At 47.9% G+C, this 72,089-nt stretch overlaps 2 protein-coding genes across 2 annotated transcripts; one reads left to right on the top strand and one right to left on the bottom strand.

Moving 5' to 3' along the window:
- Positions 1-34,608: 34,608 nt before the first annotated feature.
- Positions 34,609-37,637, bottom strand: SNRPG (small nuclear ribonucleoprotein polypeptide G). Its single transcript, XM_063932085.1, has 4 exons — positions 37,516-37,637; positions 36,162-36,184; positions 35,375-35,499; positions 34,609-34,802 (listed from the first exon to the last, which is right to left on the bottom strand). Exons 1-4 carry the CDS (start codon positions 37,545-37,547, stop codon positions 34,752-34,754), a joined length of 231 nt encoding a protein of 76 aa, XP_063788155.1. The 5' UTR covers positions 37,548-37,637; the 3' UTR covers positions 34,609-34,751.
- A 39-nt stretch (positions 37,638-37,676) lies between these two features.
- On the top strand, positions 37,677-47,978 carry FAM136A (family with sequence similarity 136 member A). The gene is made up of 3 exons (XM_063932084.1): positions 37,677-38,045; positions 42,295-42,435; positions 46,859-47,978. The coding sequence occupies exons 1-3, from the start codon at positions 37,959-37,961 to the stop codon at positions 47,054-47,056; spliced, it is 426 nt and encodes a 141-aa protein (XP_063788154.1). The 5' UTR covers positions 37,677-37,958; the 3' UTR covers positions 47,057-47,978.
- Positions 47,979-72,089: the final 24,111 nt, after the last annotated feature.

Below are 72,089 nucleotides of genomic sequence, written 5' to 3'. Positions count from 1 at the left end.
TCCTCAGCCAGGGTATCAAACTTGTAGAACTTTGCAAAGGTGTTTGACCCCGACCAAGTAGCAGCTCGACACAGCTGTAGTGCCGAGACCCCTCGGGCAGCCGCCCAAGAAGAGCCCACTTTCCTCGTGGAATGGGCCTTGACCGATTTCGGTAACGGCAATCCAGTCGTAGAATGCGCTTGCTGAATCGTGTTACAAATCCAGCGAGCAATAGTCTGCTTTGAAGCAGGGGCACCAATCTTGTTGGTTGCATACAGGACAAACAGCGCTTCAGTTTTCCTGACTCTAGCCGTCCTGGCCACGTAAATTTTCAAAGCCCTGACCACATCAAGTAACTCGGAATCCTCCAAGTCACGCGTAGCCACATGCACCACAATAGGTTGGTTCATATGAAAGGATGAGACCACCTTAGGTAGGAATTGAGGACGGGTCCGCAACTCCGCTCTATCCATATGGAAAACCAGATATGGGCTTTTATGTGATAAAGCCGCCAATTCCGAAACTCGCCCAGCCGAAGCCAAGGCTAACAACATGACCACCTTCCACGTGAGATATTTCAACTCCACCGTTTTAAGTGGTTCAAACCAGTGTGATTTTAGAAAACTTAACACCACGTTAAGGTCCCAAGGTGCCACCGGAGGCACAAAAGGAGGCTGAATATGCAGCACTCCTTTTACAAAAGTCTGAACTTCTGGAAGAGAAGCCAATTCTTTTTAAAAGAAAATGGATAAGGCCGAAATCTGGACCTTAATAGAGCCTAAGTTTAAGCCCAAATTCACTCCAGTTTATAGTAAGTGAAGGAAACGGCCCAGATGGAATTCTTCCGTAGGAGCATTCCTGGCCTCACACCAAGAAACATATTTTTCGCCATATACGGTGATAATGTTTTGACGTTACATCCTTCCTAGCCTTTATCAGCGTAGGGATGACCTCAACCGGAATGCCTTTCTCTGCTAGGATCCGGCGTTCAACCGCCATGCCGTCAAACGCAGCTGCGGTAAGTCTTGGAACAGACAGGGCCCCTGCTGCAACAGGTCCTGTCTTAGAGGAAGAGGCCACGGATCTTCTGTGAGCATTTCCTGCAGATCCGGATACCAGGTCCTCCGTGGCCAATCTGGAACAATGAGGATTGTTCTCACTCCTCTTTGTCTTATTATCCTCAACACCTTGGGTATGAGAGGAAGAGGAGGAAATACATAAACCGACCGGAACACCCACGGTGTCACTAGGGCGTCTACAGCTACTGCCTGAGGGTCTCTTGACCTTGCGCAATACCTCTGTAGCTTTTTGTTGAGGCGGGACGCCATCATGTCTATCTGTGGCAGTTCCCACCGACTTGTAATCTGTGCAAAGACTTCCTGATGAAGTCCCCACTCTCCCTGATGTAGGTCGTGTCTGCTGAGGAAGTCTGCTTCCCAGTTGTCCACTCCCTGAATGAACACTGCTGACAGTGCGCTTACGTGATTCTCCGCCCAGTGAAGAATTCTGGTGGCTTCTGCCATCGCCACTCTGCTCCTTGTACCGCCTTGGCAGGTTTACATGAGCCACTGCGGTGACATTGTCTGACTGGATCAGAACCGGTTGGTCGCGAAGTAAGGTCTCTGCTTGACGTAGGGCGTTGTATATGGCCCTTAGTTCCAGGATGTTGATGTGAAGACAAGTCTCTTGACTTGACCAAAGACCTTGGAAATTTCTTCCCTGTGTGACTGCTCCCCAACCTCGGAGGCTTGCGTCTGTGGTCACCAGGATCCAGCCCTGAATGCCGAATATGCGGCCCTCTAGAAGGTGAGCACTCTGCAGCCACCACAGGAGTGATACCCTGGCCCTGGGGGACAGGGTGATCAATCGATGCATCTGTAAATGTGACCCGGACCACTTGTCCAGTAGGTCCCATTGGAAAGTCCTCGCATGGAACCTGACGAAGGGAATGGTCTCGTATGATGCCACCATCTTTCCCAGGACTCGAGTGCAGTGATGCACTGACACCTGTTTTGGTTTCAATAGGTTCCTGACAAGAGTCATGAGTTCCTGGGCCTTTTCTATCGGGAGATAAACCCTCTTCTGGTCCGTGTCCAGAATCATGCCCAAGAAAGACAGATGAGTCGTAGGAACCAACTGCGACTTCGGGATATTGAGAATCCAGCCGTGTTGCTGTAACACTTTCAGTGAAAGTGATACGCTGTTCAGCAACTGCTCTCTTGATCTAGCTTTTATGAGGAGATCGTCCAAGTACGGGATAATTGTGACACCTTGCTTGCGCAGGAGCACTATCATTTCCGCCATTACCTTGGTGAAAATTCTCGGGGCCGTGGAGAGACCAAACGGCAATGTCTGAAATTGGTAATGACAGTCCTGTACCGCAAATCTGAGGTACGCCTGAGGTGGATAAATGGGGATATGAAGGTATGCATCCTTTATGTCCAGGGACACCATAAAATCCCCCCCTTCCAGGCTTGCGATGACCGCTCTTAGCGATTCCATCTTGAACTTGAACCTTTTCAAGTATAGGTTCAGGGATTTCAAATTTAATATGGGTCTGACCGAACCGTCCGGTTTCGGGACTACAAACATGGTCGAGTAATATCCCTTTCCTTGTTGGAGGAGGGGAACCTCGACCACCACCTGTTGAAGATACAATTTTTGTATTGCATATAACACGATCTCCCTTTCCTGGGGAGAAGTTGGTAGGGCCGATTTGAAAAATCGACGAGGAGGCACTTCTTCGAATTCCAGCTTGTAACCCTGAGAAACAATTTCTATTGCCCAGGGATCCACCTGGGAGTGAACCCAGATGTGGCTGAAACTCCGAAGACGTGCCCCCACTGGGCCAGACTCCGCCAGTGGAGCCCCAGCGTCATGCGGTAGATTTTGTAGAGGCCGGGGAGGACTTCTGTTCCTGGGAACTAGCTGTGTTGTGCAGTTTTTTTCCTCTGCCCCTACCTCTGGCAAGAAAGGACGCACCTCGCACTTTTTTGTTTCTTTGTGACCGAAAGGACTGCATTTGATAATGCGGAGCTTTCTTATGCTGCGAGGGAACATAAGGTAAAAAAAAATATTTTCCAGCTGTAGCTGTGGAGACTAGGTCCGAGAGACCTTCCCCAAACAATTCCTCACCCCTGTAAGGTAAAACCTCCATATGCCTTTTTGAGTCGGCATCACCTGTCCATTGCCGTGTCCAAAGGACTCTTCTGGCAGAAATCGACATAGCGTTTATTCTAGAACCCAGTAGACTAATGTCTCTTTGAGCATTTCTCATATATAGGACAGCATCTCTTATATGCCCCAGGGTCAATAAAATAGTATCCTTATCTAGGGTATCCATCCCCTCAGATAAGGTATCCGTCCATGCCGCTACAGCACTACACACCCAGGCCGACGCAATTGCCGGTCTGAGTAAGGTACCTGAATGTGTAAGAAACATAGAAACATAGAATTTGTCGGCAGATAAGAACCACTTGGCCCATCTAGTCTGCCCCCTTTTTTTTTTTATATTATTTTTTATCACTAACCTTATTTGATCCTTATTTCTTTGTAAGGATATCCTTATGTCTATCCCATGCATGTTTAAATTGCTCTACTGTCTTAGCCTCTACCACCTCTGATGGGAGGCTATTCCACTTGTCCACTACCCTTTCTGTGAAATAATTTTTCCGCAAATTTCCCCTGAACCTCCCCCCCTCCAGTCTCAGTGCATGTCCTCGTGTCCTATTGCTTCTCTTCATTTGGAGAATGTTTCCCTCCTGGACTTTGTTAAAACCCTTCATATATTTGAAAGTTTCTATCATGTCCCCCCTTTCCCTTCTCTGCTCCAAACTATACATATTGAGATTTCTTAGTCTTTCTGGGTATGTTTTGTGATGTAGGCCATGCACCATTTTAGTTGCCCTCCTTTGTACAGTTTCTAATGTATTAATATCCTTTTGAAGATATGGCCTCCAGAACTGAATACAGTATTCTAGATGAGGCCGTACCAATGACCTATACAGTGACATTATTACTTCTTTCTTTCTGCTGCTGATTAATCTCCCAATGCAGCCAAGCATCTGACTAGCCTTCCTCATTGCCTTGTTACATTGCTTACCTGCTTTTAAGGCATCTGAAATAGTGACTCCTAGATCCCTTTCCTCCTCAGTAGTTTCCAGTATAGTGCCATTAATACTGTATTTAGCTTTAGGATTTTTGAGACCCAAGTGCATGATTTTGCATTTTTTGGCATTAAACTGTAATTGCCAGACTCTTGACCATTCCTCTAGTCTACCTAGATCCTCAATCATTTGTTTTACCCCACCTGGTGTGTCTACCCTGTTGCATACCTTTGTGTCATCTGCAAAAAGGCATACTTTCCCTTTAATGCCATTTGCAATGTCACCAATAAAGATATTAAAAAGCACTGGTCCAAGTACAGATCCCTGGGGTACTCCACTGGTAACATTTCCCTCCTGTGAATGCACTCCATTTACCACAACTCTCTGTTTTCTATCCTTCAACCAAGATCTTATCCATTCAATAATCCTAATATCCAATCCCAAACTTTCAAGTTTATTTAGCAGTCTGCGATGTGGAACTGTGTCAAAAGTCTTACTAAAGTCTAGATAAGCTATATCCATGGCTCCACCTTTATCCATCACTTTAGTCACACAATCAAAAAAGTCAATAAGATTTGTTTGACATGATCTCCCCCCAGTGAATCCATGCTGTTTGGGATCCAGTAAATTGCCGGATTTGAGTCCATTATAAATGGACTTCAGGGTAATCTCCTGTTTGCGGTCAGCAGAATCTTTGAGGGTAGCCGTATCCTGGGACGGGAGGGCTACCTTCTTGGATAAGCGTGTTAATGCTTTGTCCACCCTAGGGGAGGATTCCCATCGTAACCTATCCGTTGACGGGAAAGGATACCCAATAAGAATCCTTTTGGAAATCTGCAGTCTTTTATCTGGAGATTCCCAAGCTTTTTCACATAACTCGTTCAGCTCGTGTGAGGGGGGAAAGGTTACCTCAGGCTTCTTTCCCTTGTACATATGTACCCTCTTGTCAGGGACAGGGGGTTCCTCTGTGATGTGCAAAACATCTTTTATTGCCATAATCATATATCGAATGGATTTTGCCAATTTTGGCTGTAACTTTGCATCATCGTAATCGACACTGGAGTCAGAATCCGTGTCGGTATCTCTGTCAACAATCTGGGATAGTGGGCGCTTATGAGACCCTGACTGTGTCCCTGCGACATAGGATCAGGCATGGGTTGAGACCCTGACTGTCCCAAAGCTTCAGCCTTGTCTAATCTTTTGTGCAATGAGTTTACACTAGCATTTAAAACATTCCACATATCCATCCAGTCAGGTGTCGGCGGAGACACCACATTCATTTGCTCCCGCTCCTCTCTAACAAAGCCTTCTTCCTCAGACATGTCGACACACGCGTACCGACACCACGCACACAGGGAATGCTCTTTCTGAAGACAGTTCCCACACAAGGCCCTTTGGAGAGACAGAGAGAGAGTATGCCAGCACACACCCCAGCGCTATATAACCCAGGAATAATAAGATTTAACTCACCGGTAAATCTATTTCTCGTAGTCCGTAGTGGATGCTGGGAACTCCGTAAGGACCATGGGGAATAGACGGGCTCCGCAGGAGACTGGGCACTCTAAAAGAAAGATTAGGTACTATCTGGTGTGCACTGGCTCCTCCCACTATGACCCTTCTCCAGACCTCAGTTAGGATACTGTGCCCGGAAGAGCTGACACAATAAGGAAGGATTTTGAATCCCGGGTAAGACTCATACCAGCCACACCAATCACACCGTATAACTCGTGATAGAGATGAGCGCCTGAAATTTTTCGGGTTTTGTGTTTTGGTTTTGGGTTCGGTTCCGCGGCCGTGTTTTGGGTTCGAACGCGTTTTGGCAAAACCTCACCGAATTTTTTTTGTCGGATTCGGGTGCGTTTTGGATTCGGGTGTTTTTTTTCCAAAAACACTAAAAAACAGCTTAAATCATAGAATTTGGGGGTCATTTTGATCCCAAAGTATTATTAACCTCAAAAACCATAATTTACACTCATTTTCAGTCTATTCTGAATACCTCACAATATTATTTTTAGTCCTAAAATTTGCACCGAGGTCGCTGTGTGAGTAAGATAAGCGACCCTAGTGGCCGACACAAACACCGGGCCCATCTAGGAGTGGCACTGCAGTGTCACGCAGGATGTCCCTTCCAAAAAACCCTCCCCAAACAGCACATGACGCAAAGAAAAAAAGAGGCGCAATGAGGTAGCTGTGTGAGTAAGATTAGCGACCCTAGTGGCCGACACAAACACCGGGCCCATCTAGGAGTGGCACTGCAGTGTCACGCAGGATGGCCCTTCCAAAAAACCCTCCCCAAACAGCACATGACGCAAAGAAAAAAAGAGGCGCAATGAGGTAGCTGTGTGAGTAAGATTAGCGACCCTAGTGGCCGACACAAACACCGGGCCCATCTAGGAGTGGCACTGCAGTGTCACGCAGGATGGCCCTTCCAAAAAACCCTCCCCAAACAGCACATGACGCAAAGAAAAAAAGAGGCGCAATGAGGTAGCTGACTGTGTGAGTAAGATTAGCGACCCTAGTGGCCGACACAAACACCGGGCCCATCTAGGAGTGGCACTGCAGTGTCACGCAGGATGTCCCTTCCAAAAAACCCTCCCCAAACAGCACATGACGCAAAGAAAAAAAGAGGCGCAATGAGGTAGCTGTGTGAGTAAGATTAGCGACCCTAGTGGCCGACACAAACACCGGGCCCATCTAGGAGTGGCACTGCAGTGTCACGCAGGATGTCCCTTCCAAAAAACCCTCCCCAAACAGCACATGACGCAAAGAAAAAAAGAGGCGCAATGAGGTAGCTGACTGTGTGAGTAAGATTAGCGACCCTAGTGGCCGACACAAACACCGGGCCCATCTAGGAGTGGCACTGCAGTGTCACGCAGGATGTCCCTTCCAAAAAACCCTCCCCAAACAGCACATGACGCAAAGAAAAAAAGAGGCGCAATGAGGTAGCTGACTGTGTGAGTAAGATTAGCGACCCTAGTGGCCGACACAAACACCGGGCCCATCTAGGAGTGGCACTGCAGTGTCACGCAGGATGTCCCTTCCAAAAAACCCTCCCCAATCAGCACATGATGCAAAGAAAAAGAAAAGAAAAAAGAGGTGCAAGATGGAATTGTCCTTGGGCCCTCCCACCCACCCTTATGTTGTATAAACAAAACAGGACATGCACACTTTAACCAACCCATCATTTCAGTGACAGGGTCTGCCACACGACTGTGACTGATATGACGGGTTGGTTTGGACCCCCCCCAAAAAAGAAGCAATTAATCTCTCCTTGCACAAACTGGCTCTACAGAGGCAAGATGTCCACCTCATCTTCACCCTCCGATATATCACCGTGTACATCCCCCTCCTCACAGATTATCAATTCGTCCCCACTGGAATCCACCATCTCAGCTCCCTGTGTACTTTGTGGAGGCAATTGCTGCTGGTCAATGTCTCCGCGGAGGAATTGATTATAATTCATTTTAATGAACATCATCTTCTCCACATTTTCTGGATGTAACCTCGTACGCCGATTGCTGACAAGGTGAGCGGCGGCACTAAACACTCTTTCGGAGTACACACTTGTGGGAGGGCAACTTAGGTAGAATAAAGCCAGTTTGTGCAAGGGCCTCCAAATTGCCTCTTTTTCCTGCCAGTATAAGTACGGACTGTGTGACGTGCCTACTTGGATGCGGTCACTCATATAATCCTCCACCATTCTATCAATGTTGAGAGAATCATATGCAGTGACAGTAGACGACATGTCCGTAATCGTTGTCAGGTCCTTCAGTCCGGACCAGATGTCAGCATCAGCAGTCGCTCCAGACTGCCCTGCATCACCGCCAGCGGGTGGGCTCGGAATTCTGAGCCTTTTCCTCGCACCCCCAGTTGCGGGAGAATGTGAAGGAGGAGATGTTGACAGGTCGCGTTCCGCTTGACTTGACAATTTTGTCACCAGCAGGTCTTTCAACCCCAGCAGACCTGTGTCTGCCGGAAAGAGAGATCCAAGGTAGGCTTTAAATCTAGGATCGAGCACGGTGGCCAAAATGTAGTGCTCTGATTTCAACAGATTGACCACCCGTGAATCCTTGTTAAGCGAATTAAGGGCTGCATCCACAAGTCCCACATGCCTAGCGGAATCGCTCCCTTTTAGCTCCTTCTTCAATGCCTCCAGCTTCTTCTGCAAAAGCCTGATGAGGGGAATGACCTGACTCAGGCTGGCAGTGTCTGAACTGACTTCACGTGTGGCAAGTTCAAAGGGCATCAGAACCTTGCACAACGTTGAAATCATTCTCCACTGCACTTGAGACAGGTGCATTCCATCTCCTATATCGTGCTCAATTGTATAGGCTTGAATGGCCTTTTGCTGCTCCTCCAACCTCTGAAGCATATAGAGGGTTGAATTCCACCTCGTTACCACTTCTTGCTTCAGATGATGGCAGGGCAGGTTCAGTAGTTTTTGGTGGTGCTCCAGTCTTCTGTACGTGGTGCCTGTACGCCGAAAGTGTCCCGCAATTTTTCTGGCCACCGACAGCATCTCTTGCACGCCCCTGTCGTTTTTTAAAAAATTCTGCACCACCAAATTCAAGGTATGTGCAAAACATGGGACGTGCTGGAATTTGCCCATATTTAATGCACACACAATATTGCTGGCGTTGTCCGATGCCACAAATCCACAGGAGAGTCCAATTGGGGTAAGCCATTCCGCGATGATCTTCCTCAGTTGCCGTAAGAGGTTTTCAGCTGTGTGCGTATTCTGGAAAGCGGTGATACAAAGCGTAGCCTGCCTAGGAAAGAGTTGGCGTTTGCGAGATGCTGCTACTGGTGCCGCCGCTGCTGTTCTTGCGGCGGGAGTCCATACATCTACCCAGTGGGCTGTCACAGTCATATAGTCCTGACCCTGCCCTGCTCCACTTGTCCACATGTCCGTGGTTAAGTGGACATTGGGTACAACTGCATTTTTTAGGACACTGGTGAGTCTTTTTCTGACGTCCGTGTACATTCTCGGTATCGCCTGCCTAGAGAAGTGGAACCTAGATGGTATTTGGTAACGGGGGCACACTGCCTCAATAAATTGTCTAGTTCCCTGTGAACTAACGGCGGATACCGGACGCACGTCTAACACCAACATAGTTGTCAAGGACTCAGTTATCTGCTTTGCAGTAGGATGACTGCTGTGATATTTCATCTTCCTCGCAAAGGACTGTTGAACAGTCAATTGCTTACTGGAAGTAGTACAAGTGGGCTTACGACTTCCCCTCTGGGATGACCATCGACTCCCAGCGGCAACAACAGCAGCGCCAGCAGCAGTAGGCGTTACACGCAAGGATGCATCGGAGGAATCCCAGGCAGGAGAGGACTCGTCAGAATTGCCAGTGACATGGCCTGCAGGACTATTGGCATTCCTGGGGAAGGAGGAAATTGACACTGAGGGAGTTGGTGGGGTGGTTTGCGTGAGCTTGGTTACAAGAGGAAGGGATTTACTGGTCAGTGGACTGCTTCCGCTGTCACCCAAAGTTTTTGAACTTGTCACTGACTTATTATGAATGCGCTGCAGGTGACGTATAAGGGAGGATGTTCCGAGGTGGTTAACGTCCTTACCCCTACTTATTACAGCTTGACAAAGGGAACACACGGCTTGACACCTGTTGTCCGCATTTCTGGTGAAATACCTCCACACCGAAGAGCTTATTTTTTTGGTATTTTCACCTGGCATGTCAACGGCCATATTCCTCCCACGGACAACAGGTGTCTCCCCGGGTGCCTGACTTAAACAAACCACCTCACCATCAGAATCCTCCTGGTCAATTTCCTCCCCAGCGCCAGCAACACCCATATCCTCCTCATCCTGGTGTACTTCAACACTGACATCTTCAATCTGACTATCAGGAACTGGACTGCGGGTGCTCCTTCCAGCACTTGCAGGGGGCGTGCAAATGGTGGAAGGCGCATGCTCTTCACGTCCAGTGTTGGGAAGGTCAGGCATCGCAACCGACACAATTGGACTCTCCTTGTGGATTTGGGATTTCAAAGAACGCACAGTTCTTTGCGGTGCTTTTGCCAGCTTGAGTCTTTTCAGTTTTCTAGCGAGAGGCTGAGTGCTTCCATCCTCATGTGAAGCTGAACCACTAGCCATGAACATAGGCCAGGGCCTCAGCCGTTCCTTGCCACTCCGTGTGGTAAATGGCATATTGGCAAGTTTACGCTTCTCCTCCGACAATTTTATTTTAGGTTTTGGAGTCCTTTTTTTACTGATATTTGGTGTTTTGGTTTTGACATGCTCTGTACTATGCCATTGGGCATCGGCCTTGGCAGACGACGTTGCTGGCATTTCATCGTCTCGGCCATGACTAGTGGCAGCAGCTTCAGCACGAGGTGGAAGTGGATCTTGATCTTTCCCTAATTTTGGAACCTCAACATTTTTGTTCTCCATATTTTAATAGGCACAACTAAAAGGCACCTCAGGTAAACAATGGAGATGGATGGATTGGATACTAGTATACAATTATGGACGGGCTGCCGAGTGCCGACACAGAGGTAGCCACAGCCGTGAACTACCGCACTGTACTGTGTCTGCTGCTAATATATAGACTGGTTGATAAAGAGATAGTATACTCGTAACTAGTATGTATGTATAAAGAAAGAAAAAAAAACCACGGTTAGGTGGTATATACAATTATGGACGGGCTGCCGAGTGCCGACACAGAGGTAGCCACAGCCGTGAACTACCGCACTGTACTGTGTCTGCTGCTAATATATAGACTGGTTGATAAAGAGATAGTATACTCGTAACTAGTATGTATGTATAAAGAAAGAAAAAAAAACCACGGTTAGGTGGTATATACAATTATGGACGGGCTGCCGAGTGCCGACACAGAGGTAGCCACAGCCGTGAACTACCGCACTGTACTGTGTCTGCTGCTAATATATAGACTGGTTGATAAAGAGATAGTATACTCGTAACTAGTATGTATGTATAAAGAAAGAAAAAAAAACCACGGTTAGGTGGTATATACAATTATGGACGGGCTGCCGAGTGCCGACACAGAGGTAGCCACAGCCGTGAACTACCGCACTGTACTGTGTCTGCTGCTAATATATAGACTGGTTGATAAAGAGATAGTATACTCGTAACTAGTATGTATGTATAAAGAAAGAAAAAAAAACCACGGTTAGGTGGTATATACAATTATGGACGGGCTGCCGAGTGCCGACACAGAGGTAGCCACAGCCGTGAACTACCGCACTGTACTGTGTCTGCTGCTAATATATAGACTGGTTGATAAAGAGATAGTATACTCGTAACTAGTATGTATGTATAAAGAAAGAAAAAAAAACCACGGTTAGGTGGTATATACAATTATGGACGGGCTGCCGAGTGCCGACACAGAGGTAGCCACAGCCGTGAACTACCGCACTGTACTGTGTCTGCTGCTAATATATAGACTGGTTGATAAAGAGATAGTATACTCGTAACTAGTATGTATGTATAAAGAAAGAAAAAAAAACCACGGTTAGGTGGTATATACAATTATGGACGGGCTGCCGAGTGCCGACACAGAGGTAGCCACAGCCGTGAACTACCGCACTGTACTGTGTCTGCTGCTAATATAGACTGGTTGATAAAGAGATAGTATACTCGTAACTAGTATGTATGTATAAAGAATGAAAAAAAAACCACGGTTAGGTGGTATATACAATTATGGACGGGCTGCCGAGTGCCGACACAGAGGTAGCCACAGCCGTGAACTACCGCACTGTACTGTGTCTGCTGCTAATATATAGACTGGTTGATAAAGAGATAGTATACTCGTAACTAGTATGTATGTATAAAGAAAGAAAAAAAAACCACGGTTAGGTGGTATATACAATTATGGACGGGCCGCCGAGTGCCGACACAGAGGTAGCCACAGCCGTGAACTACCGCACTGTACTGTGTCTGCTGCTAATATATATACTGGTTGATAAAGAGATAGTATACTCGTAACTAGTATGTATGTATAAAGAAAGAAAAAAAAACCACGGTTAGGTGGTATATACAATTATGGACGGGCTGCCGAGTGCCGACACAGAGGTAGCCACAGCCGTGAACTACCGCACTGTACTGTGTCTGCTGCTAATATAGACTGGTTGATAAAGAGATAGTATACTATACTACTAATATTATATACTGGTGGTCAGGTCACTGGTCACTAGTCACACTGGCAGTGGCACTCCTGCAGCAAAAGTGTGCACTGTTTAATTTTAATATAATATTATGTACTCCTGGCTCCTGCTATAACCTATAACTGGCACTGCAGTAGTGCTCCCCAGTCTCCCCCACAATTATAAGCTGTGTGAGCTGAGCAGTCAGACAGATATATAATATATATAGATGATGCAGCACACTGGCCTGAGCAGTGCACACAGATATGGTATGTGACTGACTGAGTCACTGTGTGTATCGCTTTTTTCAGGCAGAGAACGGATATATTAAATAAACTGCACTGTGTGTCTGGTGGTCACTCACTATATAATATATTATGTACTCCTGGCTCCTGCTATAACCTATAACTGGCACTGCAGTAGTGCTCCCCAGTCTCCCCCACAATTATAAGCTGTGTGAGCTGAGCAGTCAGACAGATATATATAATATTATATATAGATAATAGATGATGCAGCACACTGGCCTGAGCCTGAGCAGTGCACACAGATATGGTATGTGACTGAGTCACTGTGTGCTGTGTATCGCTTTTTTCAGGCAGAGAACGGATTATATTATGTACTCCTGGCTCCTGCTATAACCTATAACTGGCACTGCAGTAGTGCTCCCCAGTCTCCCCCACAATTATAAGCTGTGTGAGCTGAGCAGTCAGACAGATATATATAATATTATATATAGATAATAGATGATGCAGCACACTGGCCTGAGCCTGAGCAGTGCACACAGATATGGTATGTGACTGAGTCACTGTGTGCTGTGTATCGCTTTTTTTCAGGCAGAGAACGGATTATAAATAAAAGTGGTGGTCACTGGTCACTATCAGCAAAACTCTGCACTGTACACTACTGAGTACTCCTAATGCTCCCCAAAATTAGTAAATCAAGTGTCTCTCTAATCTATTCTAATTCTAAACGGAGAGGACGCCAGCCACGTCCTCTCCCTATCAATCTCAATGCACGTGTGAAAATGGCGGCGACGCGCGGCTCCTTATATAGAATCCGAGTCTCGCGATAGAATCCGAGCCTCGCGAGAATCCGACAGCGTCATGATGACGTTCGGGCGCGCTCGGGTTAACCGAGCAAGGCGGGAAGATCCGAGTCGCTCGGACCCGTGAAAAAAAACATGAAGTTCTGGCGGGTTCGGATTCAGAGAAACCGAACCCGCTCATCTCTAGATACTACACCCAGTTAACAGTATGAAATATAACTGAGCCTCTCAACAGATGGCTCAACAATAACCCTTAGTTAGGCAATAACTACATACAAGTATTGCAGACAATCCGCACTTGGGATGGGCGCCCAGCATCCACTACGGACTACGAGAAATAGATTTACCGGTGAGTTAAATCTTATTTCTCTGACGTCCTAGTGGATGCTGGGACTCCGTAAGGACCATGGGGAATAGCGGCTCCGCAGGAGACAGGGCACAAAATAAAAGCTTAAGGATCAGGTGGTGTGCACTGGCTCCTCCCCCTATGACCCTCCTCCAAGCCTCAGTTAGATTTTTGTGCCCGGCCGAGAAGGGTGCAATCTAGGTGGCTCTCCTGAGCTGCTTAGAATAAAAGTTTAGTTTAGGTTTTTTTTTTTTTTTTTCAGTGAGTCCTGCTGGCAACAGGCTCACTGCATCGTGGGACTAAGGGGAGAAGAAACGGACTCACCTGAGTGCAGAGTGGATCGGGTTTCTTAGGCTACTGGACATTAGCTCCAGAGGGACGATCACAGGTTCAGCCTGGATGGGTCACCGGAGCCGCGCCGCCGTCCCCCTTACAGAGCCAGAAGAGACGAAGAGGTCCGGTGAAATCGGCGGCAGAAGACATCCTGTCTTCAGACTAAGGTAGCGCACAGCACTGCAGCTGTGCGCCATTGCTCTCAGCACACTTCACACTCCGGTCACTGAGGGTGCAGGGCGCTGGGGGGGAGCGCCCTGAGACGCAATATAACAGTATATACCTTAGGTGGCAAAAAGAATACATCACATATAGCTCCTGGGCTATATGGATGTATTTTAACCCCTGCCATTTTTACACAAAAAAAGCGGGAGATAAGGACGTCGTGAAGGGGCGGAGCCTATCTCCTCAGCACACAAGCGCCATTTTCCCTCACAGCTCCGCTGGAAGGACGGCTCCCCGACTCTCCCCTGCAGTCCTGCTTCAGAATCAGGGTAAAAAAGAGAAGGGGGGGCATTTTTGGCAGCAAATAACGATAATAACAGCAGCTATAAGGGAATAACACTTATATAAGGTTATCCCTGTATATATATATATATATATAGCGCTGGGTGTGTGCTGGCAGACTCTCCCTCTGTCTCTCCAAAGGGCTAAGTGGGGTCCTGTCCTCTATCAGAGCATTCCCGGTGTGTGTGCTGTGTGTCGGTACGCGTGTGTCGACATGTATGAGGAGGAAAATGATGTGGAGGCGGAGCAGTTGCCTGTATTGGTGATGTCACCCCCTAGGGAGTCGACACCTGACTGGATGATTGTATTTAAACAATTAAGTGATAATGTCAGCAATTTGCAAAAAACTGTTGACGACATGAGACAGCCGGCAAATCAATTAGTGCCTGTCCAGGCGTCTCAGACACCGTCAGGGGCGCTAAAACGCCCGTTACCTCAGTGGGTCGACACAGACCCTGACACAGATACTGAGTCTAGTGTCGACGGTGACGAGACAAACGTAATGTCCAGTAGGGCCACACGTTACATGATCACGGCAATGAAAGAGGCATTGAACCTTTCTGACACTACAAGTACCACAAAGAAGGGTATTATGTGGGGTGTGAAAAAACTACCAATAGTTTTTCCTGAGTCAGAGGAAATAAATGAGGTGTGTGATAAAGCGTGGGTTTCCCCCGATAAAAAACAGCTAATTTCTAAAAAATTATTAGCATTATATCCCTTCCCGCCAGAGGTTAGGGCGCGTTGGGAAACACCCCCTAGGGTAGATAAGGCGCTCACACGTTTATCTAAACAAGTAGCGTTACCGTCTCCTGATACGGCCACCCTCAAAGAACCAGCTGATAGAAGGCTGGAAAATATCCTAAAAAGTATATACACACATACTGGTGTTATACTGCGACCAGCAATCGCCTCAGCCTGGATGTGCAGTGCTGGAGTCGCATGGTCGGATTCCCTGACTGAGAATATTGATACCCTGGATAGGGACAATATTTTGTTAACTATAGAACATTTAAAGGATGCATTACTATATATGCGTGATGCACAGAGGGATATTTGCACCCTGGCATCAAGAGTAAGTGCTATGTCCATCTCTGCCAGAAGAGCGTTATGGACGCGACAGTGGTCAGGGGATGCGGATTCCAAACGGCACATGGAAGTATTGCCGTATAAAGGGGAGGAGTTATTTGGGGCTGGTCTATCGGACCTGGTGGCCACGGCAACGGCTGGAAAATCCACCTTTTTACCCCAGGTCACTTCACATCAGCAGAAAAAGACACCGTCTTTTCAAACTCAGTCCTTTCGTTCCCATAAGTACAAGCGAGCAAAAGGCCACTCCTTTCTGCCCCGGGGCAGAGGAAGAGGAAAAAGACTGCACCATGCAGCCGCTTCCCAGGAGCAGAAGCCCTCCCCTGCTTCTGCCAAGTCTTCAGCATGACGCTGGGGCTTTACAAGCAGACTCAGATATGGTGGGGGCCCGTCTCAAGAATTTCAACGCGCAGTGGGCTCACTCGCAAGTGGATCCCTGGATTCTACAGGTAGTATCGCAGGGGTACAAACTGGAATTCGAGGCGTTTCCCCCTCGTCGGTTCCTGAAGTCTGCTTTACAAAAGTCTCCCTCCGACAGGGAGGCAGTTTTGGAAGCCATTCACAAGCTGTATTCCCAGCAGGTGATAATCAAGGTACCCCTCCTGCAACAAGGAAAGGGGTATTATTCCACGCTGTTTGTGGTACCGAAGCCGGACGGCTCGGTGAGACCAATTTTAAATCTGAAATCCTTGAACACTTACATAAAAAGGTTCAAATTCAAGATGGAGTCACTCAGAGCAGTGATAGCGAACCTGGAAGAAGGGGGACTATATGGTGTCTCTGGACATCAAAGATGCTTATCTCCACGTCCCAATATACCCTTCTCACCAAGGGTACCTCAGGTTTGTAGTACAAAACTGTCATTATCAGTTTCAGACGCTGCCGTTTGGATTGTCCACGGCACCTCGGGTCTTTACCAAGGTAATGGCCGAAATGATGATTCTTCTACGAAGAAAAGGCATTTTCATTATCCCTTACTTGGACGATCTCCTGATAAGGGCAAGATCCAGGGAACAGTTAGAAGTCGGAGTAGCACTATCTCAGGTAGTGTTACGTCAGCACGGGTGGATTCTAAATATTCCAAAATCGCAGCTGGTTCCAACGACGCGTCTACTGTTCCTAGGAATGATTCTGGACACAGTCCAGAAGAAGGTGTTTCTCCCGGAGGAGAAGGCCAGGGAGTTATCCGAGCTAGTCAGGAACCTCCTAAAACCAGGCCAGGTCTCAGTGCATCAGTGCACGAGGGTCCTGGGAAAAATGGTGGCTTCTTACGAAGCGATTCCATTCGGAAGATTCCATGCAAGAACGTTTCAGTGGGATCTACTGGACAAATGGTCCGGATCGCATCTGCAGATGCATCAGCGGATAACCCTGTCGCCAAGGACAAGGGTGTCTCTCCTGTGGTGGCTGCAGAGTGCTCATCTACTAGAGGGCCGCAGATTTGGCATTCAGGATTGGATCCTGGTAACCACGGATGCCAGCCTGAGAGGCTGGGGAGCAGTCACACAGGGAAGGAATTTCCAGGGCTTGTGGTCAAGCATGGAAACATCTCTTCATATAAACATTCTGGAACTAAGGGCCATTTACAATGCCCTAAGTCAAGCAAAACCTCTGCTTCAGGGTCAGGCGGTGTTGATCCAATCTGACAACATCACGTCAGTCGCCCAGGTAAACAGACAGGGCGGCACGAGAAGCAGGAGGGCAATGGCAGAAGCTGCAAGGATTCTTCGCTGGGCGGAAAATCATGTGATAGCACTGTCAGCAGTGTTCATTCCGGGAGTGGACAACTGGGAAGCAGACTTCCTCAGCAGACACGACCTTCACCCGGGAGAGTGGGGACTTCACCCAGAAGTCTTCCACCTGATTGTAAACCGTTGGGAAAAACCAAAGGTGGACATGATGGCGTCACGTCTAAACAAAAAACTGGACAGATATTGCGCCAGGTCAAGGGACCCTCAGGCAATAGCAGTGGACGCTCTGGTAACGCCGTGGGTGTACCAGTCAGTGTATGTGTTCCCTCCTCTGCCTCTCATACCAAAAGTACTGAGAATCATAAGAAGGAGAGGAGTAAGAACTATACTCGTGGTTCCGGATTGGCCAAGAAGGACTTGGTACCCGGAACTTCAAGAGATGCTCACGGACGAACCGTGGCCTCTACCTCTAAGAAAGGACCTGCTACTGCAGGGGCCTTGTCTGTTCCAAGACTTACCGCGGCTGCGTTTGACGGCATGGCGGTTGAACGCCGGATCCTGAGGGAAAAAGGCATTCCAGAAGAAGTCATTCCTACTCTGGTCAAAGCCAGGAAGGACGTAACCGCAAAACATTATCACCGCATTTGGCGTAAATATGTTGCGTGGTGTGAGGCCAAGAAGGCCCCTACAGAGGAATTTCAACTGGGTCGTTTCCTTCATTTCCTGCAAACAGGACTGTCTATGGGCCTAAAATTAGGGTCCATTAAGGTTCAAATTTCGGCCCTGTCGATTTTCTTCCAGAAAGAACTGGCTTCAGTACCTGAAGTTCAGACATTTGTAAAAGGGGTGCTGCACATACAGCCTCCTTTTGTGCCTCCAGTGGCACCTTGGGATCTCAATGTGGTGTTGAGTTTTCTAAAGTCACATTGGTTTGAACCACTTTCCACTGTGGACTTAAAATATCTCACATGGAAGGTGTCGATGCTGTTAGCCTTGGCTTCAGCCAGGCGTGTGTCAGAATTGGCGGCTTTATCATATAAAAGCCCTTACTTAATTTTTCATTCTGACAGGGCGGAATTGAGGACTCGTCCTCAATTTCTACCTAAGGTGGTTTCTGCATTTCACATGAACCAACCTATTGTGGTACCTGCGGCTACCAGGGACTTAGAGGACTCTAAGTTGCTTGACGTTGTCAGGGCCTTGAAAATATATGTTTCCAGGACGGCTGGAGTCAGAAAATCTGACTCGCTGTTTATCCTGTATGCACCCAACAAGCTGGGTGCTCCTGCTTCTAAGCAGACGATTGCTCGTTGGATTTGTAGTACAATTCAGCTTGCACATTCTGTGGCAGGATTGCCACAGCCAAAATCAGTAAAAGCCCATTCCACAAGGAAAGTGGGCTCATCTTGGGCGGCTGCCCGAGGGGTCTCGGCTTTACAACTTTGCCGAGCAGCTACTTGGTCAGGGGCAAACACGTTTGCTAAATTCTACAAATTTGATACCCTGGCTGAGGAGGACCTGGAGTTCTCTCATTCGGTGCTGCAGAGTCATCCGCACTCTCCCGCCCGTTTGGGAGCTTTGGTATAATCCCCATGGTCCTTACGGAGTCCCAGCATCCACTAGGACGTCAGAGAAAATAAGATTTTACTTACCGATAAATCTATTTCTCGTAGTCCGTAGTGGATGCTGGGCGCCCATCCCTAGTGCGGATTGTCTGCAATACTTGTATATAGTTATTGTTACAAAAATTCGGGTTATTATTGTTGTGAGCCATCTTTTCAGAGGCTCCTTTGCGTTTATCATACTGTTAACTGGGTTCAGATCACAAGTTGTACGGTGTGATTGGTGTGGCTGGTATGAGTCTTACCCGGGATTCAATATCCTTCCTTATTATGTACGCTCGTCCGGGCACAGTATCCTAACTGAGGCTTGGAGGAGGGTCATAGGGGGAGGAGCCAGTGCACACCACCTGATCCTTAAGCTTTTATTTTGTGCCCTGTCTCCTGCGGAGCCGCTATTCCCCATGGTCCTTACGGAGTCCCAGCATCCACTACGGACTACGAGGAATAGATTTATCGGTAAGTAAAATCTTATTTTTCTCTGACGTCCTAGTGGATGCTGGGAACTCCGTAAGGACCATGGGGATTATACCAAAGCTCCCAAACGGGCGGGAGAGTGCGGATGACTCTGCAGCACCGAATGAGAGAACTCAAGGTCCTCCTCAGCCAGGGTATCAATTTTGTAGAATTTAGCAAACGTGTTTGCCCCTGACCAAGTTGCAGCTCGGCAAAATTGTAAAGCCGAGACCCCTCGGGCAGCCGCCCAAGATGAGCCCACTTTCCTCGTGGAATGGGCTTTTACTGATTTAGGATGCGGCAATCCAGCCGCAGAATGCTCCAGCTGAATTGTGCTACAAATTCAGCGAGCAATAGTCTGCTTAGAAGCAGGAGCACCTATTTTGTTGGGTGCCTACAGGATAAAAAGCGAGTCAGTTTTCCTGACTCCAGCCGTCCTGGAAATATAAATTTTTAAGGCCCTGACTACGTCCAGTAACTTGGAGTCCTCCAAGTCCCTAGTAGCCGCAGGCACTACAATAGGTTGGTTCAAGTGAAAAGCTGATACCACCTTAGGGAGAAACTGGGGAAGAGTCCTCAATTCTGCCCTATCCATATGGAAAATCAGATAAGGGCTTTTACATGACAAAGCCGCCAATTCTGACACACGCCTGGCCGAAGTCAAGGCCAATAACATGACCACTTTCCACGTGAGATATTTCAAATCCACAATTTTAAGTGGCTCAAACCAATGTGATTTTAAGAAACTCAACACCACGTTGAGATCTCAAGGTGCCACAGTAGGCACAAAAGGGGGCTGAATATGTAGCACTCCCTTTACAAATGTCTGAACTCCAGGCAGTGAAGCCAGTTCTTTCTGGAAGAAAATCGACAGCGCCGAAATCTGGACCTTAATGGAACCCAATTTTAGGCCCATAGTCACCCCTGACTGTAGGAAGTGCAGAAAACGACCCAGCTGAAAATCCTCTGTCTTCCTGGCTTCACACCACGCAACATATTTTCGCCAAATACGGTGATAATGGTTTGCGGTTACTTCTTTCCTGGCTTTTATCAGCGTAGGAATGACTTCTTCCGGAATGCACTTTTCCTTTAGGATCCGGAATTCAACCGCCATGCCGTCAAACGCAGCCACGGTAAGTCTTGGAACAGACAGGGCCCCTGCTGTAGCAGATCCTGTCTGAGCGGTAGAGGCCATGGGTCCTCTGATATCATTTCTTGAAGTTCTGGGTACCAAGCTCTTCTTGGCCCATCCGGAACCACGAGTATCGTTCTTACTCCTCGTTTTCTTATTATTCTCAGTACCTTTGGTATGAGAGGCAGAGGAGGGAATACATAAACCGACTGGTACACCCACGGTGTCACTAGAGCGTCCACAGTTATTGCCTGAGGGTCCCTTGACCTGGCGCAATATCTAGTTTTTTGTTTAGGTGGGACGCCATCATGTCCACCTGTGGCCTTTCCCAACGGTTTACCAACAGTTGGAAGACTTCTGGATGAAGTCCCCACTCTCCCGGGTGTAGGTCGTGTCTGCTGAGGAAGTCTGCTTCCCAGTTGTCCACTCCCGGAATGAACACTGCTGACAGTGCTAAGACGTGATTTTCCGCCCATCGGAGAATCCTTGTGGCTTTTGCCATCGCCATCCTGCTTCTTGTGCCGCCCTGTCTGTTTACATGGGCGACTGCCGTGATGTTGTCTGATTGGATCAGTACCGGCTGGTTTTGAAGCAGAGGCCTTGCCAGACTTAGGGCATTGTAAATGGCCCTCAGTTCCAGAATATTTATGTGTAGGGACGACTCCTGACTTAACCTTGGAAATTTCTTCCCTGTGTGACTGCCCCCCAGCCTCGAAGGCTGGCATCCATGGTTACCAGGACCCAGTCCTGTATGCCGAATCTGCGGCCCTCTTGAAGATGAGCACTCTGCAGCCACCACAGTAGAGGTACCCTGGTCCTTGGAGACAGGGTTATCAGCCGATGCATCTGAAGATGCGATCCCGACCACTTGTCCAAGAGGTCCCACTGAAAGGTTCTTGCATGGAACCTGCCGAATGGAATTTTGCTTCGTAAGAAGCTACCATTTTTCCCAGGACTCGTGTGCAGTGATGCACCGATACCTGTTTTGGTTTCAGGAGGTCTCTGACTAGAGATGACAGCTCCTTGGCTTTCTCCTGCGGGAGAAACACTTTTTTCTGTTCTGTGTCCAGAACCATCCCCAGGAACAGTAGGCGTGTGGTAGGAACCAGCTGTGACTTTGGAATGTATAGAATCCAGCCGTGCTGTTGTAGCACTTCCCGAGATAGTGCTACTCCGACCAACAACTGCTCCTTGGACCTCGCCTTTATAAGGAGATCGTCCAAGTACGGGATAATTAAAACTCCCTTTTTTCGAAGGAGTATCATCATTTCTGCCATTACCTTGGTAAAGACCCTCGGTGCCGTGGACAGTCCAAACGGCAGTGTTTGGAATTGGTAATGGCAATCCTGTACCACAAATCTGAGGTACTCCTGGTGAGGATGGTAAATGGGGACATGTAGGTAAGCATCCTTGAAGTCCAGGGATACCATGTAATCCCCCTCCTCCAAGCTTGCAATAACCGCCCTGAGCGATTCCATCTTGAACTTGAATTTTTTTATGTATGTGTTCAAGGATTTCAAATTTAAAATGGGTCTCACCGAACCGTCCGGTTTCGGTACCACAAACAGTGTGGAATAGTAACCCCGTCCTTGTTGAAGTAGGGGCACCTTGACTATCACCTACTGGGAATACAGCTTGTGAATTGCCTCTAGCACAGCCTCCCTGCCTGAGGGAGTTGTCGGCAAGGCAGATTTGAGGAAACGGCGGGGGGGGGGAGACGCCTCAAATTCCAGCTTGTACCCCTGAGATACTACTTGAAGGATCCAGGGATCCACCTGTGAGCGAGCCCACTGATCGCTGACATTTTTGAGGCGGCCCCCCACCGTACCTGGCTACGCCTGTGGAGCCCCCGCGTCATGCGGTGGACTCAGAGGAAGCGGGGGAAGAATTTTGATTCTGGGAACTGGCTGACTGGTGCAGCTTTTTCCCTCTTCCCTCGTCTCTGTGCAGAAAGGAAGCGCCTTTTACCCGCTTGCTTTTCTGAAGCCGAAAGGACTGTACCTGATAATACAGTGCTTTCTTAGGCTGTGAGGAAACCTGAGGTAAAAATTTTTCTTCCCAGCTGTTGCTGTGGATACGAGGTCCCAGAGACCATTCCCAAACAATTCCTCACCCTTATAAGGCTCTATGTGCCTTTTAAAGTCAACATCACCTGTCCAGTGTCGGGTCTCTAATACCCTCCTGACAGAATGGACATTGCATTAATTCTGGATGCCAGCCGGCAAAATATCCCTCTGTGCATCCCTCATATATAAGACGACGTCTTATGTTCGCAAAATAGTATCCCTGTTTGGCAGGGTTACAGACCACGCTGCAGCAGCACTATCTGCAGGTCTCAGTCTAGTACGTGAGTGTGTAAATACAGACTTCAGGATAGCCTCCTGCTTTTTATCAGCAGGTACCTTCAAAGTGGCCGTATCCTAAGACGGCAGTGCCACCTTTTTTGACAAACGTGTGAGCGCTTTATCCACCCTAGGGGATATCTCCCAGCGTAACTTATCCTCTGGCGGGAAAGGGTACGCCATCAGTAACTTTTTAGAAATTACCAGTTTATCGGGGGAACCCACGCTTTTTCACACTTCATTCACTCATTTGATGGGGGAACAAAACACTGCCTGCTTTTTCTCCCCAAACATAAAACCCTTTTTTAGTGGTACTTGGGTTAATGTCAGAAATGTGTAACACATTTTTTATTGCCGGGATCATGTAACGGATGTTCCTAGTGGATTGTGTATATGTCTCAACCTCGTCGACACTGGAGTCAGACTCCGTGTCGACATCTGTGTCTGCCATCTGAGGGAGCGGGCGTTTTTGAGCCCCTGATGGCCTTTGAGACGCCTGGGCAGGCGCGGGCTGAGAAGCCGGCTGTCCCATAGCTGTTACATCATCCAGCCTTTTATGTAAGGAGTTGACACTGTCGGTTTATACACAGGGGGCGACATCACATTTATCGGCATCTGCTCTGCCATCACATAAGCCTCCTCATCAAACGTGTCGACACAGCCGTACCGACACACCGCACACACACAGGGAATGCTCTGACTGAGGACAGGACCCCACACAGCCCTTTGGGGAGACAGAGAGAGAGTATGCCAGCACACACCAGAGCGCTATATAATTTTGGGATTAACACTATATTGAGTGAATTTTCCCCAATAGCTGCTTGTATATACAATATTGCGCCTAAATTTTGTGCCCCCCCCCCTCTCTTTTTAACCCTTTAAGCCTGAAAACTACAGGGGAGAGCCTGGGGAGCTGTCTTCCAGCTGCACTGTGAAGAGAAAATGGCGCCAGTGTGCTGAGGGAGAAGCCCCGCCCCTTTTTCAACTGACTTTCTCCCGCTTTTTCTGGAATACTGGCAGGGGTAATTTTACATCTATATAGCCTCTAGGACTATATATGATGTAGATTTGCCAGCCAAGGTGTCATATATTGCCCTCAGGGCGCCCCCCCCAGCGCCCTGCACCCTCAGTGACCGGAGTGTGAAGTGTGCATGAGGAGCAATGGCGCACAGCTGCAGTGCTGTGCGCTACCTTGGTGAAGACCGAAGTCTTCTGCCGCCGATTTTCCGGACCTCTTCTTGCTTCTGGCTCTGTAAGGGGGACGGCGGCGCGGCTCCGGGAACGAACACCAAGGCCAGTTCCATGCGGTCGATCCCTCTGGAGCTAATGGTGTCCAGTAGCCTAAGAAGCCCAAGCTAGCTGCAAGCAGGTAGGTTCGCTTCTTCTCCCCTTAGTCCCTCGATGCAGTAAGCCTGTTGCCAGCAGGTCTCACTGTAAAATAAAAACCCTAAAATAAACTTTCTTTCTAGGAGCTCAGGAGAGCCCCTAGTGTGCATCCAGCTCGGCCGGGCACAGAAATCTAACTGAGGTCTGGAGGAGGGTCATAGTGGGAGGAGCCAGTGCACATCAGATAGTACCTAATCTTTCTTTTAGAGTGCCCAGTCTCCTGCGGAGCCCGTCTATTCCCCATGGTCCGTACGGAGTTCCCAGCATCCACTAGGACGTCAGAGAAAACACAGTAACTTAATGTTTACCCAGTAGCGCTTCTGTGTGTAATTTGCGCTGCATTATGTGCCCCCCCCCCTCTCTTTTCAACCCTCTTGTCTACCGTGGTATAAGCAGGGGAGAGTCCAGGGAGCTTCCTCCCAGCGGTGGTGTGGAGAAAAAATGGCGCTGGCGAGTGCTGAGGTCGAAGCCCCGCCCCCTCGGCGGCGGGCTTCTGTCCCGCTTAAACTGTAAAATTGGCGGGGGCTCATACATATATACAGTGCCCAGCTGTATATATGTTATATTTTTGCCAAAAAGAGGTTTATATTGCTGCCCAGGGCGCCCCCCCCTGCGCCCTGCACCCTTACAGTGACCGGAGTATGTGAGGTCTATGGGAGCAATGGCGCACAGCTGCAGTGCTGTGCGTTACCTCAGTGAAGATCATGAAGTCTTCTGCCGCCTCTGAAGTCTTCTTTTCTTCTCATATTCACCCGGCTTCTATCTTCCGGCTCTGCGAGGGAGACGGCGGCGCGGCTCTGGGACGGACGGCGAGGGTGATATCCTGCGTACCAATCCCTCTGGAGCTAATGGTGTCCAGTAGCCTAAGAAGCAGGACCTTGCAACTCAGAGAGTAGGGCTGCTTCTCTCCCCCCAGTCCCTCGATGCAGGGAGTCTGTTGCCAGCAGTGCTCCCTGAAAATAAAAAACCTAACAAAATATTTTCTGTCAGAAAGCTCAGGAGAGCTCCTGAAAAGCACCCAGTCTCCACTGGGCACAGTATTAAACTGAGGTCTGGAGGAGGGGCATAGAGGGAGGAGCCAGTGCACACCCAGAACTAAAGTCTTTCTTAAAGTGTCCATGTCTCCTGCGGAGCCCGTCTATACCCATGGTCCTTACGGAGTCCCCAGCATCCTCTAGGACGTTAGAGAAAATTATTTTTACTATCAGTGTTCTTAGTGCTAAGAGTGTGCATCTGCATCTATCTTCCTCCAGCATAGTATTAGAAACCTCAGCATGATAGCACCTCTTGATATCTTTAGTAATAGGATGTGATATCCAGGTTCCCTTTTATGACAAAATGAGTAATCATTGCAGTGATGAGTTCATTATTCAGATTTATTCCCCAAAGTGTAGAATATCATATTCTTGTTTTATTTTACATTTTTAAATATATTTTAAGTGTGTTGAACAGTAAAGAAACTATTAAATGTAATTCAAGATAATATGATTGCCAGTGCTTAACATAATGTTTTTTTCGGTCAAAGTATATACAGTATGACTAGCTGTTCTACCTGTTCTTCGCACGGGAATTTCTGACTTTTCACGATTGTAAATATAAATGAGTGTTAAAAATTTGGTAAACCTATAGAGCTGTAAATTTGAGATTTCTTAATGTAAATAAATATTAATCCATGGTTCTTGGTGTTACAGTACCCAACCAGTAGCAGATACGGTAAAAAGTAACAGGACCATTTTTGTGGTTTATTAAATTCTACAGACTGGAGGTGTAATCCAAATTTTGATCCGATTGTCTGGGCATTATCGTTCACACAACGCAAGCCACACATCGGTAATTATGTCATTACGTCAACCCCCTTTTCATTCACTATGGGAGGTTTATTAAAATTCTAATTACATAGTTTTCCTATTTCCCACCTGAAGAAGTTGGGAGTGGATTGGCTAGTACTTTAGCTCCATCCAAGGATTAGTAAATAGACTCCTTAGTGTTCATAATGCTTGATCCTTCTATAGATAACATTCAAAGCTTTCAAACGGGTTGGGCTTCGGTGACCAGATTTGGATCCCGTTGGTCACCATACAGATGCCAGGCTCCCAAGCTTTGGAATGCCGGCGAGGGGCGTCAGCGGAACAAAGCCCCTTGGGGACTTGCCACACAGTGGGCTGAGTGGCTCACCACAAGTTCTAGTACCACTCTAAGGGTGTAGTGGACACCCACGTTAGTCAGCATGTCTGGCTGCCAGGCTTTCAATCGCTTAGGATCCCAGAGTCAGTATAGGGACCGGCGGAATTACATCCTCTTTTAAACAGTCATGTATTCAGCAAACTGTTTTGTTTTTAGCAGTAATTCAAATACATCAGCAGTTACTCAGAGGTCTTTGTATGAAAAGCCACACTAGTGTAAGTTATAGGGGTTACAGTGATTAGACCCTTATACTGGCTATTCTGTCATTATCAATGCACTGCTGCACTGGACTTACTACTAGACTGGACGATAACTTTTTTGCTTGTACCACAATAATGATAATACTAATACAACAGTATATTTTTAGAACGCCTTTGAGAGTTTGCAGTTTTTGTTAGAGGTCGTTATAAATATCGAATCATACTATGGCCCAAATGTAACACACTGCAAGTTGATCCCAGTGATTTAAAGTGCTAATAATTCAGCAAGCAAATCAGGTCGGAGCAGGCTTTTGGGCCTATATTCCTTTAACCCCACTGCAGGCGACTTTGGGCTAGTTACATTACATTAGTAACTATTTGTGCACCCACACAAATTACCTCTGAATTTCCAGTTAATAGTATGCTTTTGCTTCTTTCACCACACAAAGCACAGGCAATCTACCCCTTAAATTTATTAAAATTGCGAGAAAGTGAACTGAACAAATTTTTTGGCTTTCTAACCACTGCCAAGAAATACATAATGGTTCCTGCATCAGACTGATCCACCTTTCAAAACAGAGAAGTCCAATTCTACACACTGGTTTTTATTATAAAATCTACACTTTAAAATAATGCATTCTCTCGTTTATGGGTAATGTGCTTGTATAAAATGTGTAGGAATGATACTGCATCCCAGTAAGGAATCCCAGTTTGCAAAAAAAACAACCCCCCCAAACTACTTGTGTGAACTAAAATGTATGGTTTCCTCATTTTATGTACGATGAGCAATTTGTTATTCCATCATGGATGTACGATGCTCGTTTCTGTTCATTGATATGTTCTATGGAAGCTTTAGCCGACTTTTACGTACAATTATTCAGGTTGGTACTGGCAGTAGTTTGCTTTTTGTATGCAGAAAAATCAGATAAAAAAAAAAAAGTAATAAATAGCCTATGGGGGTTTACACACTAGGGAGATGTGTGCTGAGCGATCTATCACAGACCGCTCAGCACACATCACCCCCCCCCCACGCCCCGGAACAGCACTCAGCGCGATGTGTGCTGAGCGAGGGGGGCGCTTACTTTACACAGCACTGATGTGATCTAGCACCGGTGATAGCAATGCACGTGGCATGCACACGAGAGATCCCTGCTTAAAGTCTAAGCAATCCAGTCAGATTTCTTACATTTTAAGCAGGGATCTCTCAGTGTGTGTACCCCCCCCTTTAGTCATTAACGGAGATGCCCCCTGTTGTGGATACCAAAATGAAAGATCTGGGCATTAGAATCCCCTATCTCCAGACTTTTTAATGCTTCCTGTAGCATAGGTAGTAGTCTAGTGATCCCCAGACAGTAACTCCTAAGGGGACACATTGTTTTAAGGGTGGATTACCCACTTTTAAATCAAGGGTGTCCCCAAGCTTGTAGCTGCCATGATGTGGGAGATTATGTATGTTAGGTACCCTTCCCTATCCATGACTCTACTAGTGTTGCTGCAATGCAGGTTGCTAATGTCTGGTGTCCACAAAACAATAACCAGTGAGTCACATTGTTTTAAAGAGGGGCACTTCACTCTTTCACACAAGGGTACCCCCCTTGCAAGGATGGAAAAGACTGAGCACTCACCCTACTTCCTGGTTTGAAGGGAGAAAAAAAAAAACCAAAAAAAAAAAAAAACAAACAAACTGTCTGCAGTGTTAACTTAGGCAGGGTGGGGCTTAATAGCATTGATGGTCCAACACAATTAAATCAGTCCATACACCATCCAAGGCCCAAGTGACAGAATGGGGAGACCTTTAGGATTGTTTCCTGAGAAATAACGAGTTTTATGGTAAGAACTTACCTTTGTTAAAACTCTTTCTGCGAGGTACACTGGGCTCCACAAGTCTGGACAATGGGGTGTAGAGTAGGATCTTGATCCGAGGCACCAACAGACTCAAAGCTTTGACTGTTCCCAGAATACACAGCGCCGCCTCCTATATCACCGCGCCTCCCAGCACAGGAGCTCAGATTTAGTTAACCAGCCCAATGCAGTAGCAGGAAGAGAGACGACAACGGTTAGTTGCAACATACACCACACTCTCACGACAAGAGAAGTGTCAGTGGCTAATACCATATCAACCCAAAAAAGCTAAGTGCGTCAGGGTGGGCGCCTTGTGGAGCCCAGTGTACCTCGCAGAAAGGTAAGTTCTTACCATAAAACTCGTTTTCTGCTGCGGGGTACACTGGGCTCCACAAGTCTGGACAATGGGGATGTCCTAAAGCAGTTCCTTATGGGAGGGGATGCACTGTAGCAGGCACACGAACCCGGCATCCAAAGGAAGCATCCTGGGAAGCGGCAGTATCGAAGGCATAGAACCTTATGAACGTGTTCCCGGAGGACCACGTAGCCACCTTGCACAATTGATCAAGGGTCGCACCACGGTGGGCCGCCCAAGAAGGTCCAACCGACCGAGTAGAATGGGCCGTAATGTGAGCAGGAGCGGACATACCAGCCTTCACATAAGCATGTGCAATCACCATTCTAATCCATCTGGCCAGGGTCTGCTTGTGAGCAGGCCAGCCACATTTGTGAAATTTAAAACAAAAAGAGAATGAGGTTTTCGAATAGAAGCAGTTCTCTTCACATAGATACGGAGAGCCCGTACCACATCCAAAGACCGCCGGAGACAAATCAGGAGAGACAAAGGCTGGAACCACAATCTCCTGATTAAGGTGGAACGAAGAAACCACCTTAGGTAAATATCCGGGACTAGTCCTAAGAACCGCCCGGTCACGGTGAAAAATCAGATATGGGGAACTACAAGACAAGGCAACCAGATCAGACACCCTTCTAGCAGAGGTAATAGCCAGCAAACACACCACCTTAAGGGAAAGCCACTTAAGGTCAGCTGAACCAAGAGGTGCAACTGGAGGCTCCTGCAACGCCTCCAAAACCACCAAGTCCCAAGGAGCCACAGGCGGGACATAGGGAGTTTGGATACGCAACACACCCTGAGTGAAAGTATGAACATCAGGTAAAGTCGCAATTTTTCTCGGAAACCACACCGACAAGGCAGAAATATGAACCTTGAGGGAGGCCAGACGCAGGCCTAAATCTAGGCCCTGCTGCAGAAAAGCCAAAAGTTTGGCTGTACTAAACTTGGAAGCATCATAATTGTTAGATGCGCACCAAACAAAGTATGAATGCCAGACCCTATGGTAAAATCCGAGCAGAAGCCGGTTTCCGGGCCCGCAACATAGTTTTAATGACCTCTTCAGAAAAACCCTTAGCCCTCAAGACGGAAGCTTCAAGAGCCACGCCGTCAAAGATAGCCGGCTTAGGTCCTGGTAGACACAAGGGCCCTGAACAAGGAGGTCTGGGTGTTGTGGAAGTAGAAGTGGACGCTCTGACGATAGGCCTTGCAGGTCTGAGAACCAGTGCCGTCTGGACCACGCCGGAGCTATGAGAGGCAGATTTTCTGTTTTCTTGCTTGAACTTACGAATTACCCTGGGCAGGAGTGACACCGGAGGGACCACGTACGGCAGCCGAAACCTCCACGGCACCGCCAGCGCATCCATGAATGCCGCTTGAGGATCCCTTGTCTTTGCTCCGAAGACCGGAACTGTGTGTTTGTGTCGAGACGCCATCAGATCCACATCTGGAAGACCCCACCTTTCCACGAGGAGTTGAAACACTTCTGGATGGAGGCCCCACTCGCCGGCATGCACGTCCCGACGACTGAGAAAGTCCGCTTCCCAATTCAGGACTCCCGGAATGAATATTGCCGGTAGATGGCGTTCTGCCCACTGTAGAATCCGTGAGGCTTCCTTCAATGCCAAACGGCTTCGAGTGCCGCCTTGATGATTAATGTAAGCCACTGTGGTGGCGTTGTCTGACTGTACTTGAACAGGACGGTTCTGAATTAAATGCTGGGCCAGGTTCAACGCATGGAAGACCGCCCGCAACTCCAGAATGTTGATCGAGAGGAGAGATTCCTCCTTGGTCCACCGACCCTGTAAGGAGTGCTGCTCCAGCACCGCGCCCCAACCTCTTAGACTGGCATCTGTCGTCAACAGGACCCAGTTGGATATCCAGAAGGGACGGCCCATGCACAATTGTTGGTCCTGGAGCCACCAGAGCAGCGACAGACGGACCTCCGGAGTCAATTAGATCATTTGAGACCTGATCCGGTGAGGCAGGCCGTCCCACATGGCTAGAATCAGCTTCTGGAGGGGGTGAGAATGGAATTGAGCATACTCCACCATGTTGAATGCTGACACCATGAGGCCAAGCACCTGCATCGCCGAATGTATCGACACTTGCGGACGAGAAAGGAAGCAACGAATCCTGTCCTGAAGCTTCAGGACTTTCTCCTGAGACAAGAACAACCTCTGGTTGTGAGTGTCCAACAGCGCTCCCAGGTGCACCATGCTCTGAGCAGGGATCAGGGAGGATTTCGTCCAGTTGATGAGCCACCCGTGGGCTTGTAGAAACCGGACCGTCATATCCAGACGCAGGAGAAGATCTGGGGAATTTGCCAGGATTAGCAAGTCGTCCAGATACGGCAGTATCCTGACCCCTTGACGGCGGAGTACCACCGTCATAACTTTGGTGAAGACTCGCGGAGCCGTTGTTAAACCAAAAGGTAACGCCCGAAACTGGTAATGGATGTTGCCAATAGCAAACCTCAGGTATTGTTGATGTGACACTGCTATAGGAATATGCAGGTAAGCATCCTGTATGTCCAAGGAGACCATGTAGTCCCCAAGTTCCAAGGCCAGAACTATAGAGCGAAGAGTTTCCATACTGAACTTGGAAATCTTCACAAACCTGTTCAATGCCTTGAGGTTGAGAATGGGCCGGGAGGACCCATTCGGTTTCGGGACTAGAAACAGCGGAGAATAGTACCCCCGGCCCCTCTGAGCAAGAGGCACATGTACTACGACTCCTGTATCCAGGAGGGTCTGTACCACCGAGTGTAGAGTTTTTGCCTTTGTCCGGTTCAAAGGGAGTCTGTCTGGCAAAATCGATGAGGGGGGTCGGTTTTTGAAGGCAATGGCGTAACCTCGAGTGACGACTTCCTGTACCCAGGCATCTGAAGTGGTCTTCAACCATTCCTGGGTATACCCTAGAAGCCGGCCACCCAAGGGGGAGGCCCGCCCTGTCATGCGGCAGGCTTAATCGGTCTTGGCAGCTGGCTGACGGGCCGCCCAGGCTCTTTTGAGCTTCGGCTTACCAGGTTTGGAAGTGCGAGCCTGCTTATGGTACGCCTGACCTTTTGCTTTACCTGAAGGACGAAAGGACGTACCTTTAGCCTTCGACACAGAAGGAGCGGTATTAGGTACACAGGCAGTTTTGGCAGTAGCCAAGTCAGCCACTATCTTATTTAAGTCCTCCCCAAACAGAATATTTCCCTTGAAAGGGAGTACCTCCAGGGTTTTTCTAGAGTCCAGATCCACAGACCAGGATCTCAGCCACAATATCCGGCGAGCCAGGACTGACGTAGTAGAGGCCTTGGCTGCCAGGATACCGGCATCAGAAGCCGCCTCTTTAATATATCGAGAAGCTGTGACAATATATGACAAGCATTGTCTAGCATGGTCAGAGGAGATTTCAGCTTCTAACTCCAAGGCCCATGCTTCAATAGCCTCAGCAGCCCATGAAGCTGCAATAGTAGGCCTTTGTGCAGCACCCGTAAGGGTGTAAATCGCTTTTAGACAACCCTCCACACGTTTATCCGTAGGCTCTTTCAGAGACGTGACGGTAGTGACCGGTAGAGCTGAGGAAACCACCATCCTAGCCACAAATGAATCCACTGGAGGAGGTGTTTGCCAATTCTTAGACAGCTCCGGCGCGAGGGGATAGCGAGCCAGCATCTTCTTTTGAGGCACAAACTTCGTACCCGGGTTTTCCCAGGGTTCCTGACGTCTATCCACTAGGTGATCAGAGTGAGGTAAAACCTGTTTAACCACCTTCTGACGCTTGAACCTATCTGGTTTCGTAGGAGGCACGGATGGCTCGGGATCATCCGTAATCTGCAGAATTAACTTAATAGCCTCCAAAAGGTCAGGAACATCCACATGTGAACTACCCTCCCCATCAGCCGTATCCGAGTCAGAACTTGTGGGTCACTAAGTGCCGTCCTCATCAGACGAGGTGTCAGTGACAGCAGTGGATTGTGAGGAGACGAGCGCTCGCTTAGAGGACCTCTTGAACTTAGGTGAGCGTTGGTCAGACTTTTTAGTAGTCAAGGACTGGTTCAACTTCTTTAATTGAGCAGATAAATCGTCCGCCCACGGCAGGTTAGCTGCAGGGCCCACATACTGTTGTACCGGCATTGGGGGTCCCATAGGGGGTGTTAGTTTATGAACTAGCGTATGCAGAAGCGTGGAAAAAGCGGCCCACGGTGGGTCAGTATGTGCCTCCGTTGCCACAGTCCCACTGGGGGGCAAGGAGCCCCCAGAACCAGAGCCCACAGCTGCTATAGTCTCCTCATATGTGCCTGTGGCTTCAGAAACACCAGCAGTGTGTTCCGCCCCAGAACCGTTACCCTCAGAAGCAGACATGATATAACTTGCAGTATGAGGCAACACAGTACAATTATCAACAGCACAATATCCCAAACCCAAGTGCAGCGTAGTCAGCACTAGCAGAGATAAAGGAGAGATATGGTGACCAAATCACAGAGAAAAATACGTAATTCAGTATATCTTTGTGAAAATCCTATATTAGATAACACCTGACGCACCAAGCCCCCTCAGGTTATAGAATATAGGGATAGCAAGTTGAGTGAAAGACACGAGATGGACACCACTCAGCTATCAAATGCACACACAGAAGGTCAGTTTGTACAATGCAGAGGTTATTACAGACAATAATACTGCACTGGACTAGCTTACACAGCTATATAACAATAGATAGAACAGTACACAGTAAGAACTGGATGTATATCACAGGGTAATTGTACTAGGAAACCCTGACTAAGTGCACTCATTCTTAACTATCACTGTCTAAAAAGGCAGGTAGAATACTTAAGTGTCATGTAAAGGCACAGCGCTGACAACCAGGCGGCTTTACATAGGAGGATTTTCCCAAGCAGTCCCAGGAACAGTGAGCTGAGGGATAATGGTGCCGCAGACACTGACTGGGAGTGAGGAAAAGACAGATATGCAGCTCCAGGGCGGGAACATTTGCGGGAGATGGCGGGCTGAGGGAGGGGCTTCAGGTCTAAGCCTTATCCCCCTTGCTGGCAAAACCACCAGGTACTGTGGGCGATATAAGAAGTGGTTTAGAGAGAGAAAACCCGACCTGCGCCCATGCCCTGGTGATCTAGTGGGATTGCCTGTACTGCCACAGTGTCCACCGCCAGCGCGCGCGGCCCGCCTCCCACTGACCGCGCCGCATCGCGATAAAGACCGGGTCCCGCAAGCGGGACCCACTTACCTCCGCCCGAAGTGCGGCCACGCGATCCTGGAGAGCCCCAGCCGTGTGTGTCTAACATGAAGAAACCCGGAGCCTCAGCTGTAGGTACCCGGCAACCAGGGCTAGGGAGTGTACAGCGCCACTGGGGAGAGCTGGAGCTGCAGCAGTGAATGTCTCCCGACATTTACCACCGCTGCTGCCCTTGAAGTCTTCACTTTTTACCTCATAAAAAGCTTTTCTCAGTGCTGCTTGGAGCAGGCCCCTGTTATGTGCCTGCTTACTGCAGCACCAACTTACAAACTGAGCTCCTGTGCTGGGAGGCGGGGTGATATAGGATGCGGCGCTGTGCATTCTGGGAACAGTCAAAGCTTTGAGTCTGTTGGTGCCTCGGATCAAGATCCTACTCTACACCCCATTGTCCAGACTTGTGGAGCCCAGTGTATCCCGCAGCAGAAAGAACAAATACAAGGCAAGCATCTTCTATATATTATTGCTTAAATGTTAAACTTTACTATAGTTCTCAGCAGGTTCTATTAAAAATACTGCCACACCATAGCACGTTCGTTTTTTTGTGATTAAATAAATGCAGCGCGTCAGCGAGATTTCAGAAGTTCTATTTTAGTATTTGTCAAATGTAACTATAAAAAGCAACATACATCCATTTAACTGAAAACTTTTAATACAAAAGAGAAAAGACAGTACACAACACAAGTAAGAAGCAGGTCACACATCTAGGTGCTAGTCTTCTACAGAATCACTGAGGGTTGGGACCTAGTAAAGGGTTTGGTCAGTCCATCTTGACTATTATACTCTTTCCAATGCTTCCAACATTATAATGCTGTTTCCTCGTATAACCTGGAGATAGAGAATGGAATACAGTGATCAGGACTAAATTTCCAAACTGCTCATAACAGAGGATTTTCACTTAAACAGATTGTCCAGTTCTCATATATAGGCTTACCGTACTGTACCTTTAAACTGGGACACTCATGAATTACACAGGTTCTGTGGCTGGCTGACTTCAAGCTGCATTTCACCTGGTTTTAATCAGCCACAGAACCTGCGTAATTTATGACTGTTCTGGATAGTATTGCAAGCCTACTCCTCTATATCAGGCCTGGCCAACCTGTGGCTCTCCAGCTGTTGTGAAACTACATATCCCAGCATGCCCTGCCACAATTTTAGCATTCTCTAATAGCAAAACTGTGGCAGAGCATGCTGGGGCTTGCAGTTTTACAGCAGCTGAAGAGCCACAGGCTGGCCAGGCCTGCTCTATATGGAAAGGGTTGCAGTCCTGGAAGATTACAGTGTACTTAGTTTAGGGTTTCAAGTAATGGTCACTTTATACAACAGAGACCAACACATAAAACTCTGCTGATCATTTCTCCAACAGCAAGATCATATTTCTTATGACTTATCGTACTTACTACCATGCCAATTGTGTTTTGGTGCCCGCTTCCCGACACCTCTGTGGACTCATCTATCACCAGGTTCATAAATGGGTCAAATCCTCGTAGAATTCCTTGGACATGTCTACCACCATTTAATTTTACTGCAAAAAGAAAAAGGCTTACACAACTTGCATAGAGCTGTAACGTACGATGTATTATGAACACATTACACAAAACGTCTTATCTATTGCAATCTGGCCCCCTTGTGCATATCGTCAGGAATCCGTGTACACTAGGCATGTCCAAACTGCGGCCCTCCAGCTGTTGAGAAACTACACATCCCAGCATGCCCTGACACAGCTTTAGCATTCTCTGACAGCAAAACTGTGTCAGGGCATGCTGGGATGTGTAGTTTCTCAACAGCTGGAGGGCTGCAGTTTGGACATGCCTGGTGTACACGGACTGTATACTATTCTACAGGGATCACACGCTTCTCCGGTTTACAGTTCGTTTTGTTAGGAAAGCATTCAACCAGCATTATGCTGCAGTCTACTTGAATCAGGGTTTAAGACTACATTACCAAGAGAACAATGCAAATATAAATTAGAGTGTAAACTAGCTTAAGTCGGCTCACAAAAACTAGAAGAGCAACATGGTGTAGAGTGGTGAGCAATGTGTTACAATATTACTGCCACCATTACCTTGATTCATGTGATTGTATATTATTTATGTATATCATGATCTCCTCAATGTACAGTGCAATATAATAGTTGGAACTTTATAACCAAGGAGAATACTGTTACACACAACAAACCGTACTCACATGATAGCTTCTTGTCCATGAACCTAAAAAACATTAAATCTGCAATTAGTTAGGAGGAAACGTCATAAAAGTACAGTATAATCAAATATTCAGCAGATCAAATTCTACAAAGATCACTTGCAAACTTAAAAACCTAGATACCTATAAGGTTTCTCTCTACTTCTCTGCTCAATAAATCTGAAGATGCGCATTCATTGTACAGCCATTGGAGACAATGCAGTAGTCGTGTTCCACAGGCTGCCAGATAACCCTATACGGCTACAGGAAATCCGGTCGGGATCCCGGCTGTTTGAATACCGACACTACTCTGAAGGCTGGCATCCTAAATCGGGTCACCAGCCTGGAGCCATGCATCCTACTCACCTCCAGAGAGGTACGCTGCGGGGGGAGGGGGGAGAGATCCAGGGAAGGGGGTTGGGGGGGACCGCTGGGGGTTAGGGGGGGGGGGGGGGAGAGACTGCTGGGGAAGGCAAGTATACTTAACTTCCCCTGTAGGGATTCTGATCATCGGGATGCCATGGTCAGCATTCTGACCACCAGCATTTCAATCCCAACAACAGGATTATAATGAAACACATTATCATCACCCAGCCATTCATTTAAGCATACAATCTTTTCCCCTAACATACTGCTCAGCTAAGCCATATTTATACCTTTAATTACACAGGCGCAACATGTGGCCCATTACACTACTGTATACAGGGGCTAGACATGACCTCAGATGCTGGAGAATGAAAGACCTCAGCAGAGCAGGAGGCACATCTGTATACGCATCATGCATCCTAAGCAATCCCATCCTGCAAAACAGACTCTTGGTTTGTACATAATGTACCCTGATCAGCACAACTATTCCCACCACAGTGCCCTGTACATGGCAGTGCGGTGACCCCCGGGGTTGCCAGGAACAGGAGACTCGCTTGTGCAAAAGCCGTAGCATTGCGTCACAGTACCCGTGTGCTGCTTACTAGTTCACACATGACCTCATACTGCAATATGCACAGTAGGCGCCATCTGACCGAGCACAGCATAAGCCGGGAGGGGCCCTGGCTGCGGGCACCACTGCTGGTACGAAGGCTGGGCGGGTGAGTGTACCCACATGGGAACCAGTTATGTAACAGAGTCGGTGCTCTGGCAATAGAGAGGTCACTGGAAGTCCTGCAAGCTATGCTGAGACTTGTGGTACATAAGAGAACAGGACCCCGCTGTGAGAAGTAACAATGAGGGCAACGGGTTGTGCCCTGGGTCTGGACAGGGTGGGGGACAGTCCGGCTTTCCTAAAGGGCCGCACTTAGCGCTTTGTACCCGGGACCAGCCACCCAAGCCCATCCCCAAATGACACATCCAGGGATCTCACTTCTTAAGCTCGGGCGGGTGCGCTTTGCTCATCTTCACTCCTCGTGCAGAGACACCGACTTCGACCACACAACGCTCGCGGCTACCGCCTGTAGGAAGTCGCACGGCAGTGACGCGGCACAAAGCGGAAAGGGCGGGGACTACTGGGCAACCGCAGCCATGTTTGTATTGGGCAATACCAACCCACACTAATAAATGAGAACGTGTTCACAGAAAAGTGTATACACTATATATAGAAAGATCGACAAGCTCACCGTACAGTTATTGTAACGCTGTTACAGTTTTGTCGGTGATAGTCCCCATAGGGAACTGCTGCCGTCTTGCCAGGAACAATGATGGCAGCCGTACGCACAGTGCTGACATTAGTGTCCGGACGTGACGCAGAGTGAGGGCGGAAGTGTGGTTTCATGCCCTTGGAGCGCATGCTGTTGCTAGTGGTGAGACATGGCCGAGGAGTACCAGAGCCGCCTGCAGAATGCAGTGGATTCCATGGTGAAAAACCTGGAGAGAGAGAACATAAGGAAAATGCAGGTGAGAGTCTGATTATTAGCATTATATATACACTGGCCCAGATTTATCAAGCCTTGGAGAGTGATAAATTGCACGGTGATAAAGTACCAACCAATCAGCTCCTAGCTGTCATGTTGCAAACACAGCCTGTGACATGGCAGTTAGGAGTTGATTGGCTGGTACTTTATTACCGTGCTATTTATCACTCTCATTTCCTCAGGATAAACTGTTCTCTCTATTGTAGAAATCATATATAGTGTAATCGTTATTTGTTATAATTTAAAACATTTAAGTAGAGATTTATCAAATCTTCTAAAGAGGTCAAGTGGTGCTATTGCCCATTGCAACCAGATACATGTTAGGTAGAATATGGTTGCTATGGGCAACACCTCCACTTGTCCTCTTTATGATTGATACATCTTCCCCACTGTGACTTTCTTTTAGTGTCCCTCAAAATCAATGATTTAATGGTAATTTACTGACAAGAGTAAGGAAGTAGGTGACACGTGTAACTTACTGCATAGGATGATTCTGCGTGGTGCACGGTACAGCTACACACATTCAAACAACGTACTTTTGGGTCTTAAGTTATAGGGTAAGGCATTACTACTAAGCAATTAAGTTTTCATATAACAACAATTTCTTAACAGACCAGTTTAAAAGGAAAGAAATGTTAAAAGCGTGTGATGCATGGGACTTTATGTTCACTTACTGGAGACTCACCCCATATGTGACTATTACACCAACACACGTGTGATATGTTACTTGCTGCTTGCTTTTGCAAGTACACCCACTAAGGCACCGCGTGACCACCAGCAATATTAAGTGCTCCATCTGCTGTCTACGTTTGTCCAAAGCCTTTGCGGCTATTTTATTAAGCCTGGTGAAGTGATAAAACACCAGCCAATCATCTCCTAACTGTCAAGTTCCAGGCTGAGTTTGAAAAATGACAGTTAGGAGCTGGTGTGTTATCACCTTCCACGTTATCACTCCTCCAGGCTTAATAAATCTGCCCCTTTGTTAGTTACAATTTCTCTTTTTCTAGACTTTCTGAATTGGGGATCAGGGCTGTGTTTATTTCAGAAAGTTAATGCTCTTATTATGTTCTACTAATCTTCTCATTAATCACCAGTGGAGTTATGTGGGCTATTGAGGTTTCTGGATAATCTTTACAGGTTCCTCAGTAAGGCTGTTTTCGCTCTCGGTACTAAATAATCATTTAGAGATTGAATATCCTATAACTATGAGCAATTTGTAAGCAAAAGCCAATGCCAATAAAATGATAATAAACTCAGAACAAAATACATCCATAAAAATATTTCTTCCAGTTAAGGAAAACTGAAGCGTTGATTTGTTAGAAAAGTGGACAGTGTAATAAAACGCTCAATGGATTCACATCAGTGTCATGCAGAGGCGTTCAGTATAATAGATGCGATTATGAATATTCACTTTGAACATAGGTGGAACAAGTTTCTGTGGCTATATAGCCACTGGATATTTAGTGGAATTACGGGTCCCTCCCCTACCACCCCAAAATCAAGAAATATAGTCCAAAAATATTTTTTTTGCACTATGGCCACAAGGTGGCAGCACCTTGCCATTAAATAATATGTAGGGAAATTGGAGGACACTACCCTTTGGTGTAGTGTTAAAAAAACAAATTGGCAATAGAGCATTATCAGTAATGTGGACTCAGATCAGAGAATCAAATAGCGGAATCTTATCTGTAAGGCTTTAAATGTTCCCGATCAGTGTGGACATCTCAGCCAGTCCATAACCATGAAATGAGAGCTTGGTCACAGATAGTGTAATAAGTAATGAAAATTTTATCTCAGCCAAAATGGGTACATTAAAAAGAAAGTAACGTTTATTATGTGTGATATGGTATTTAATGAAAGTGAGTGAAGAAATCCAGTTGCCCTACTATTAGTAGCCATTCTGTCCCCCTTCTCCCCCCCTCCCCCGTACCACCTCCCTGACAGCCTAAACTTTATTCAGTAGCTGGGATATTAGCAAATTTCATTGTAAACATTTGGCGTCAGACAGTGACACTAGTGAACTCTGATCAGTCTGCTTGTCAAACAGTGAACGTTGCCTTGTGTTTTATTATTAAATCTGTCGGTAACCTTTGAAAAGATGAGTTGTGTATTCACAAATTATAGCAGGTGGATGCAGGTCATATAGGTTTCTGTTAGTGCTGTAATCTTGTTTATTCTTCCTCATCTCACTGTTCAAGGTCCCTCATCACCCTCCTGCACCCTCCCATTATTGTTACTAAAGTAAAGGTAAGGCTGATGAAGAGCAAGTTGGAAATCAGAATGGAAAGTGCCATCCACATAGTTAGACAACCATTGCTTTTTAAACCCCTTGCCCCATCTACATTGGGATTCCCCCCACGATCCCAATTTTTACTTGAATGCAGCCACATGTTTGGAAGCCCTGACAGCAGGGAGAAGATGATGGTGTCCGGACTGGTGAACTTAACTTGTCCATGCTATTGAAATATCGATGATGAGAATTGGATTGGCGCTCTCCTTCTTTGGGAAAAAAAAGTTGTCTAGCCTTGGGCTTTAACGCCCAGGGCTATTCAATTACAGACATTTTTCATGCCAGATACATTACCCCGCTAATGTGTGTTATCCCATAGAATCCAGGATAATTTTCTGGATCTATGGGTTAACACGTTTGCGACACCTGCGATCAGACCATTCAATGCGGATTTCTTTTCGAGCCCGCTGAGGCTCGAAAATAAATCCTTGTTAACTGCAGCCTGTGGGCTGGCGTGCTCTAATTGAATAACCCTGAAAGTTCAATTAGCCAGTGGTAAATTACTGCATCTAATTGAATTTCCATCATACACAGTTGTTGTTTTTTTTTGTCAGTAGCCAATTAACCTGCCAGTTTGTTTCTTGGAGTGTTGGAGGAAACCCATGTAAACACAGGGAGAAGATACAAACTCTGCATACATAGTGCCTTGAACAGTTGAACTCGTAACCTCACCACTGTGAGGCAGTAATGCTAACTATTACACCAACCATGCTGCCTTTAAAGAGCTGAAAGGTTTTTTCTCTTCTTCAGGGTCCATAGGCTCCACAGGAATACCATGGGGTTTAGGTGGTTTGGATCGAACCAGGCACCAAACAGTTAAAGTTTTTCTGTCCCAGAATGCACTGGGTCATCCTCACCCATAACGGCTTACGGTCATTAGGTCGACATGGAAAAAGGTCGACATAAGTTTTTCACTTTTTTTTTCTTCAGACTTTACTATCCACGTGGACTACAATTGGGAACGGTAACCCCTTGCCCGAAGCATGGCGAGCGAACACAGTGCACTAATTGGGTTCCCCGTCACTTTACGAAGAAAACGACACAAAAAAGTAAAAAATATCATGTCGACCGCGTTCATGTCGACCTAATGACCATGTCGACCTAGTGCATGTCGACCAATACTGGTCGACCTAATGACTGTTGACCTAAATCTTGTCGACCTAATGACCCATATCCCCCCCCCCCCCCCCCATAACCCCTCCCCAGCCCATTCAGTTTTGTTTTGGTGCCGGCAGCAGCTGGACGCACCTTTTTTACAGGAGACTGCTGTTGCATCCTCATGCACCAGAGCTGACAGCGCCAGGTGGTCGATAGACAACGGTGCTGCAGCATCATCACTCCTGCCGACGCAGCGTCACTGGTGACGTTGTCCAGTGTTTTCGGCGGGCGCCGGTAAAGCATGTACTAGCTATCGCTTTTCCGGGCCCAGGACTGCAGCTGTGCAATGGGGGAAGGTAAGTGGTGGTTTAAGGCCACCAGATTTGGAGACACTCTGGAGGTGCTGATTGTGGAAACCGGGTCACTCGCGTATTCCCTGAAAATTCACATCTTCCTCCAAACCTATCAGTTCTCCTTTCAATCTGTCCCCTCCCTCCGCAATTTTTCCCAGTTTTACCCCGCTCCCTTTTTCTGTAAGCTCTCACAGGTTGGGCCCTCCTGGTCTCTATGCACGATCCCTGTCTCCAGTGTGCTCCCACTCACAGTCAATATCTATGATCCTTTCTGTTTGCCCAGCCCAGGGCACTTGGCCATTGAGTGATGTTGTTTAGCTGTCACAATTTTTTCACAGTTTATATGTTTGTACTTTCCTATACTGAATTATTTGTTTTCCGTGTAAAAAAAAATAAATGCATTTTTTTCCGTGTATGTCACTACAGACACTTTGTGGCACCATATAAATAAAAGATAATAATGTTTTGCTGTTTTTGTCTCCCACTTGCAGGGGAAGATGTTCCGATGTAGTGCACAATGCTGTGAACAAGAGGGATCCTCTATGCAGCAAGTGCACAACTGTATAGAGCGATGCCACACTCCTCTTGCACAAGCACAAAGCTTGGTCACCAGTGAGCTGGAGAGGTTTCAGGTGAGTTTTGTACACTTTGCAGAGGCATTTGAAGCATTTCCTTCCATATCTTTCTAAAGCCATGTAACTCAACAGTAATACCACATACTACCAGCAGAGGGCAGCAGTCCTCCACCCCAAGACAAATTGCCATTACATTAATGTAAAGTTATTATTATTATCCTTTATTTATATGGCGCCACAAGGGTTCCGCAGCGCCCAATTACAGAGTACATAAACAAATAATCAAAACAGGAAAACAGCAACTTACAGTTGAAGACAATATAGGACAATACAGGTTAAATAAACATAGTTACATCAGCAGATGACACTGGAATAAGTATCAGATGGCAGAAGACTGCTGGATTTGATGCAGGTGAGGATTATTAAAGTAAAAAAAGGATAAGCAAATGAGGGAAGAGGGCCCTACTCGTGAGAGCTTACATTCTAAAGGGGAGGGGTAGACAGACAGGGGTGACACAGATGGGGTACATAGAGAATGTGGAACAGAGGGTTAGGATGAGATTTGGCTGGGTTTGGTGAAGAAGTGGGTCTTGAGAGCCCGTTTGAAGTTTTGTAGAGAGGTGGAGAGTCTGAGGGGGAGAGGTAGGGAATTCCAGAGAAATGGAGCAGCATGTGAAAAATCTTGGAGGTAGGAGTGAGAGGAAGTAATCAGTAGGACGGAGTGTCGGCGTGCATTAGCAGAGCGAAGAGGACGGGTGGGAGTGTAAGGGGAGATAAGGTCAGAGATGTAAATGGGAGATGAGTGGGTGAGATCTTTGTAAGCGAGTATGAGAAGCTTGAAATGGATTCTGAAAGGGAAGGGGAGCCAGTGAAGGTCTTGTAGGAGAGGAGAGGTGGACGTAGTGCATTTGGTGAGGAAGATGAGCCGGGCAGCAGCATTGAGGATAGATTGGAGTGGAGAGAGGTATTTGTCAGGAATGCCAGTCAGGAGGAGATTACAGTAGTCCAGTCTGGAGATGACCAGTGAGTGGATAAGGGTCTTAGTAGCGTCCTGGGTCAGAAAGGGTCTGATCCTGGAAATATTTTTTAGATGAAAACGGCAGGTTTGTGAGAGATGCTGAATGTGTGGTTTGAAGGAGAGGGAGGAGTCAAGGATTACTCCCAAGACAGCGCACTTGGGGGCTAGAGGAGATAGTGTTGCCATCAATAGATAATGAGATTGTGAGAGGTGAGGTTATGCGGGAGGGAGGGAAGATGATCAGCTCGGTCTTAGACATGTTAAGTTTAAGAAAGCGCTGGGACATCCAAACAGAGGTAGCAGAGAGACAGTTGGAGATTCGAGTGAGGAGAGCAGGGGAGAGGTCCGGAGAGGAAAGATAGATTTGAGTGTCATCAGCATAGAGATGATATTGGAAATCAATAGAGCTAATGAGCCTACCTAGTGAGGACGTATAGAGAGAGAGAAGAGGACCAAGGACAGAACCTTTGGGTACACCTACAGTTAGTGGAAGTGAGGGGGAGGTGGAGTCATGAGAGGAGACAGAGAATGAACGGTCAGAGAGGTAGGAAGAAAGCCAAGAGAGGGCAGTATCACGCAGACCAATGGAGTGAAGGATTTGCAGTAGGAGAGGGTGGTCCACAGTGTCAGAAGCAGCAGAGAGATCAAGTAGAATAAGTATAGAGTAGTGGCCCTTAGATTTAGCAGCATGGAGGTCATTGCAGACTTTTGTAAGGGCAGTTTCAGTGGAGTGGAGAGGACGGAAGCCAGACTGGAATGGGTCAAGCAGTGAGTGTGAGGAAAGAAAGGAAGTAAGGTGGTTGTAGACAATACGCTCAAGGAGTTTGGAGGCAAAAGGGAGAAGAGAGATGGGTCAACGAATGAGGGCCATGACTTCCTCACCAGATGCATGGGAGAAAGATGTAAGATTTGGTGAGAGGGATGGGGAGGGGTGGTAAGTTATCGGAGGAGGCTGGTTGCTGATGGTCTGGTCTGGTGTGATGTGATGTCCTGACGTATAGAGTCAATTTTGGACGTGAAGTAAGTGGCAAAATCAAGAGCAGAGAGTGAGGAGGGGAGACGAGGTGTAGGTGGGCAGAGGAGTAAGTTGAGAGTGGCAAAGAGGCGCCGGGGTTGGAAGACTGGGAGGAGATGAGGTTCTTGAAGTATGACTGTTTAGCAAGGGAAAGGGCAGCACTGAAGGATGAGAGCATAAGTTTGAAATGGAGGAAGTCTGCCATAGAACGTGATTTCCTCCAGTGTCGCTCAGCGGTACGTGAGCATTTTTGCAGATATCTGGTGCATTTGGTGTGCCAGGGTTGAGGTGTTAATTTGCGAGGGTGAATAATGGTTGGTGGAGCAACAGAGTCAAGAGCAGAAGTAAGGGAAGCATTGTATGTGGAAGTGGCTTGTTCAGGCATGAGAGAGAGAGAATAGGAGAGAGAAGTGAGGTCAAACAGGGAGGAAAGGAATGTGGTGTCAATAGCCTCAATGTTATGCTTAGTGATGGTAGCCTTAGGAGGTAGAGATGGGGAAGCAGAGAGAGAGATAGGTTAAAGGAGAGCAGGTTATGTTTCTTAATGATTTTCATATAGTGAACTCTGTCCTGTAAGAAGTTGGATGATAAATCTCAGTACACACAATTCTGTGTAGTAAATGAAAGTTAAATGACATGTATCTCTCAATAAATAAACATAAAACCACCTTTAGGGTCATTAAAATAACAGTCCATGATTTGTGGCAATGGTTATGTGTGAGAACAGAAAAGGAATGATTTTCTATTCACGCCTCAAGGCTACAGTGGTGGGTGCCATCTTTGTACACTACTATATTGCTTTGTAAGCTGTTTCTCACATTTGCATACAGATGTCATTGACATTGAGGAAATTGTAGCACAAAAACGGTATAGACTGGTTTATTAGAAAACAGAAAAAAAACTTTTTTGATACAAGTATCAATATGCTGTGCTTTGCTGGTCCCATAGCCATAATGAGCAGTAACCATTTACACGTTAAACTAAGACCAACAGGAACATATACTCTGGTAACACACACTCCCTTCATATACCTATATACTACAGCAGAGCTCTCATCCTGCAAATAGGAACAAATAGTGACAAGTGAAAGGGAGAAACTCCTGCATCATCCATAAGGACTCATCACAATACTGGGCTTGTTACTACTCCTTACTAGTCCTATGTGTATTCCTTCCTCTACCTGATTCCTCTTCTTCCTCTTGTCTCTCTTTGTCCTACGGTATCCCCATCCACCAAGCTGCTTTACATAAACTACACTATGTAGACAAAAGTGATTGGACACTGACAGCAAATAGATCAACAAGAGTTTATTGACGTCAGTACTTTGTAGGTCCACCACGTGTAGTGATTACTGCAGACACCCTTCTTGGCAAACTGACAACAAGTTTACAACCCCACAGTATAACACCACTGTCTTTATGCTTAACTGTAGGTACTGTACACTCTGCCATCAGACTTTCTCCTGGCAGTCTCCAAACCCAAACACGTCCATCTGATTTGAAAAGTGTAAACTGTGTTTCGTCATTCCATAACACTCGCAGTCTTTATTCCACTGTCCAGTTTTTGTGCTGTTTGCACCATCAAGGTTCATGAGCAGCTGCTTACTCATAATATTCAAGTGCACGGGCCACCCTATGAAGTATACTTGTTGCAACCAGCACTCTATCCATTTTGTACCTTCACGAACAGAGGATCCAACAGTTCACTATTCAATGCTGGCCAGAAACGGGCAGCATTCCGACAGTGCAGATTCGACTTGTTAACAAGTCAAATCTGCATTACCCTAAAACTGTCAAACAGCTGTGTTTTTGACAGAAACGCGTGGATCCGCGGCTAATCTGCCGATCCACATGTTTTTCGACAAGTGACGGTTTTTAAGACAGTCGGAAAAACGTCACTTTCATTGAATAGGTCGAATGCAAATTCGACCTATTTCTCTTGAAAAGTGCCTGTTTTTCAGACTGTTGGAAATACCGGCACCAATTGAATAACCCCTTTGTGTAGCGCATTCCCATGCTGGCCTGACCTAGTGGCTTCTTGAAGTACTTGTATCGTCTTTACCTCCTGTTTCTACTTTGCACTTTAGACCTACAGTGAGATGCACAGTGCAGCATTCGCCAAGTGTTACTGGCTGATGGATGCAAACCATTGGCAGCAGTGGTGATCACTGTGCACTGCATGCCAAACACTGTATTTCTCCAGGGAACACCTGAAAGGCAAAGGGAAAGGAAGAATGTGAGGCAATGTTACACTATATTGTGACTGGGAAACAAGCAAAGATAAAGGCAGGAAGACACCAGTAAGCAGCACTTAGCCCAGATTCAGTGGTATAGCAGAACACATTCGCCTCATAAGACACAATCACATTTATGACTCCATTAGAGTTGATTATTCGGGTAATGTGCTGGCTCATGCTGTGCTGTACTGATGGTCTCATTACCTCCTAGGATCGCCTGGGCCGCTGCACCATGCACTGTAATGACAAAGCCAAGGACTCACTCGATTCTGGAAACAAAGAAGCACAAGCGAGGGCTCAGCTAGAGAGCTGTGTGATCAAATGTGCTGAAGACCACATGAGCCTAATCCCCGGCATGACTAGGAAACTGAAGGATGCGTTAGTTGAGGCCGATAAGAAGACCTCCTAAGGATCTGAAAATGTGACCTTGCTACAGCCGTGTTGCCCATCCTCCATTCTAAAGCTGGCACTGGCGCCCAGCATTGCCCCAGCAGAGGATTTCAGATTAATTTGTTTGGAATTAAATCTTTGAAGATATAGGAGCGCAATGTCTACCCCTCAGTGTAGAACCCATCAGTGATGTTCTTCATGGTTCACCAATGGAATCCAGTCTACTATCATCTATTTATATTAAAGTCTTTTTACCACACTGAAGTCCAGGGATGTGCGGTGAGGTAAATTTCTCAGGAGGCACTGGCTAGTGCCAGAGCCATATTAACACACAATATATGAGACCAAGGGTGCATGTGGGCATTATACACAGGTGCTGCAGTATATACTGCTGGAAATTTGGTAACGTTTGATCAGAGATGTGCGGAAAAGATAGGCAGGGGTGGCACTGCCTCACCTGCCATAGACTTTATACTCCGGAGTTTTGACTATAAAAATTATTAGAATAATGCAAAGATGAAATTTCTAATATATTATTTGTATTTTTAATATTTTTTAATAGTGAAAACTCTGGCATGTACGTAAGTATGACAGGAAAGGCTCTGCCTCACCTCACCGCACGTCACTGCTGAAGTCATTGGTGATCATTCCAGAATAGCTGACTCCATGTTGTATTAGACATAGAATTGAAGATAATGTCCTGGGATTTTGAGACGGAGGTGACATTTTAGTTAGATTCACCTTTTATAAAGGCTAACAGAGTAGTCTGTCATCTGAGAGCCCAATGTGCAAACGTATTAAGCCTTATTAATTCATTATTAAGTTTAGAGGTCAGGAAGTCCTATGAGATGTGCAAAACATAAAAGAAAGTACCACAATTCTGTGAAAACTAAAAAAGAAAACCCTCTTTCTATGGAGAATAAATGGTGAATGTTTCTGTACACATGGGGCACAAGTAAGTTATCACTCGGTTTGTCTGTTGCAGTTACAGTTCTGTCTGGGAACTGTGATTTGTTTTATATTATTTCAAAACTGGATTAATCTGATTGGAAAATGAGATAAAACATTTGTCACCCACATATAGTGTTTCTATTAATTTTATTAATACATTCTTAAAGGCCACAAATTGAGAATAAAAAAAAATATATGCTGTGGGTGGAACCAGGGAAGTGTAGGGTCTCCATTTAATCAGTAATATTTTTTTTTTAGAAGACAAAGAATGTTTATTTATCTGTAGAAGATTAGTGGCAGTGATGATGCAATATGTTTTGGGCCGGCAGATTCTGACATCGCAGGCTGAGAACAGAAGGAGCGGTTACCAGGATCTGGTTTACTAGATGTGGGGGCATATGTAATAAGGTCCGAGGTTGCTGAAGGTGCGGGTTGCCGGACGATCTAGGACTTTTTTTTAAAAGGAGCAATGATTACCCCTTTAAAAAAATGTCAGAGATCGTCCGGCATTCCGCACCTCCAGCAACCTCGGACCCTATTACATATGCCCCCTGGTTTCATACTTGATTTGCTCATAAAGTGGTTGTGGTTTTTGTCTATGCCAGTGTTTGACTGACAATCTAGTTTATGTATGTGTAGTTCTTACAGGATTTATATATCCATGGGGTTTATGTACTAAGCCTTGGAGAGAGATAAAGTACCAGCCAACCAGCTTCTAATGCTCATTTTTCAAAAACAGCCTGTAACATTGATAGGAGGGTTAGATTCTGCACAGAACCAGGCGAAGAAGGCCCTCATTCAGAGTTGCTCGCTCGCTAGCAGTTTTTTGCAGTCCAGCGATCAGATAGTCGCCGCCTACAAGGGAGTGTATTTTTAGCTGTGCAAGCGTGCAATCGCATGTGCAGCCGAGCGGTACAAAAAAAACTTTGTGCAGTTTCTGAGTAGCCCAGAACTTACTCAGCCGCTGCGATCACTTCAGCCTGTCCGGGGCCGGAATTGACGTCACGCACCCGCCCTGCAAACGCTTGGACACGCCTGCATTTCCCCAACCCCTCCCAGAAAACGGTCAGTTGCCACCCACAAACGCCCTCTTCCTGTCATTCACCTTGCGATCGGCTTTACGAATGGATTCTTCGTAAAACCCATCGCACAGCAACGATCTGCTTTGTACCTGTGTGACGCGCCGGTGCATACGCATGCGCAGTTCTGACCTGATTGCAGCGCTGCAAAAAACGCTAGCGAGCGATCAGCTCTGAATTACCCCTTAAGATCATATATATCCTACTATGCAGAATTTATACAGCCAACATAGATCAATTGGATCCTATACTACGAGCAATGGCGTACGGTGGTGGAGCTTCCAAGAGTTAAAAGGAGCTGTATTGTCAAACAACAAAGAGAAAGGAGCCCTCTTAAATATAATTAAAGATTTTTAAAATAAAACATTGATTGGTATGCGTTACAATAAAGTATCAACCATCTTATTAGGCCAGTTGGTAACAATACATATATACCGTATATACTCGAGTATAAGTCGACCCGAATATAAGCCGAGGCACCTAATTTTACCACAAAAACCTGGGAAAACTTATTGACTTGAGTATAAGCCTAGGGTGGGAAATGCAGCTCTAGCCGTACACAGCCCTCAGTGCCAGATATGCCCTCATACTGCCAGATATGCCCCCACAGTGCCAGATATGCCCCCACAGTGCCAGATATGCCCCCACAGTGCCAGATATGCCCCCATACTGCAGATATGCCCCCACAGTGCCAGATATGCCCCCACAGTGCCAGATATGCCCCTCATGCTGCTGCCAGATATGCCCCTCATGCTGCTGCCAGATATGCCCCAGATATGCCCCTCATGCTGCTGCCAGATATGCCCCTCATGCTGCTGCCACATATGCCCCCTCCCCAAGTGCCAAATATGCTACCCCAGTGCTGTTACTTACCCCTCCATCGATCCCGCGCTGTCTTCTGAAGGAGGGACACGGAGCGCACAGCGCGTGGCTCTTCTGTGTCCCTCCTGCATCTCCGGCGGCCGCGGCGGGTCTATTAAAGGAAGTGCCGGTTCGTGATCAGAGGTCACGAACGGGTACTTCCTTTAATAGACCCGCCGCTGTCGCCGGAGATACAGGAGGGACACAGGAGAGCCGCGCGCTGTACGCTCCGTGTCCCTCCTTCACACTGCACTCCCTGTCACACTGCACTCCCTGTCACTGTGCACTGACTCGAGTATAAGCCGAGGTGGCTTTTTCAGCACAAAAAAAAGTGCTGAAAAAGTCGGCTTATACTCGAGTATATACGGTACTTACTAGGTGCTTCATCGCGCCCTACGGGCGCTCTTCACACCGTCGCAAGGGGCTACTCCCACTTAACCCTTGCATGCCTATCTGGGGTTCAATATTTGTATTATATGGAGTATTACCTGTATTCCTTTGTTAGTGGTTAAATATTGCACAATGAAAGGGCGTGCAATGGTGAAGGAGGCGCAGCCCCTTGCGACGGCGTGAACAGCACCTGCAGGGCATGATGTACAGAATGTAGCGGGTGCGGGGGATACTGCGGATGGGGGAGGGTGTCTGTAGATGCTGCAGGGGGGGTGGGGTGGGGGGGCCCCGGATGGGGAAGGGTCAGGAGGGGCAGAGGAGTGGGGGCTGCAGATGGAGGGGTCCAGAGGCACTGCAGGTGGGGGAGGGGCAGGTGCGGGGATATTGCGGATCGGTGAAGGGCTGCGGAGGTGCTGTGGGATGGGAAGGGGCGGGGTGGGGGTGGGGGTCCAGAGGCGCCGCAGGTGGGGGAGGGGCAGGTGCAGGTGGTGCGGCAGATGGGGAAGGGGGTCTGGAGGCGCTGCAGGTGGTGGAGGGGTAGGTGCGGGGGTGCCGTGGGTGGGGGAGGGGTGGGTGAGGGGGGGGACTGAGGATGGAGGAGGGTGTCTGCAGATGCTGCGGGTGGAGGGGGGCAGGTGTGGGGGGAGACATATATGGGCGGTGGATGGTGGAGGGGGTCTAGAGGTGGTGGAGGGGTGGGTGAGTGGGAGCCGCGGGTGGTGTAGGGGGTCTGGAGGCACAGCGTGTGGGGGAGGGGTGGAGTGCCGCATGTGGTGGAGGGGAAGGTGCGGAGGTGTGGTGCATTGGGGAGGGGGTCTGGAGGCGCTGTGGGTTATTTACCTGCCAAAAAGGTATTTGGAGGGTATGCAGTAACAGGGCCAGGACAGGGGTGACGGGGCCAGGACAGGGGTGACGGGGCCAGGACAGGGGCGATGGGGCCAGGACAGAAATTACAGGGCCAGGGTAGGGGCAGCAGGACCAGGACAGAGGTGACAGGGCCAGGATAGGGTTGACAGGGCAAGCACGGGGGTGACAGGGCCAGGATAGGGGTAACAGGGCCAGGATTATGATGACAGGGCCAGGATTAGGATGACAGGGCCAGGATAAGGGTGACAGGGCAAGGCCAGGGGTGACTGGGCCAGGATAGGGGTGACTGGGCCAGGATAAGGGTGAAAGGGCCAGGATAGGGGTGACAGGGCCAGGATAGGGGTGACAGGGCCAGGATAGGGGTGACAGGGCCAGGATAAGGGTGAAAGGGCCCGGATAAGGTTGACAGGGCAAGGCCAGGGGTGACAGAGACATGACAGAACACAGGGCACGGGAGAGATTGGTATTAGGGACAAAACAGTGGTGACAGACAGATGTGTCTTACCGGAGTCACTGCTGCTGGCTGCTGCTGTTCCACTCCAACTTGTTGGGATCTGCTGCTGCTGGAGACTTGGCATGGTTGACTGCATCCTCTGCCCGTCCGCATCCCTCCCCCCTCCTCAGTCACACACCGGGGACCTCGCGCGGTTGCCGGCAACTGTGGTAAGGGGAGACTGGGAGTGACTGGTTAGCCCCCAGGAAACGCTGCAGCTAGAGGGAGGAGGGGGTCATAGCATGCACGCGGCGCGGACCTCGCGGCTGCCGGGCACTATGGTAAGGGGAGACTGGGAGTGACTGGTTAGCCCCCAGGAGACGCTACTGCTGGAGGGAGGAGGGGGTCGGAGCCTGCAAGCAGCGCGGGCTTCTGCAGCGCTGCCCGCTGGCTAAAGTGTGTGAAGGAGCTTGGCGCACCTCACTGCGGGCGGCAGCGCTGCAGCTAGCGGTGGGGTTGCCGGGGCTGGAGATAACAGAGGCAGTACGGAACCTGCACAGCGGCAGGTGTTCCACAAAACTGCAGCTAAGAAGCGTGGAGTGTGCCAGAAAGTGACGCTCCTCCGCGCCAGAGAGACCCTGCTGAGTTTGCTGATGGGGGGGTCAAGCACACAGTGAGCCGGTGTCCATCTGTCTGTACGGCATACCCCCTCGCACACCCCCATACTTCCCAACTGTCCTGATTTTCGCGGGACAGTCCCATTTTTTGGGGTCTGTCCCGCTGTCCCACCCGCAGGCCGCAGTGTTCCGTGGTGTGTGTGTGTGTGTGTGTGGGGGGGAGGGGGTAGTTGGAAAGCTCCTGTACTCGCTGTTCTGCTTAGCTGAGCAGTGGTGAATAGACGCTGTGCGCATGCGCACAGCGTCTATTTAGTGGAGACAGAGGGAGAGGGGGCATCAGAGGGTACGGATTAAGGGGGCAGCAGCCTCCCTGCTTTCTTCTGCCTGTGTGGGTGTGTAGGAGGGAGCGACCACCCCCTCTGGATTAACCCCTATCTGAGGGGCCAAAATCCCATAAAAAAAAATAAATAAAAAAAAATCCTGGAATTTGCATAAGGGGGCGTGGTCACGCATCCCCGCGATTAGGCCACGCCCCAAACCCACAGCAGGCACAGCAATGAGATAGGGCCCCCCTGTCAGGGCCGGTTCTTGGGCACTGTGCGCCCCGGGCGACAATAGGGGGTGTGGCTTCGTACAGGGGGCGTGGTCATTTACGCCCCCTGTAGACTGAAATGATGTGCGGGGCGCGATGACGTCATCGCGCACCGCACAGTAAAGGACCTCTCCATGAAGGGAAACTAGACGCGTACGCGACTAGTTTCCCTTCACAGCGGCAGCAGGGGGCACAGCAGCAGCGGATCTTGCCCTGGTGCGGCGCCCTCCGGATGACGCCCTGCGCCCTCCGGAAGGCGGCGCCCTGGGCAAAAGTCCTGCTTGCCCGTGGCAAGATCCGCTACTGCCCCCTATCTCAAGTGCCCTGGGCCCCCCGGACTCATAATCCACCCCTGGGGGCATGGCAGCAGCTCACAGAGCGCTGGGCATGCCCCCTCACTGACGAAAACGGGGGCGTGGTTCGCGATCGCGGGTCCTCCCGTGAAGCCATGCCCCTTTTCATTGCCCACGCCCCCTTTTCGCCGCGCGTGTCCCTCCTTCTGCCTGAAGAAAGCTGGGAGGTATGCACCCCTGTCTGCCTGAAGAAAGCTGGGAGGTATGCACCCCTGTCTGCCTGAAGAAAGCTGGGAGGTATGCACCCCTGCCTGTGCGATGCCCATACCATCTGCTTCTGCTCCTATAGATTTGCCCAGATCTGTGACTCATTTGACTAACTCCGCCCAGCGTTAGCAAATGAGGCACAAAGTCACAGATCTGGGCTATTATATAGGAGATATGTCCACTACTGGGATAATTGATTCCTTTTAATTAATTTAGTTACGGGAGAGTCCATTAAGTTAAATGAGACAATGACTCCTGTTTATACCTGGAACACGTTGCTGGTGTATTTATTGTACTTGACTCTGTGTCCAGTTATAGGATTGTCTTATCTCTGCTATTTGTGCAGCTAAATCTATACCAGGTGCTTTCTTGTTCTCCGGATGCCGCCCTTGAGTGGGTTCTTCATAGATCCTGAAACTTGCAGGGGCACTCCCCTTGCCCACGTGGAGTCTGGTTCCTTACATGCCTAGATATGAAAGCAGCATTCCTCCGTGTTCCTGTCACACACAAGTGTGAGTCACCCACAGCAGCGTCTCAGCTTCCTTCACCAGCAGTAATCCTCCTACTTTCCTGTCGTGGGGACAAAACATACTTATTCCTGGGATATAGATCTTCTGATGGAAGGCCATGGCGGGAGAGATGTACTAAGCCTTGAAGATTGATAAAGTGGGGAGCGATAAAATACCAACCAATCAGCTACATACTGTCAGGCAGTGTTTGAAAAATAACAGGATCTGATTGGTTGGTAGTTGTATTTGACCGCTTAGTGTGTGGTTGGTCAGCTGTTTCTTTTTTAGCTGTGTGTACCTGCCTTCCCTATACAAAGTGGGCCAAGAAAAGCCTGTCATGACCTACTACACCTGCTACTCACCTACATAGTAACCTTACAAATGCATGTCCTGACAGTCTATTCACGTGGGCTTTAGCAGTATATGCTGCAGATGAGTTACATTTTAGTGACATTACTGCGGAGGTGCTACTACACAGAGGTCATGACAGCAGTCAGCCGTGACGGTCACTGCCGGGGTGCTGGCTCCCGTCCCCCATGCTTATATGCTTGTTAATAAAATAATAAATGTGAGAGGTAATTTTCTGTTACCCTGCAGCTGATGGCTTAGGCTGGGCTATGTTAGAATGCAGATTCTACGTTGTAGCTTTCATGGGGTGTGGATCGTTGGGTCGACATGGAAAAAGGGCCATATGAGTTTTTAAATAAAATGTTGGTATCGTTTTCTTCGTAAAGTGACCGCAAACCCCAATTAGTGCACCGTGTCCCCTTGCATGGCTCGCAAGCTTCGGGAAAGGTTACTATTCCCAATCGTTGTCCACGTGGATCATAAAGTATGAAAAAGTTCAAAAAATGAAAGGAAAAAAATGAGAAGAACTGATGTCGACCTATTCATGTGTCGACTAGTGACCACGTCGACCTAATGCATATCGACCAATAATGGTCAACCTAATGAGTGTCGACCTAAGTGCTGTCAACCTAAAGACCGGATACCCTTTCATGTGTATGATCTGTGAGTAATGTGTGGCTAAGTGTATAACCTGCAAGTGGGGCATAGGCCAAAGTCTGGATGATTTCCTCCATGCAATGTAATTACAGACTATAGGAAAGGCCTCAGCTGCCTGGAAGGTGTGGTCCAGCCTACACTGTCTAGTTCAGCAAGGGTGCAGCAAGCACCATACTGAGTGCAGATTACAGGCCCTGCTGGTTACGCTTCAGCTTGATTCTTCCATTTCTCTACAGATTTGGCCATTCCATACTTAGCTGTGGCAGCGATGGTCAGTATATCTGGTTACAAATGACAGTCTAGCACAGACTGTTACTGACCTTGCAGTGTGACGAAGTTTGGGAATCAAGGTTATTTCCAGATCAAAGGGAGGATTATTTCCTGGAATACACAGAAAAATCTAAATGTTCAGAGATAACAGATTTTCTGCTTTTTATAGGTTGTTCCTGCGGGGATTTCGGCTCACAATTCCCATATATATTTACTTTGTCAGTTTATCCCTAATACCAAACTAATGTCAACTGTAAAATTAAAGGAGATTTTCAAACAAGTAGAACTGCCCTGTCCAACTGATGGCCAAATACGGCACACGCATCAATTTAATCTGAGCAAGAAAAAAAGGCATTTGGTTTCCCCCAGCATCCTGAATGATAACCGTAACCAGATATAAATTCCACATGATAACAGAATTCAGAGATCTTCGTTACACATATTTGTGCAAATGTGTGGTTAAGCTGCAAAGCCGCATCAAGGCGTCGCTGTATATCTGGGGTCCCTAGCTCTATATCTAGGTGCAAGGTGTGGCACCCCAAAACGCCAGCATAAGCCAGAAAGCCCAGCGTAGCATACCAGTGAAAAAACTATAGTGTTAATAAATTAGTATTTAGGAAGCCGAAGCTATAGAGAGGGTGATACAAACATGAAATGTAATTAAAATAGAGAAATAGTGTTAAAAAATTAAATAAGTGAAAAGTGTTAATAGAATGTAAAGGTATGCCACACTAAAGCCATCCAACTCAGCCAGTCCAGAGGCACCACACCTCACACCTCACACCTCCATTACCCCAATCTGGGTCTAATATTAACCAGCAAGGAGCCACATGATAATGGCTCCTTACTACTTTATTTCACAACGCACACAGGAATAGATAATTAACAGGAAACGGAAGTAAATATAGCCCAGAAACAGTATACAGGTAGCAGTCCAGATAGTAAGTCCCTGTAGAGGACTTAGGTCCACAACAATTCCACAGATAAACAGGTCCACACAGCAGAACTAGGGCAGTACGGGTGGTGTAATGGTTAGCATTACTGCCTCACAGCACTGAGGTAATGGGTTCGATTCCCACCATGGCCCTAACTGTACGGTGGGTTCGATTCCCCCCATGGCCCTAACTGTGCGGAGTTTGTATATTCTCCCCGTACTTGCGTGGGTTTCCTCTGGGTACTCCGGTTTCCTCCTAGAATACAAAAATATACTGGTAGGTTAATTGGCTCCCAACAAAATTTAACCCTAGGGTGAATGTGTACATGTGATAGGGAATATAGGGGGTCATTCTGACCTGATCGCACGCTGCACTTCCTCGCAGCTGTGCGATGGGGTCGGAACTGCGCATGGGCGGTGTGTGCACTGCGCACACGTGTCGGGTCGCTGGGCTACGATGCTGGAAACTAAGAAAGCGGTCGCAGCGGTGACCGCAAGAAGATTGACAGAAGGAAGGCGTTCCGGGGCGTCACGTGTCCGTTGGTGGCCGTTTTCGGGGAGTGGTAAGGAAAACGCAGGCGTGTCCAGGAGGACGGATGTCTGACGTCAAAGCCGGCCCCATCATCGCTGAGATCGTCGCACAGGGCTGCTCTTATTTAACGTGAAACTTTTTTTGCATAGCAGGGCTGCACAGGCGATCGCAGCCCTGCTATGCTAAAATACACTCCCCCATAGGCGGGGATTAGTTGATCGTACCAGCAGCAAAAAGTTGCTTGGTGCGATCAACTCGGAATGACCCCCATAGATTGTAAGCTCCACTGGGGCAGGGACTGAAATGAATGGGCAAATATTCACTGTACAGCGCTGCAGAATATGTGTGCGCTATATAAATAACTGATAATAAATATTAGTTAAGCTAAACAAAGTGGGGAGGGAGCATAAAATCCATTACAATAAAACTTGAAAGTCTGGCCTGCCAAATCTCACTAACTTTTCACAGTGTCTCACTAAAATTAATAGCTGAACATATCTGCAATATGTACCAACGAGGCTGCAGTGAATGCTAGTGTTTAACTAATTAGCAGAATTTGCTATCCTTTGGATCGCATGTTGGGGCCGCTCATCACAGGGCAAGGCCGCCCAGCATGCTGCCAGCCGCCTCCCCCCCTTCAACAAGCAGATATTGCGATCATATCGTAATTTCTCTTACGTCCTAGAGGATACTGGGGTCCACATTAGTACCATGGGGTATGGACGGTTCTACTAGCTATGGGCACTTTAAGAAATTAATAGTGTGGGCTGGCTCCTCCCTCTATGCCCCTCCTACCAGACTTAGTTTAGAAAATGTGCCCGGAGGAGCCGGTCACGCTTTGGAGAGCACCTGAAGAGTTTTCCACCTTTATTTTAAATGTTTGTTTTTTTCAGTCAGGGCTGGTTTGGCAGCAGTCTGACTGCTTCGTGGGACTTAGGGGGGAGAACGGCCCAACTTCCTTAGAGTTAATGGTCCCGTTTCTCTGCTGACAGGACACTGATCTCCTGAGGGAGCCATTTGCAAGCCATACCACGGTGCAGCGTACCCTCCCGCAGCACGCCGCCACCCCCTTACAGAGCCTGAAGACAGAAGAGTGGTGAGTACAGCGCCGGCGTCCCGGTTAGCGGGTCGCCGGCGGGAATGTCGGCACAAGGGTGGGAGCGCAGCTCTGAGTACAGGCTGCACTCCAGGGGGCTCAGAAGGCACACACTGCAGTGTGTCCCGCTGTGAGGGGCGCGCTGAGCCACCATTGATACCCACACTGGCCACAACTATCTAACGGGTTTTAACCCTTGGTTGGACATTATATTACCTCAGGCCAGTATAATAAATGCGGGAGGCCGTGCGCCATTACAGGGGACGGGGCTTCAATCAGAGCGGATCCTACAGCTCTCTGGCGCCATTTTCCCTTTGCAACTCATACAGGCAGCATTCACAGGGAAGCGCAGCCCCTCCACAAGGACTCCAAGTCTCCTCAGCAGTGCCAGGGGTCTTAGTGAAGGGGGGGGGAGCAGTGTTAAGATTATAACACGGAGGTGTTAGTTCTTGCGACCCAGCTAAGTTTCACTTTTGCTAAAGGGGCGCTGTGTGGCTGGCTCTGACTTCTGTGTCTCTCTGAAGACCCTGCCTACATATACTGTGTTTTCACCTGGTGTCTGTGTGTGTGTGTGGGTCTCCCTTTACAATCATGTCCATGGACTGTGTTTCTTGTACAGCGGAATGTCTCTCATCCCCTGGGGACTCACTACCCTGTACCCAGGATAGCGCTCACTCCCAGTCCAGTGGGGCTGAACCCCCGTGGTTAGCTTCCATAATTTCTCATATTTCCACTAAACTGTCTCATAATGAGAAGGAGACGCAATTCTTATGGCAGACTATGGATGACCTGATTTAGCTCACATGCCTGCGTCTTAAGCCCCGCCATTTGCCCACAAAAGCGTACTCTGGCCCAAATCATGCAGGATGATACTGATCCTGATACATGAGATCCAGAGGAGGGTGAAGTGGATGCCAGTGGGGGGATGCTGTCCAGTCACAGGGGATTAAGGCCCTCATTGAGGCTATCAGAACTGTCCTGCACATTCCTCATAGGACAGAGGAGGTAGAGGAGGAATCTTATTTTAATACTAAAAAGAAATCCTCAGCTACTTTTCCTGTTTCAAAGGAATTGAATGCCCTCTTTGAAGAGGCTTGGGTAAACCCTGACAAGAACTTTCAGATCCCTAAAAGGTTGATTTCTTCCTTTCCCTTTCCATTAGATGATAGGAAGAAATGGGAGAACCCGCCGATTGTGGACGCATCGGTGTTCAGGTTGTAGCGTAAGATAGTCTTACCGGTTCCCGGGGATGCGTCCTTAAAAGACGTGGCTGACCGCAAGATTGAGACCACTCTCAAATCGTTATACATGGCGGCGGGGGTGGCCTAGAGACCCACTATTGCTCGTGCATGGATCACTAGGGCCATCGCTAAATGGTCGGGTAACCTAATTGATGGTTTAGATTCCTTAACCAGGGACGATAATATTTTACTTCTACAGCATATCCGGGACTCTGCTAACTTTATGGTGGAAGCCATAAAAGAAATTGATGTGCTCAACGCACGCACCACTGCCATGGCAGTGTCAGCACGCAGGGGATTGTGGCTACGCCAGTGGACTGCGGATGTGGACTCCAGGAAAGGAGTGGAAAATCTGCCTTTCACGGGAGAGGTCCTGTTCGGGGATGAACTAGATATGCTAATATCCAAGGCTACGGCGGGTAAGTCTACATACCCTCCTTCCGCAGCTACCCCGGCTAGGAAAGCCTACTCTGCTCCAACTCTGCAGTACTTTTAGAATGGCTAAATTCAAGGGCAAATCCAAGGGTTCTTCTGCAGCCTTCAAAGGGAATAGAAGTAAGCCCAGAAAACCCGCAGCTGCAGGTTCTCAGGAACAGGTCTCAGGGTCTGCTTCCTCAAAGCCTTCAGCATGACGGTAGAACACACTGTCTGGAGGACAGGCAGGTGGGCGCCCGGTTACATTGTTTCAATAACATTTGAGCAACGTCATGCCAGGATTCCTGGGTCAAAGATCTTATAGCACAGGGATACAGACTGGAGTTTCAGGAACTCCCACCTCCTAGATTCTTCAAATCCGGCTTACCAGCTTCTCCAGAAGCCAGTTCGACCTTACAAGCAGCAATTCACAAACTGGTACTGACTCAGGTCATTGTTCCAGTTCCTCTTCACCTGCAAAACAAAGGTTTTTATTCCAAACTGTTTGTAGTACCGAAACCGGACGGTTCGGTAAGGGCCATTTTAAACCTAGAGTCACTGAACTCGTACTTAAGGGTGTTCAAGTTCAAGATAGAGTCTCTGAGAGCAGTGATCACAGGTCTGGAGGAGGGGGAATTCCTGGTGTCTCTCGACATCAAGGATGCGTACCTTCACATTCCGATTTGGCCGCCTCATCAGGCGTATCAAAGGTTTGCACTGCAGGACTGTCACTTCCAGTTTCAGGCCCTTCCATTTGGCCTCTCCACGGTACCAAGAGTTTTCACCAAGGTGATGGCAGAGATGATGTTTCTCCTCCGCAAACAGGGAGTGAACATCAACCCATGCCTGGACGACCTGCTGATAAAAACGCCTTCCAGTTGAGAAGTTGTTGGACAGCATTGCCCTCTCAACCAGACTTCTCCAGGATCACGGGTGGATTCTGAAACTGCCAATATCTCACCTGGAACCTACACGGAGGCTTCCGTTCCTAGGAATGATCCTGGATACAGAGGAACAAATGGTGTTCCTTCCATTGGAAAAGGCATTGGTAATACAGTCAATGGCGCGGGATGTCCTAAAACCAACCCGGATATCGGTGCATCTGTGCATTCGCTTTCTGGGGAAGATGGTAGCCTCTTACAAGGCTCTGCAGTACGGAAGGTTTCATGCAAGGCCATTCCAGCTGCATCTGTTGGACAAATGGTCCGGATCACATCTTCACATGCACCAGAGGATATGTCTGTCGCCAAAAGCCAGGATTTCTCTTCTATGGTGGCTCCAGACTTCTCACCTGACCGAGGGTCAACGGTTCGGGATTAAAAATTGGATTCTGCTAACCACGGACGCAAGCCTCAGAGGATGGGGAGCAGTCATTCAGGGGGAATAGTTCCAAACATTGGCAGTTGCTCGGTCATTCCTGGAGATAATTATATATCAGGTGCTAGAAAGGGGGAGGGGTCACAGACAAACAGCAGACAGAGAGGGGGTGCTTTTTCCCCCCTGGATTTCCCCCCAGCACACAAGCATTGTTTGTCTGCTTGTGTGTGAGAGGCATTGAATGGGAGCAGTATTTGGAAGGCATGCTGTTCTTTGTAGTGCCAATGGAAGATCCTGGGGGTGGCTCCCGGGAAAGTTAGCTCTCTGTATGTGTTTTAGTAATAGCCTTTATCATGAGGCCTACTGTGACAAATTACATGGCCCTATGTGGGCACTGCTATTATATAGTGTTAGGATTGCTGATATCGGAGAAGCCGTGAAGTAGCTCAGCAGCTAAACATGCGTTTGCAAACATGTGTGACTAATTCTCTGAATTTTTATTAACAGATAGGTTCAGGTATGGTTACAGGTAATTTTTAGTGTGCTGGGGGGAAATACAGGGGGGGAAACAGCACCACCTCTCTGTCTGCTGTTTGTCTGTGACCCCTCCCCCTTTCTAGCACCTGATATATAATTATCTTTAGGAGCGACTGAGCAACTGCCATTGTTTGTCTGCAGGTGTGGATGTGGGCCTACATTTGGGCTCCTTGAAAGTCCAGATTTCGGCCTTGTCCATTTTCTTCCAGAAACAATTGGCTTCCCTCCCTGAGGTTCAGACATTCTTGAAGGGTGTTCTGCCCATCCAACCGCCCTTTGTGCCTCCCACGGCACCTCTGGATCTTAACGTGGTGTTGCAGTTTCTGCAATCAGACTGGTTTGAACCTTTACAGGAGGTTGAGGTTAAGTTTCTTACATGAAAGACTGTTACACTGTTGGCCTTGGCTTCCGCAAGGCGTGTGTCCGAACTGGGGGCATTGTCTCACAAAAGCCCCTACTTGGTTTTTCATGAGGATAGAGCTGAACTCAGAACTCGTCAGCAATTTCTTCCTAAGGTGGTGTCTGCATTTCATATCAACCAACCTATTGTGGTTCCGGTGCTTACTGACACCCCTGCTACCTCAAAGACCCTGGATGTTGTGAGGGCTTTGAGGATCTACGTGAAGAGGACAGCTCGTCACAGAAAATCTGACTCGCTGTTTGTTCTCTATGATCCCAAGAAAATTGGGTGTCCTGTTTCAGAGCAGTCTATTGCTCACTGGATCAGGCTTACTATCCAGCAGGCTTATTCATCAGCAGGATTACCGGTTCCTAAAGTACAGGCCCACTCTACTAGGTCAGTGGGTTCTTCCTGGGCGGCTACCCGGGGTGTCTCGGCTTTACAGCTCTGCCGAGCAGCTACTTGGTCAGGATCAAACACGTTTGCTAAGTTCTACAAGTTTGATACTTTGGCATCTGAGGACCTTCTGTTTGGTCAATCAGTTCTGCAGGAACCTCAGCACTCTCCCACCCGGTTTGGGAGCTTTGGTACATCCCCATGGTACTAATGTGGACCCCAGTATCCTCTAGGACGTAAGAGAAAATAGGATTTTAATTACCTACCGGTAAATCCTTTTCTCGTAGTCCGTAAAGGATACTGGGCGCCCGCCCGGTGCTTTGTTTTTCTGCACTGTTACTTAGTTAAGTATTATTGTTGGATCAGCCGTTGCTGTTCCTGTTCAAGTTTGGTTAGCTTGGCTTTCCTCTTAATTGTGTGTGCTGGTTCGAATCTCACCACTGTTAAGTTAAATCCTTCTCTCGAAGTATGTCCGTCTCCTCGGGCACAGTTTCTAGACTGAGTCTGGTAGGAGGGGCATAGAGGGAGGAGCCAGCCCACACTATTAATTTCTTAAAGTGCCCATGGCTCCTAGGGGACCCGTCTATACCCCATGGTACTAAAGTGGACCCCAGTATCCTCTTCGGACTACGAGAAAAGGATTTACCGGTAGGTAATTCAAATCCTATTTTCTGCTTGTTAGCAGAAATAGAGGACGCCTCCTGCTGGCGCAGCTTGGCAGTGCCTTCAGGAGACCTGCCGTCATCTTCCCGACCGTGGTGGCTGCGTGAGACATCACGCAGCCACCGCAATCACGCCCCCGACATGCCACCATTCGCGCAGCACTGCCCCCGTTCGTCTGGCTCCGCCCCAAAATGCTTCGCCTCCTCCCTGGAAATGGAGCGTTGCCCGCCCCCCTTCCCTGCCCTGTGACTGCCTCTGCCTGATTGACTGGCAGAGGCGATCGCATTTTCTGCAGCCCGCCCACAGAAATTGTGGGCACATGCGCAGGACGGGCGCATCTTTTTCTCAAAAATTCCAGTTGGATCGCACACTGCCTTATTATGGCTCTGGCTCCCTACAATATCCTGCTGCTTATTCATTTTGTGTGACTTACTCCTGAATTCAGCATTATACATTTCCCATCATTTTTATCTATAATTGCCTCTCCCCACAGTAGAATTATGGGAGTCTAATGTCTGGGCCCACCTGTGTTTGGGAGCTATTACCCCATGCTTGTGCTGATAATGATTATTTCGGCAAGTCTGGAGAATTACACAGACTGCGAGGAATGGTTGTCTGCTGTAGACTGGATGGCTTGCCCATGCAGTTATATTGTCATTCGATGCAGCTGCTACATTTATTTGTGGACCCCACTGCATTCAACAGCAAATCTATTTTTTATGTTATCTTAATATGATCATTTAGCAACTTTGGTATTTGCCCCACACTCCGCAGCAAGGCTTGTTAATGGCAGGGTAAAATGGTCCTGGAATCAGAAAAATGAATCAGCGGACATCAAAGCACTGAGAAATCAGGGAGAAAAGGTTGATTTGGGTGTTGTGGCATTGCCATGGGATAAGGTGATTCCTCAATGTCGCGTGTCGCAACTGTATGCATTCTGTGTGCCCTGGGTAAACTGTGCTCATGATCCTACGAATAATAACCTAGCCGTGACCAGTATGGGAATTATTATAGTGTTCACAAAAACGAGTTTTATGGTAAGAACTTACCTTTGTTAAAACTCTTTCTGCGAGATACACTGGGCTCCACAAGGATTGAACAATGGGGGTGTAGAATAGGATCTTGATCCGAGGCACCAACAGGCTCAAAGCTTTGACTGTTCCCAGAATGCACAGCGCCGCCTCCTATATCACCCCGCCTCCCAGCACAGGAGCTCAGTTTTTAGTTAACCAGCCCATTGCAGTAGCAGGAAAAGAGGCGACAACAGTTAGTAGCCACATACAGCACACTCTGACGACAAGAGAAGTGTCAGCGGCTAATGCCATACCAACCCAAAGAAGCTAAGTGCGTCAGGGTGGGCGCCTTGTGGAGCCCAGTGTACCTCGCAGAAAGAGTTTTAACAAAGGTAAGTTCTTACCATAAAACTCATTTTCTGCTGCGGGGTACACTGGGCTCCACAAGGATTGGACAATGGGGATGTCCTAAAGCAGTTCCTTATGGGAGGGGACGCACTGTAGCGGGCACAAGAACCCGGCGTCCAAAGGAAGCATCCTGGGAAGCGGCAGTATCGAAGGCATAGAACCTTATGAACGTGTTCCCGGAAGACCACATAGCCGCCTTGCACAATTGTTCAAGGGTCGCACCACGTTGGGCCGCCCAAGAAGGTCCAACAGACCGAGTAGAATGGGCCTTAATGTGATCAGGAGCAGAGAGACCAGCCTTCACATAAGCATGTGCAATCACCATTCTAATCCATCTGGCCAGGGTCTGCTTGTGAGCAGGCCAGCCACGTTTGTGAAATCCAAACAAAACAAAGAGAGAATAAGATTTTCGGATAGAAGCAGTTCTCTTCACATAGATACGGAGAGCCCGTACCACATCCAAAGACCGCTCTTTGGGAGACAAATCAGGAGAGACAAAGGCCGGAACCACAATCTCCTGATTAAGGTGAAACGAAGAAACCACCTTAGGTAAATATCTGGGACGAGTCCTAAGAACCACCCGATCACGGTGAAAAATCAGATATGGGGAACTACAAGACAAGGCACCCAGATCCAACACTCTTCTAGCAGAGGCAATAGCCAGCAAGAACACCACCTTAAGGGAAAGCCACTTAAGGTCAGCTGAACCAAGGGGTTCAAACGGAGGCTCCTGCAACGCCTCCAAAACCACCGACAAGTCCCAAGGAGCCACAGGCGGGACATAGGGAGGTTGGATACGCAACACACCCTGAGTGAAAGTATGAATATCAGGCAAAGTCGCAATTTTTCTCTGAAACCACACCGACAAGGCAGAAATATGAACCTTTAGGGAGGCCAGACGCGGGCCCAACTCTAAGCCTTGCTGCAGAAAAGCCAAAAGCTTGGCTGTACTAAACTTGGAAGCGTCATGATTGTTAGATGCGCAACAAACAAAGTAGGAATGCCAGACCCTATGGTAAATCCGAGCAGAAGCCGGTTTCCGGGCCCGCAACATAGTTTTAATGACCTCTTCAGAAAAACCCTTAGCCCTCAAGACGGAAGCTTCAAGAGCCACACCGTCAAAGACAGCCAGTCTAGGTCCTGGTAGACAGGGGCCCTGAACGAGGAGGTCTGGGCGTTGTGGAAGTAGAATTGGACGCTCTGACGGTAGGCCCTGCAGGTCTGAGAACCGTCTGGGCCACGCTGGAGCTATGAGAAGCAGATTTCCTTTTTCTTGCTTGAACTTCCGAATTACCCTGGGCAGGAGTGACACCGGAGGGAACTCATACGGCAGCCGAAACCTCCACGGTACCGCCAGCGCATCCACGAATGCTGCTTGAGGATCCCTTGTCCTTGCTCCGAAGACCGGAACCTTGTGATTGTGTCGAGACGCCATCAGATCCACGTCTGGAAGACCCCACTTTTCCACGAGGAGTTGAAACACTTCTGGATGGAGGCCCCACTCGCCGGCATGCACGTCCTGACGACTGAGAAAGTCCGCTTCCCAATTCAGGACTCCTGGAATGAATATTGCCGATATAGCCGGTAGATGGCGTTCCGCCCAACGTAGAATCCGTGAGACTTCCTTCATTGCCAAACGGCTTAGAGTGCCGCCTTGATGATTTATGTAAGCCACTGTGGTGGCGTTGTCCGACTGTACTTGAACAGGACGGTTCTGAATTAAATGCTGGGCCAGGTTCAACGCATTGAAGACCGCCCGCAATTCCAGAATGTTGATCGAGAGGAGAGATTCCTCCTTGGTCCACCGACCCTGAAGGGAGTGTTGCTCCAGCACCTCGCCCCAACCTCTTAGACTGGAATCTGTCGTCAACAGGACCCAGTTGGATATCCAGAAGGGACGACCCCTGCACAATTGTTGGTCCCGGAGCCACCAGTGTAGCGACAGACGGACCTCCGGAGTCAAAAAGATAATTTGAGATCTGATCCGGTGAGGCAGGCCATCCCACTTGGCTAGTATCAGCCTCTGGAGAATGGAATTGAGCATACTCCACCATGTCGAATGCTGATACCATTAGGCCCAGCACCTGCATTGCCGAATGTATCGACACTTGCGGAAGAGAAAGGAAGCAATGAATCCTGTCCTGAATCTTTAGGACTTTCTCCTGAGACAAAAACAACCTATGGTTGTGAGTGTCCTACAACGCTCCCAGGTGCACCATGCTCTGAGCAGGGACCAGGGAGGATTTCTTCCAGTTGATGAGCCACCCGTGGGCTTGTAGAAACCGGATCGTCATATCCAGATGACGCAGGAGATGATCTGGGGAATTTGCCCGGATTAACAAGTCATCCAGATACGGCAGTATCCTGACCCCTTGACGGCGGAGTACCACCGTCATCACCGCCATAACTTTGGTGAAGACTCACGGAGCCGTTGTTAAACCAAAAGGTAACGCCCGAAACTGGTAATGTAGGTTGCCAATAGCGAACCTAAGGTATTGTTGATGTGACACTGCTATAGGAATATGCAGGTAAGCATCCTGTGTGTCCAGGGAGAACATGTAGTCCCCAGGTTCCAAGGCCAGAACTATAGAGCGAAGGGTTTCCATACGGAACTTGGAGACCTTCACAAACCTGTTCAATGCCTTGAGGTTGAGAATGGGCCGGGAGGACCCATTCGGTTTCGGGACTAGAAACAGCGAAGAATAGTACCCCCGGCCCCTCTGGGCAAGAGGCACCTGTACGACGACTCCTGTATCCAGGAGGGTCTGTACCACCAAGTGTAGAGTTTTTGCCTTTGTTGGGTCCAAAGGGACGCCTGTCTGGCAAAATCGATGAGGGGGTCAGTTTTTGAAGGCTATGGCGTAACCTCGAGTGACGACTTCCCGTACCCAGGCATCAGAAGTGGTCTTCAACCATTCCTGGGTATACCCTAGAAGCCGGCCTCCCACCCTGGGATCCCCCAGGGGGAGGCCCGCCCAGTCATGCGGCAGGCTTATCGGTCTTGGCAGCAGGCTGACGGGCAGCCCAGGCTCTTTTGGGCTTCGGCTTACCAGGCTTTGAAGTGCGGGCCTGCTTATGGTACGCCTGACCTATTGCTTTACCTGAAGGACGAAAGGGGCGAAAGGACGTACCTTTAGCCTTCGACAATGAAGGAGCGGTATTAGGCAGACAGGCAGTTTTGGCAGTAGCCAAGTCAGCCACAATCTTATTTAAGTCCTCCCCAAACAGAATATCTCCCTTGAAAGGGAGTACCTCCAGGGTTTTTCTAGAGTCCAGATCCACAGACCAGGATCTCAGCCACAATATCCGGCGAGCCAGGACTGACGTAGTAGAGGCCTTGGCTGCTAGGATACCGGCATCAGAAGCCGCCTCTTTAATATATCGAGAAGCTGTGACAATATATGACAAGCATTGTCTAGCATGGTCAGAAGAGATTTCAGCTTCTAACTCCAAGGCCCATGCTTCAATAGCCTCTGCAGCCCATGTAGCTGCAATAGTGGGCCTTTGTGCAGCACCCGTGAGGGTGTAAATCGCTTTCAGACAACCCTCCACACGTTTATCCGTAGGCTCTTTTAGAGACGTGACGGTAGTGACAGGTAGAGCTGAGGAAACCACCATCCTAGCCACATGTGAGTCTACTGGAGGAGGCGTTTCCCAATGTTTAGACAGCTCTGGCGCGAGGGGATAGTGATCCAGCATCTTCTTTTGAGGCACAAACTTCGTACCCGGGTTTTCCCAGGGTTCCTGACGTATATCCTCTAGGCGGTCAGAGTGAGGTCAAACTTGCTTAACCACCTTCTGATGCTTGAACCTATCTGGTTTCTTAGGAGGGATGGATGGCTCGGGATCATCCGTAATCTGCAGAATTAATTTAATAGCCTCCACAAGATCAGGAACATCCACATGTGAACTACCCTCCCCATCAGCCGTGTCTGAGTCAGACTATAGTAAACAAAAGCTGCTGGTTTGTAACACATGGGATTTTCCCTTATTAATCCCTATAGAACAAATAGATACAAAACAATTGGTGGTTGCAAACTAGCGCTGATTAAAAATATTAAAACTTTAAAATTAAAACTTGAGACTTTATATCTTCATCCCAAACTGCATTCAGATGTTCTCCCGTTTATCAGAAAGTCACTCACTTTATAGTTCTGTCTCGCTTTCCCATAAAGGTATCTTTCTGCCACCAGACATCAGGAGTACATTCATCTAAAATGAGCTAGACTTTTGGAGTAACACTTACATTAGTGTCCTGTCTCGCGTACACAAAAAGGTATCTTTTGTATCCCTCACAGTGCGGACGGCAGGAATCAGGCAGACCGGTGTTTTTTCAAGAACACACGATTTTTATTCATACAATACAGCAAATTGATGGTCACACGTAATAAATAGTAGCAACCTCAACGCGTTTCGGGGATTCGGGAAGGGGAGGGAAAGTGCGGAGATGAGCGCTCGCTTAGAGGACCTCTTGGACTTAGGCGAGCGTTGGTCAGACTTTTTAGTAGTCAAGGACTGGTTCAACTTCTTTAATTAAGTAGATAAATCGTACGCCCATGGCGGGTTAGCTGCAGGGACCACATACGGTTGTACCGGCATTGGGGGTCCCATAGGGGGTGTTAGTTTATGAACTAGCATATGCAGAAGCGTGGAAAAAGTGACCCACGGTGGGTCAGTATGTGCCTCCGTTGCCACAGTCCCACTGGGGGGCAAGGAGCCCCCAGAACCAGAGCCCACAGCTGCTATATTCTCCTCATATGTCTCCGTGGCATCAGCAACACCGGTAGTGTGTTCAGCCCCAGAACCGTTACCCTCAGAAGCAGACATGATATAACTTGCAGTATGAGGTTAACACAGTACAATTATCAGCAGCACTATACCTCTAAACCCAAACCCCTGCACAGTGTAGTCAGCACTAGCAGAGATAAAGGAGAGATATGGTTACTAAATCACAGAGAAAAATACGTAATACAGTATATCTTTGTGAAAATCCTATATTAGATAACACCTGATGCACCAAGCCCCCTCAGGTTATAGAATATAGGGATAGCAGGTTGAGTGAAAGACACGAGATGGACACCACTCAGCTATCAATGCACACACAGAAAGTCACAGTTTGTACAGTGCAGAGGTTATTACTGACAATAATACTGCACTGGACTAGCTTACACAGCTATATAACAATAGATATAACACTACACAGTAAGAACTGAATGTATATCACAGGGTAATTGTACTATAAAACCCAGACTAAGTGCACTCTTTCTTAACTATCACTGTCTAAAAAGGCAGGTAGAATACTTAAGTGTCATGTAAAGGCACAGCGCTGACAACCAGGCGGCTTTACATAGAAGGATTTGCCCAAGCAGTCCCAGGAACAGTGAGCTGAGGGATAAAGGCGCCGCAGACACTGACAGGGAGTGAGGAAAAGACAGATATGCAGCTCCAGGGCGGGAACACTTGCTAGAAATGGCGCCCTGGGGCTAGGGGAGAGGCTTCAGGTCTAAGCCTTATCCCCTCTGCTGGCAAAACCACCGGGTACTGTGGGCGATATAAGAATTGGTTTAGAGAGAAAACCCGACCTGCGCCCATGCCCTGGTGATCTAGTGGGATCGCCTGTTCTGCCACAGTGTCCACCGCCAGCGCGCGTGGCCCGCCTCCCACTGACCGCGCCGGATCGCGATAAAGCCCGGGACCCACTTACCACCTCCCGAAGCGCGGCCACGCGATCCTGGAGAGCCCAAGCCGTGTGTGTCTAACGTGAAGAAAACCGAGCCTCCGCTGTGGGTACCCGGCAACCAGGGCTCGGGAGTGCACAGCGCCGCTGGGGAGAGCTGGAGCTGCAGCAGTGAATGTCAAAAGACATTTACCACCGCTGTTGCCCTTGAAGTCTTCACTTTTTACCTCATAAAAAGCTTTTCTTAGAGCTGCTTGGAGCAGCCCCTCTGTTAAGGGCCTGCTTACTGCAGCACCAACTTACAAAACTGAGCTCCTGTGCTGGGAGGCGGGGTGATATAGGAGGCGGCGCTGTGCATTCTGGGAACAGTCAAGGCTTTGAGCCTGTTGGTGCCTCGGATCAAGGCCCTCATTCCGAGTTGATCGCTCGCAAGGCGATTTTAGCAGAGTTACACACGCTAAGCCGCCGCCTACTGGGAGTGAATCTTAGCTTCTTAAAATTGCGAACGATGTAATCGCAATATTGCGATTACAAACTACTTAGCAGTTTCAGAGTAGCTTCAGACTTACTCGGCATCTGCGATCAGTTCAGTGCTTGTCGTTCCTGGTTTGACGTCACAAACACTCCCAGCGTTCGCCCAGACACTCCCCCGTTTCTCCGGCCACTCCTGCGTTTTTTCCGGAAACGGTAGCGTTTTTTCCCACACGCCCATAAAACGGCCTGTTTCCGCCCCGAAACACCCATTTCCTGTCAATCACATTACGATCGCCAGAACGATGAAAAAGCCGTGAGTAAAATTACTAAGTGCATAGCAGATTTACTTGGCGCAGTCGCAGTGCGAACATTGCGCATGCGCACTAAACGGAAAATCGCTGCGATGCGATGAAATTTAACGAGCGAACAACTCGGAATGAGGGCCCAAGATCCTACTCTACACCCCATTGTCCAATCCTTGTGGAGCCCAGTGTACCCCACAGCAGAAATGAACGATTTCTCGTTCATTACTGAACGAAATCGTTCATATCGCCCGCACACATCGGCAAGTGTGTAGGGCCCTTTACAGTCACATACTCTACTGAAGCTTTATGCAATAATAGATACAATTGAGTATGGTATAACAAAAAGTTGAATGTTGTGATGGCATAAATATAAATTGAAATGGGTCTCTGTCTTCTGGTACGAACACAATTTGTATTTAAACAATCACAAAATGTGTATTTATTATATTGGACTGTACAGGATAAAAGTAAAAGACAGATTACTCAGTATTATTTTTTATTTTGTATTCAGCACACAGAGTAAACTACTGTCATTTTTTTGGGCCCTGGAGAAGAGTAACACTGATTGGGATTGAGTGATCCACCTTAATACACCAGCTAAGCACCTATGATAGAGGTCCGTCCATTCCAGATTTATTATTCTTCATCCTCCAATCCTGTCTTATGTAAACGTTAACTGCTTTAAGGTCATTCTTACTTTTAAGATATATTTATTAGCATACATTACTCAGTATGTAAAAGCTGTATTATTAATCTAATTGGCTGGGGTGGATTTCTAACTGGAGATTTTGTTTTCTCTTTTTAAATATATACAGGTTAAGTCTCCAATATCCGAAATGCTTTGGACCAGAACTGTTTAGATTTCAGAATTTTCCATACTGTGGAATATTTGCATACCATAATGAGATTTCTTGGGGATGGGACCTAAGTCTAAACAGGAAATGTATTTATGTTTCATATATACCTTATACACACAGCCTGAAAGTAATTTTATACAGTATTTTTAATAATTGTGCATAAAACAAAGTTTGTGTAACAATGAACTATCAGAACGCAAAGGTTGCACTATGTCAGTCGCACTCAAACAATTCTGTATTTCGTAATATTACGTATTTCAGAATTTTGGATATGGGAGACTCAACCTGTATTACATTACATAGAAACATAGAATCTGACGGCAGCTAACAACAACATGGCCTATCTAGTCTGCCCCTTTTTTTTACATTTTGGTAATCTCAACCCTTTTTGAACCTTAGGGGGACATTTACTGAACAGTGATAAGAGCGGAGAAGTGAGCCAGTGGAGAAGTTGCCCCATCAACCAATCAGCAGCTCTCTATAATTTTATAGTATGCAAATTATAGATGTTACTTCAGTGCTGATTGGTTGCCATGGGCAACTTCTCCACTGGCTCAGTTCTCAGTTATTTGTAAAGATATTCATATGCCTATCCCAAGCATGTATAAATTGCTCTACAGTCTGTCTCTACCACCTCTGATGGGATGCTATTCC

This window comes from Pseudophryne corroboree, chromosome 6, assembly GCF_028390025.1.
Source record: "Pseudophryne corroboree isolate aPseCor3 chromosome 6, aPseCor3.hap2, whole genome shotgun sequence".
Taxonomy (NCBI): domain Eukaryota; kingdom Metazoa; phylum Chordata; class Amphibia; order Anura; family Myobatrachidae; genus Pseudophryne; species Pseudophryne corroboree.
This window is presented reverse-complemented; position numbering and strand designations above follow the sequence as displayed.

Coding starts and splice junctions, on each gene's coding strand:
- SNRPG (XM_063932085.1), bottom strand. CDS start 37,547: ATGAGCAAAGCGCACCCGCCCGAGCTTAAGAA. Junction 36,185..37,515: donor CACCCGCCCGAGCTTAAGAA/GTGAGATCCCTG, acceptor AATGTTTTTTAG/GTTCATGGACAAGAAGCTAT. Junction 35,500..36,161: donor CATGGACAAGAAGCTATCAT/GTGAGTACGGTT, acceptor TTCTTTTTGCAG/TAAAATTAAATGGTGGTAGA.
- FAM136A (XM_063932084.1), top strand. CDS start 37,959: ATGGCCGAGGAGTACCAGAGCCGCCTGCAGAATGCAGTGGATTCCATG. Junction 38,046..42,294: donor AGAACATAAGGAAAATGCAG/GTGAGAGTCTGA, acceptor TCCCACTTGCAG/GGGAAGATGTTCCGATGTAG. Junction 42,436..46,858: donor GTGAGCTGGAGAGGTTTCAG/GTGAGTTTTGTA, acceptor ATTACCTCCTAG/GATCGCCTGGGCCGCTGCAC.